The 52,866-nt window shown below is 44.1% G+C and overlaps 1 protein-coding gene across 1 annotated transcript; it reads right to left on the bottom strand.

Annotated features, from left to right (window-relative positions):
• Positions 1 to 14,286: 14,286 nt before the first annotated feature.
• SYT16 (synaptotagmin 16) lies at positions 14,287 to 51,247 on the bottom strand. The gene is made up of 5 exons (XM_053981449.1): positions 50,692 to 51,247; positions 30,947 to 31,206; positions 26,654 to 27,097; positions 25,400 to 25,589; positions 14,287 to 14,600 (listed from the first exon to the last, which is right to left on the bottom strand). Exons 1-5 carry the CDS (start codon positions 51,245 to 51,247, stop codon positions 14,287 to 14,289), a joined length of 1,764 nt encoding a protein of 587 aa, XP_053837424.1.
• Positions 51,248 to 52,866: the final 1,619 nt, after the last annotated feature.

Here is a 52,866-nt window from a genome sequence, read left to right as displayed (position 1 = left end):
GCACATTCCTCAGGGTAATAGGTGGGACAGCAGGCTCAGCCTCCCCTCACAACCAAGGGTCCACCCAGAAAGGCCCAGAAACAGATCAAAAGGAGTCAGTAAAATCCTACCTGTGTAATACAGGTGTGCAAAAAGAGGGGAAATCCCTTTTCCTGAAAGCTTAGCTCTGTATGTAAATACTGGAAGATAGGAAGGTAAAAAAAAGTTTTGTTTTGTTTTTTTTTTTAATACACCAGCTATGTGTAGGGACCTTCTCTGGAAGAAGTGGGTCACTCCCAGAGTGAAAAGGAGTTGCACAAGATGAGCTTTTCTGGACAGCCAAATTGGTGCCAATGGCTGCACTGGAGTTACTGGTACAGCACTGGCTTAGATCAGCCCCAGCACCAAGCCTGGGCTTTGATCAGGACTTTTCTGCAAGAAGAAACATCTCTAAACAATAATTTTTTTTTCTCTGCACCTGCCAGCTGTGTCCATTTCCTCACAACTACCATGGAGGAAGGACGCTGTTGCTCCTGACAGACTCACATTCATGCCACAGCCTCCCTATCCAAGCAGTCACTCAGTCCAGCCCAGAGAATCTCAGAATGGTTTGGGTTGGAAGGGACCTTAAAGATCATCTTGTTCCACCCCCTGCCATGGGCAGGGACTCTTCCCACTACACCAGGTTGCTCAAATCCCCATCCAGCCTTACCTCGAACACTTCCAAAACAACTACTGCCATCTCCCATCCTGACACTAAAGGTGAATCAAAGGCTCAGACAGCACCAAAAACAAGGCAAGGTACAATGGGAACTACTCATTTTGAGAGCATTTGAAGCTCCTGGGCAATTCCCTGCTCCCCTGTGATCTGTAAGATATCTAATGCATATTCTACCTGGTCATGTCACTGCTGGAAGGACACAGGGAGTTCCTCTCCCTCTGTTTGCTCCATGAAGGCTCTGCAGAGGATTTTGCACCAGGCTTTGTCCTCTTCCCTCTTAGACAGAGGGAATGGAGGCGCACTGCATTTGGCATCCACCTGGATCAATATCTCACCCAAATTTTAACAAACTGGGTCTTGGCAAGCCTAAGACTCAGCTAGCACATTTCAGTGCAGCAGCCTCAGATCAGTTATTCCCTTGACTTGGATCACCTGGCTGCACTTGGTACTCAGTCTGCACAAACATGGGCACACGTGGCTCCCCTGGTCTTTGCAGCTTGAGGAAAGATCATTCATGGCCGCATATTTACTTCAAATTATCTCTGAAGCTCTGCTTCTTTTATTGAGAAGTCAAATGAAGCTCCAACTAATTTCAAATTTGAATTTTCTAGGACAATAGGAAGGCACTAGAATTTAATTGATTTTGATTACCTGCCTTATTATTATGCTGTCAGTTGCAGTAGTTCAGGTTGGTGTAATTTTAAATTTACTGTGAGGTGAATCTGACATTTCTCTCCTGCTGAATTGAGGACTTGAGCAATTCTTCAGCTCTTCATAAAGATGTCATAATTAATTCAGTAATATCCATTCTGTAAGCAGAGATAGAAAAGGAAGACACAGAAGCACCTACTCCATGCCTAAAAGCTGAATGAACGACAGCATCACTCACTCCAATCTCTGTGAAATTTACTGTATTTTTTTCTAACAATCAAGACAATTTCTGCTGCAAAGACACATCTTCCCCTCTCCTGTCAGCATAAAAGCAGGACTTAACTAGCAGGCAATTATATACAGCCAAAAGATCAGCTGTGTTTCCTCAGCTGGATCCAAGAAGTGTTTCCATCTCCTGATCAGCCCTGAGGAAATTCTCCCACCATCCAAGTGTAGCTGCTTTTCTTTGCCCACTTTCCAAGGGGGCAGAGAGTGCAAGGAAGGGATCCCCAGCCAGTGTAAACCAGCACTGTTCTGCTGGCTCAAAGGGACCTCCATTAGGAAGAGAAGATGCTCCATCACACCCCATCCCATCTCCTTCTTCCTGCCATGGAAGCATGAGAAATCACCTCCCCTCCTTGTCTGGAGAGGAGTTTTCCCCTCTGCCAGGGATGCCTGGTCAGCAAACACTGCCCAGCTGACTCACACAGTATTTTAGTGCAGCAGAAATTAAACAGACCCATGAACTGGGACCAAAGACACTATTGACAGGGATATTATTTGAGAAGATAAGATTTTAAATGTGTTCTGCAAAAGATAAAACTTGGGCAGGCAGACAATAGAAGAGCAGCTTTTTCCTTTCATTTTATTTTTTTGAAAGCAGGATTGCCTGACATATTCAGTGCTATAACAAATACATGTTTTTAAATGGTTTAGAGCAATTGGAAATATAAAACCCCAGAACATTAGCATTTACTTTAACTATGTCACAGAATTAGAAAAAAAAAAATCAGTTCCTTCATTTCAGAGCAGTTATGTCTCCTCAAGTCAAGTATTTAAAAAAAAAAAAAAAATTATTGTGCCCTTTTGCATTCAAGCACCAAACATTCAAAAGATGTGTGTAGAAAAGCACCAGCCCTCCCAGGCTGCATAAACCTACACAGGTGCTGCATTTCTAAACACAGCATGCAGCAGGCATTTTCAAAAAATAAAATGCACCCAAAATGTTCTGCATTTGTACCTGAGAAGTTTCAGATGCGAGGAGCTGCATCCTGGGCTAGGTTTTATCCTTGGCCTGGCTCACTCAGCTGCCTCCAGCAGACACAGACTGTCAAAAGCTCTCCCAGCCATTGGCTTGTCACAGAAAATGAAGATGAGTAGCTCCAGTTTCTGGACCCTGTTCAAGCCTCCCAGTGGTTGGCCAGCCTCAGAGGGACCAGATGCCTTTGGAGGCTAATCCTACCTCCATCTAAAATGCAGACAGCTCTTTCTCTTTCTGTTCTTTCTGTGCTAGAACACTATTTTTCACCTCTATCTTCCAATTCATCGTACAAGAAAAATCATTGTTATTTTAAATTTTTTTTATTTTTTTCTTTCACCTTTTTACATTTGAGAAAAACTTTTAAAAACCTTCTGAAACAAGCTGGGGAAGAGCAGAAAAAATGGAGTTCATTTTCCTACATATCTGTGCTCTTTACCCACTCTCCCCATATCCCCAGCCAAATTCCACCATGTCCCCTTGGACACCCCCAGCTCGACCAGAGGCAGCACATGCTGGAGCTGTCACAATGGACCAGCTCACCGACCCTTGACCATCAAACCCACTCCTTTCTGCTTCTCTGGAAATGATCCTCCGCCAGCTGACAAAATCTGTAGAAGCATAACTGCCTTTGAGACAGTTACCCTGCTCTCAAATGTGATTGAAATTGGCCAACCTGTTAAAAAGTGATGGTGGTGGAAGAGAGACTGGCGAGGAGACAGATGGCAGACAGCTCAGCTTTAGCCTCCACTGAGCTGATTGAGAAGTGGGAATGCTTTCACCCTCTCGTGAAAAATGATATCACTCTTTTGCTGAAATTCAAAACTTAGTTTCCTGACATTAAAAATGTGACTTTTCCAAGTGGTCAAAATTAGGATAAAAAAAAAAAAAAAGATGTCTTGACAAAGCAGCACTTGGTGCTTTGCCAAGGGATGAAGTCATTCTAAAGAATTAAAATGCAGCTGGAGGAAGGACAGGATAATCAGAACGATAAAACATAACACAGCCGGCAGCCCGGCGGGGCCCGCTCCTGCTGAGCAGTGGTGTCCCAGCAGGAGCAGCAAGTGGAGTGCTAAACCCTTGTATTCGCATGGTGGTGCTGTACACAGAGCACAAACCTGAGTTTTTACCACCAAATTCATGGGCAGCCTCATTTGGGCCAAGCTGACCAAGTGCTGGCACCAAGACCTATGGCCCAGTTGCCTCTCCCTGAGTTCAGTGGCAGCAGCTCCATCATGGAGTGTGCTGAGCTCACATGGGGCCACAGGCAAGTCTGCCTGTAGGAATGAAACAAACCCTGGGCTTGTTAGCCCTGAACTGGGAATCAGCCTGGGAAAACCCACCTGACACTCCCACAAGGACAGGGTGAGGCTGTAGGAACAGCAATGTGATGCTCCCAGCAGTGCCCAAGTCCTCCAGAGCCATCACCAGCATCCCTCGGCACTGGGGTTACTGGGGAGGAGTAGGGTGAGTTGGTGGGAGAGCTGAGGCTGGTTGGTTGGGCAGGGAGAATTTTAAGTGGTTTTCAGAAAATGCATGGGGTGAAGCAGTGTTAGGGTAACCAAGCCAGGAAAACGCTGTCCTGGTACTGACTCAGACCCTGGCAGCAGCACTCACCTGAGCTCCCAAATCCCTGAGCAACTTGCAGACACTGCCTGGCTCTGCAGATCCCCTTCTGTGCCTGGACAAGCTGCTGGGGGACTGCTGCAACCCAGAACAAATTCCAGCCCACCCTACAGCCCCTGCCAGCCCTCTCAGCTGAGCCTGGTCACCCACGAACATCAGCCCTTAGCAAAACATGTATTTCACCCCCAGTTTACACCAAGGAGGGGGAGTTTTTCCAAACTCCCTAGTTTTTCTCTGAGCCTCCCAGCATATCCCATTTCTCCTCTGTCTTTAAGATGAACCCCTGGGCTGGGTTTTCTGTGTCCTCAGACATGTCTTGTATCAGCTGCCTTTGCTGAGGTTTCCAAGCACTGAAGCTACCAACTGGTTGCCAGAAAAAGAAACTCTATTTCAGGGCTGGTCCTGGAAAGCCAACCCTATGGGTGCCAGCAGGGCTGCAGAAATCGTGGTTTCTCATGTCTCCCTCAAATCTGGCACTGCTATTCTGAGAGGAACAAACTAACCCCAGTTCAAAGTCACCAATCTGGGAATCTTTTTAGCTTCTATCGCTCTCCATCTTTATGTGGGCAGCGATTACAACTGCAACCTGCCAGAAGTAAACCACTCACAAATACATCATGACCAAAGGTAGATGCAAACAAAAGCAGCCACCAGACACAGACACACCCTTTGTTGGCCCAGTTTCACCTCTCCAGCTCATCATTTGAGCTCTTACCTTTGTTTCCACCAAGTGTCTGCCCCAGCTTTGATGGGGGCATCCCTCCATGCCCCACACACATGGCCAGGATGGCAGCAAGGCTGGCATCTACACACAGCAGGGACTCTGGTGGCACTGACTCGTGTGCCCTGGTGCAGGTGCCACCATATCACTGGTGTGCAGGAGAAATGCTGAGTCCAGAGGGGGCTGGGGGGGCTTCTCTCCCAACTCCTGCCAGGGCTGGATGAGACAGCAGGGAAGGGCAGATGTCAAAGGCACAGGCAGCACTTTTCCTTCCCCACACAGAGCTGGCTGAATGGCTCTGTGCAGAGGGAAGCAGACACATGAGGGTGATGCCTTAGGATTTAGCTTTTATATTTTTCAGGCCCTGTACTGCTTTAGTGTGTAACTCTACGACTCCATAGCCTGTCAGCTGCTGTTCTCCCCTTTTATTCAGACAAAACAATTCCTCTCTAGGCCTGGAACTCAAGGACACCTCATTGTCTCAGGCCTGAGAGATGCAAAAAACAGTGAATTGGAGGGGGGCAAACTTGGAATAAATCACTTCATTACCTGAAACTGTACTTGGAGGATTAACCCTTGATATGTAGATGGACCAAACTTGTAACTGTATGGAAAACTTGTGACTGTTGTCCATCTTGGGTGTAGCCCCTCGGCAGCTTTGACTTCCCAAGGTGTCCCTAGTGAAGGCCTTCAATAAACACCCTCTTTTATTCTCTTAATTTTGTCTAGCCTCTGTTTCAGATATCCACTCCAAGGCCTCAGTGGGACATGGGAACCTCTTCAGCCCCTGAAACGCCCCAGCCTGCTGCCACAGGGCCCCTGTGTCCATGTGGATGGACAGGGGGACCGAGGGCAGGGCAGACACTTCCCGCTCCTCCCAGTCCTGCATTATGCACCAGGCACCTGCACCCTGCTCTGAACAAAGCACGTCCCCCTCTCCTGGATGCATATTCACTCCGTTCTGCCACAGCGAGAACAAAAAGGAAGATAGGCTGGGTTTGCATGACTGCATGAGCCATCTGCTTCTATTTTATTGATAAACCTGTAACAGCAGCATTCTCCATGACAAAATAAGACTGTTTCTAAGGTGTGGACAGCTGTGTGTGTGCAGGGGTAGTTTCAGCCCAGAATTCTGCAGAAGCTGGGTTTAATGCTGATTTTTTTTTCCCAGTCAGATATCATCTAGACATTAGTATTCCTAACGCAGCATATAATTAGCAAGAGGCAATATATTGTATGATCATGCACGTTAGCACTTAAGTAAAATAAAAAATGTTTCATTGTCAAATACATGAAAAGCTAAGAATAAACCCATACCAGATTTCCAGTTGAATATCTAAACATCTTTTCCTTGTAATTTTCATTTTTATCACAGTTTTGCACTGCAAATATCTCTTTCAATCACATACCCAGCAAGTGAAACAATGCTCACAGTGGCCCCTCACCAGTCAATACCAACCATTCAGTAACTAGATTCAAGGTACAATTTTCAGTGCAAATCTTTGAACTTTACAAAAGTGGAAAGGACATATAAATTTGTTGTTTATAATTTTCACAGTAGGAAAAGTTCTCCCTTTATAGATTTATTTAACATAAAAATAATTCATCAATAAATGCAAGCTCTAGAAGCCTTGCCTTTGCACCAACAGAAGTTAAGGACGTGGCATTTTTATTAATTTGCCTGTATTGTTATTTTTTAAAGTAAACAATTTATCTATCAATTTTGTGCTTGTCCAGAGTGGTTGTGGAAATGCTCAAGGCCAGGCTGGATGGGGCTCTGAGGAACCTGGTCTAGTGGGAAGTTGCACATGGCAGGGGTTGGAATGAGATGGTCTTTAAGGTCCCTTCCAACCCAAACCATTCCGTGGTTCTGTGATCTCAGGCTGGGAAAGGGGAGCTGAGAGCTCCATTGCTCCTGGTGCTCCCTCAGCCACGGGGCTGAATCACTCCAAACACCAACCAGCTCTCTGTGCTGAGGAGATGACAGCAGGGAAAGGAGAAATAGGAAATGTTCTGCAAAACACCAGGAGGGAGATGCAGTAGGAGGCTTACAGCACTGTCCCGTGGCAACAAACCCCAGGAGCGACGTCTGTCCACCCACAAAGCTCTGAGGGGAACAACTCCCACCTCTTGGAAAACAAGGAGGAAACAGGACAAGGACACACCTCAGTGTCTCCAGTGTCCAGCTGTGCCCACAACAGAGACAACAAAACCCTGCCAGAGATGGTATATTGTTCCAATGTAGAAAGAAGTCAATACACACTAAAAATAACTTATTACATACCGTGTATTTAAATCAACAGTCAAGTATACATTGAGATGTGCTCATGCAAATGCCCCGCGGCACTCTGCCATAAAAACCATTTTTTATATATACACACACACATAAATGTCACGCAGTATTTAAATGCTAAGTCTACCAAATGATTACTTCATTTACTCTTCTTGACAAACAAAACTCTCTGCTGGGAAAAAGTCAATGAAGTTACAGCTGAGAATAAGGCCCAGCAAGACACAAACCACAGCAATGCCAGCAGAGGAATACAGGAGAGATGTGGTACCAGTTTAATTGGAAAACTTGTGCTTGAGGTGCCACAAAGTGACAAGGGATTGGAGGACAGGTTTTATCCTGAGCACCATGAACATAAAATATTGCTACCAGGCACTGACCTCACTGACCTGCCTTGGACCAGACCTCTGTAGATATTAATGAGAGGATGGGAAATGAAATGATGGAGACAGCATGAAGGAAAAACACCTGGAAAGTGCTAACAAGACATAACAGGGATGAGGAAAGCTGGCAAAATTATATGATTTTTTTTCCTGGTTGCTAATGAAGAGAGAAATTTGCAATGTTACCCTAAGAGAAATGAAGGGAGAGGCAAGTATTTGGCATGATGAAGCACCTTCCCTGAAGGTCACAGCTAATAAATGGTTGTGGGGCTCAGGAAAAAATCCTGCTTTTGTGGGAACCCTGAATCTTTGTTCCTCACCCACAGCCAATATCAGCTTTTTGTCTCTTGTTTCTCAGTAAGATCAGCCCACACTGGGAATGACACAACAGGGGACAAACATCTCCAGAGTATTTGGTGTCCCCCACTACAGCCAGAGGAAATACAAAAGCAAGGAGGAAACATCCTTAGCTCCTCACACCTGCAGCTGCCAAAGCAGCTGTGATTTCTGTTACAGAAAAAAAAAATACTTTCCAATTTCCTTGAGAGATGAGCAAGTAACAGGTCTGAATGGAGTTTCACAGTTCCCATCTGGCTTTTGTGTTTCTTCCTCGGCTTTTCCAACCCTAGCTGCCTAATACTCACTGGGGGAAACCCAGTGACCATACAAGTTTTTGGTGTGTGAAATCAGACTATAACAGCCTCTGCATCACTACCTGCAGTCTTCCTTCTGCTCCACCACTGATACCTCAGAGGATTCAGGGGTTGGTGCTCCTGTGATAGACAATACCCTAATCCTTTGCAGGTTCTCAAATTAAGACCAAAAAAAGTCCCATCACTGGAATTTTGTCCACCTTCTGTGAGAATTAGGTTTCCCTTGCTCTAGGTGTAAAGACCTGTCTAGTGACAGAGCTTTGCTAAGGTTGTTCAGCTTTGCAGAGAGATCTCAAAATTCATCCTCCCAGGACAAACTCAGGAGCAGAGAACAGGGAGAAACATCTCACCTCCAGCCTTCTGTTTTGGGGGAGCAGCACAGGGAGAGCCCAACCCAGGTAAGAGCTCTCCTTTTACCCCTTCATTTGTATAGAAGGTTTGTGTGGAGAAGAGAGGGATTGTAATGCCAAAAGAGATGAATGGCATATGCCAAGTTTTTTATTGAGGCTACAATATTGACCTATATCTGCTTTACAAAGGTGAAAAAACATGGATAGCTGTGTGGGTTGAGCAGGAGCATCTTCCTGCTGCCAGCTGGCAAACAGCTTGGGGATTACAGCATGAGGATTAATAGCCTTTGTCATTTGTAAGTGCAGATGCTAACCTTACTCATATGACAGACTGATCTTCTTTGGATTCTGTGCCTGTTTGCTGTTCCAGAAAGATGACCTTGGGCTGCTGTGAGAGACAAAATATTTACACATTCATTTCTTAGGGCCCACAGCGTAGGCTGCAGGAAGACACAAGCTCCCTCTGCACTGAATAAAAAAGCTGTATGCCTTCAGCAGATTTGGAGCTCAAAAGTCGTGCAGAGAAACTGGGTTTCAGCTCAGGCTTGATGCCACTGCAGCCTGGCTGTGCTGCTTTCTGGAGTAAAGAGTGAGCAAATTCCCAACACTACAGCAGCACAAGCACACCAAGAGCCTTTCCCTCCTGCCTCTCTCCCCCACCACCACCTTCCCACCACTGCCTGGGGTTTTCATTTCTTGCATGACAGCTTGTTAAATCCTCACCAGATCCCAAATAAACACCCAGACCAGCTCTGTGGAATTATCTTGGATGCCTTTCCAAGCTTTAGGATCTGTCAGCTTCTGGCTGCTTGTATCACAGAAGCAGATGAGCTCAGAGCCAGCACTGCTTCCTGGGATATAAGAATGTATTTGTTGGGGTACCACATGCTGGAGGGAAAAACCTGCCTCATTCAAAGTGTGAGCTTCTCTACAAACCCTGGCTGCTTTGTTTCTTCCCCTCAAAGCATAGCTGCAAACATCACACTTAGCACATTTTAAATGGAAAGAGGATGTTCCTGCATACTAATTCCTGCAGGCTCCCGTTGTCCTTTTGCAGAACACAATGCCCATGAGAAAAGGAAGAAAGCAAATACAGACCAGGATGTTTCTTCTGTCATTAACTTGGTCCACATCGAGGTGAATGGGTGTCACTCTGTAAATATTTAAGTGTCACAGCCCAACCAACAAACTTCAAACTCCACAAGTGTGGACAAGAGAGCAGGGAGGCAAGGTCTTGATCGGGAGCATCACAACTTTGAGATGACCCCTCTGGGAGGGGATAATATGATGGAGAAGGCCATATTCTTTGCTCAGCCTTTCAGTCTACTTTTCGTGCTGAAGGGCAGAAGGCACGAGAGATGAGAGAGAGAGAGGCAGAGAGATGAAGTGCTGTGATCACACAGATTAAAAATGATGATAAATATGGGAGCGGAAAGCAAGCACTGCAGGCGCGCCAGCTCCAAGGTCACTGCCAGCTCCAGCTGAAGGGGAAAATGAACTGCCACCAGAGGAAAAGCCTGCTCCTCTGCCAAGCTGCCACCTTCAGCTTTATGCTGGGAAAATGATCAATAGGAGCTGGCAGCCTTTGGATCTGTGCATCCAGGAACTTCTAACGACATCCATGACTGAAGATCAGTCAGCTATGTAAAGCACCAAATAACTCCTTGGGATCTGCAGCTGCTAAAAATACACCCAAGCATTGTCCACCTACCCGGGAGCTGCACAGCCCACATTGCCCCTGGAGGGAAAGGCAGACGAGGCAGAGCAAGCAGGCCACAGCAGGGTCCAGCTAATTAAAGACACTGGCAAAAAGGAAACACAGACAAATCAAAGGCTGTGAAAGATCATCCAGATAAAGCCTTTGCAAATGGACACTTCAGTGAGCGATTGCTGCAGCTCAGTGGGCTAAAAAAGGAACTCATTTCTGTGGGCATCAGTTGAAGATCACCGTTATTATGGGGAGTATACACACGGTGAGATCACTCTGTTCTGTTGTCAATAAACATTAAAAAAGAAAAAATAAAATAGCAACAGAGAGCTTGGCAGGACAGGGGCATGATGGCTGCGGAGAGAACAAGGAAAGAACAGACTGCAATCAGCTGAACAATGCTGTTCGAGATACAGAGATGTATCCAGGGCACTTGCCCATAATACTCTGGGCCAATGCAGTTAATCCCTTTCCACATTTTCAGGCCTCTTTTTTTTTAAAGAAAATTCAAATAAATCATAAAGAGATTACAAACAGTGGTGTCAAAAGGGAATGATTTGTCTTGGAAAACATGAGTGCATTAGGAAACATCCATAATCTAGACCTGTAAGTTCCCAAGCATGCTAGAACCAGGTTATCCATTCCTATCCTGCTCCCTGAAATCCCCATGGCCTTCTCACAGCTGTTCTCCCCACCTGGAACCCCACAGAAGCAGAGAGCATCAGCATCCACATGGAGAAGGCCAGGGGAGCACAGGGTCTACCAGCCATCCACGAGTGTCAAGTGACAGTCAGGATTCCCAAGGAATGGAAAACTTCCTGGAAATTCAGCCTTGTCAGCCACTTCCAAAGGAAACAAGGGGTTAAAGCAGTGACTAAAAGGGCAGTGGTGTTTACACAAGAAAGACCATGAGCACAAGCCCAGCCTGTATCAATATTAGCAATGACTAATTCAATCTGTCAATGGGAAGAATTTGCAGGAGCTTTGGAATATGCCGGAGCTGCTGCAAAGCCTCCATTTCACAGACAGTCAATAATGGAAGGAAAAATAAACCATAAAAGCAATAAAAATCCCAAAATATAGCTAGCAAACACGAGTACCCACAGCACCTTGTTCATCCCAAGATCCCTAAATTTCTCCATTGCTTTAGTGGGAACATAAATGACCCCACAAAAGCACCTCTCAAGGCATGGATGTACCAAGAGTTTTGGCAGTAGCTCTAAAAACCCATTGATCCCCCTGCCACAGCCCTTTCCCCCTCCCTCCAACATTTTCTGACAAAATACAAGGGTAAAATGTGGCAACCTGCTTCCCTTGGACAGCAAAGTTTTAACATGTGCTTAAGTATTGACTTACTCGAAGCCATTTTTGCTTTTCTCTGACTCCAAAAACTCCACAATGAAAATATATGTTAAAATACAATTCCCTTAATGCCATATCTTCAGAAAAGATCTTAATGTGAAAACAGCATGGAAGTCCAAACCCAGTGTACTTCATTGTTTTTTTAAATTATCTTTTTCATTAGGTTTCCTTTTTTAATCATGCTGTTATAAATCTGGGTTATCTCCAGTTCACTGCTGAAATGTATGATGAACTTGCACTTTTTCCTTAGCTAATCATGAAGCATAGGTAAGGCTTTGAAGGTTCAAGAAGTTCTGAAGAAAATCTCAGCACATTCCAGGTAATAAAATTAATTATAAACACTTGCATATGCATTTTATGCAGTTCCGGACAAAAGATGGAGAGATTGGAAAACAACTAGAATTGGCAAATGCACCCTTTGAATTGTGCTGTTTCCTCTACTTTTTTATTTTTCCCCAGCAGAAAAGTGTATGATAAATGAAATTCTATTCTGCTGGTTACCTCTCAGATGTTCACTTTTTCTTGCATTGGTAATACAGCAGCTTTGGCAGTGCAGTCAAGAACATATCTGTTGGATAAGCTGCATTTGGGTTACACCCTGTTTTGTGTTTCAAAGCCCCGGTAGTACAAAGCAGACATGCCAGCTTATCTAAATAGTGGAGGAAAACCCTCCTGCATAGGATACCCACCAGTCTCCCTGGAAAAATGATGCTCAGACAGGTGATAAGAAGATACAAGAGTGTGGTCTGTCGAATAACCTGTATCACCTGTACCAGAAGTGCTTCTCTGTGCAGATTATTCTGTCTGCCTCCTGGGGACAGACAGAGCCTCTGTGACACCAAGTGATAACCTGTGAGTGTCACAGCAGTGCCCTCGGGGCCTGTCTAGCCTGGATGTGACAAAAACCAGCACCAAGGACCAATTTTGGTCAAACAGCCAGTGCCAAAATTTGCATTAGTTAGATTTGCACAGCACCATTGAAGCAAAGTGGCTGTGGTGCAGGAGGAGGCAGAATTTGGTGCCAGGTCTCTGGAAATGGCAAAAACAAACCATGAAGTGATTCAGTACTGACAGACCTCTTCAGCAAAATATTTCCTCTGTCTTGCTGTCAGCAGCAGGAAGGGAGAAAAGACAGTCCTCTCCTAGAGAGTGTGGAGTATGGGAGATTGGCCAGTTGATAGCATTTGGAGATCTCAGCACCTCACTGCCTACATTCCACTGAGAAGGAACATACTCCTTTGTGTCACACACAGCACTGCAACAACAACCACTTAGCCAAGCAGCAGACTGAGACACATCCTCTATCCATCATCTCCATGACTTCAGCTCACAGAGACAGGAAAAGAGATTAAAATGGAAAAGGACAGTGTAGTCTGAAAAGTAACCACGTGACAGTGTCATCACCTCATCCAGCAAGGCTGCTCCTTGCATTGCTTTCAGTTGGAGGCAGGAAGCACAATTCTTTTCTCCAGTGCTAGTTCAGCAGAGCCAGCAGCCCCTCTGGATCCTATTCCTGGCCTGCAAGAGAGCTCCTTCCCAAGATTAGGTGACATGGTCTGGCATCCTCTACTGCTCAGCATGCCAAAACCAGTCCCCTTCCTATCCCAAGGAGATATTACAGGAGATCTGAAGAAAAGCCCTCAGCAAACTGAGCAGTGCTTTGCTGAATCACAGAAAAACCACAGGTCTGAAGCCCTCTCCTGTAATGTTCACAGAATGAGCCCCACGTCTAAAAATCACATTAACACATGGGCAAAACGATGCAGAAAGGAGTGATTCAGGCACAAAGGTGGCTGTGCAGTTTGTTCTGGTCTTTTTTTGGTATTTGTGATCACAGAAGCCGTAACTTCAAGTAAACATCTAAACATGCATTGTATAATGCAATATAAAACTGATGCTTGTCATCTCTTGTGCAAACCTATGTCAATGCAGGCTAACAGGTGCACAGGGTGCCTAATTAAAAATACCAGTAGTATTTAGTCCTTATATCAATTGTTAGTACAGGAGAACGGTAGTAATGTCTAGGCACTTAAAAGTTGACAGAGAATTCAAGAGTGCTTTCTCATGCTGCCTGAAAAATATATCACCCAGTCTACAGTGGTATCAAATGCTTATTTCTAGGACTTAGAAAGACAATAATAAAAGGGAGAGGATGTGATCTGCATGCAGGTTAGCTTTTCTGTGAGCTATCTGCGTGGCAAGAATATTTGCAAACTTCATTAATATAAATAAGGGAAAAGAGGGAAGTGAGAGTTTACCCCAGAAGAAAACAGCATCGCATCAGAATCAGCCTGTGGTGATTAAGCTGATAGAAAAATGAGCAAGACAATGTCCAAGGAAAGGTTTTGCAGGTATTCCCACTGCTTCTCACTAGAGTTGATTATGTGGATGCAGAAAATGCAGGGCAAGCTGGAAAGGCAAGAACTAAACTTGCTTCCCAGGCCTTGCCACCTTTGATACCCACGGCTGCTGACACTGAACGGGCAGGTTAAAGCTGTGTGCCCTGCCAGAGCTGTTTTCTGCTCGCAGAGAACAAGGGGAGACAGCCCTTTGTCCCAGGACCTGCAGGCTGCCCTGGTCACCACTAGGACTCCAGCAGCGTGTGCCACCTGCAGACCTGTGTCCCCTGCGACTCCCTCATTTCCTGCCAGTGGCTCTGCTCCTCCTCCCCGCTGCTGTTCTGGCCCATGGAGATCCAGCCGACCATCTCCTTGCGCTTCATGCTGCGCCTGTTGTAGATGGAGATCAGCAGGGTGACGTCAGAGAGCTGGAAGAGGGCGACCTGGAAGATGAAAGTTTCCTTGTAGACAGGGTTGGGCTGTCCCCGGCGGATGGAGGTCTTGCAGCGAGACATCTCCTGACCCACAGAGTTGCGCAGGCAGAGCTTTCCGTAGGTGTCTAAGACAAAAAAAGAAGAAATGACATGCTTAGTGCAGGTGACAGGCTAAATGAAAGTCCCAGGCAATCAAAAAACACCCCCAAAAACCATCCAAGTAGAGCAGTTTAGCCTGCAGTGAACAGCAGATGAGGGCTGGATAGCGCTCCTTGGTAAAATCCATGGGATGAGAAGCAGAAGATGAAAGCACTCTTGGATTTTCTCCTATTCAGCTGGGGAGAAAAGAAAACTGATGCACGTTTCAGCCCCACTCTGTTGCAGTATATATCACAGTTGAGACAGCCATGATACACAGAGCATCACCATACAATTTCAGAAGGCTTCAAGCATCTGCCCATACAGATAACATCATGTCACTTCAGAAGGTTGCAAGCATCTGCTCTTTCTTGTTCTTTAGCCCAAATTTCTATACCCTCGTGGTTCATGCAGTGCACCTGTGTGCCCTCTGTTCCCTTTGGTGGTTGCTCAGTGCACCTGGGCACTCCATGGCTCATTGCTGTCAGTGCTGCTCACCTGCTTCTCACAGCTGTGCCCATGGGGATGAGGCTGGGCCCAGCCCCACCCCCAGTCACCACAAACTGTGTGCCTACACCACTCTCTTAGAAAGAACAGGATATCAGGTATCCACTCCTAGCAAACCTGTCTAACCAAAACTATGAGCATCTCCATGGATTCTCCACTTCAAATGGTGTCTCCACCTTCCCTTCCTCTCCCTCACAATCAAGCTTCATTGGGGCTGAATTACCCAGGCTTCCCTCAGCTGCCCTTGCCTTTCCACCACTCTCTATGATCTATTGTTTGAGATACCAAAAAATAAGGGTCTTAAAAAAGAGGGGGAAAACCCTGCATAAACAGTGAAATTATTTGATCTCCCATAATAGTTTAATATTTTTTCCAAATTCTCATGTTACTTTTTTGGTGGGTCAATTTTATTTACAATTTAAGTCCATACAAGGACTAAAACATGCTTAGCAAATACAAGGAAGGGACGGTCCAATTTAGTGCTCCTGTAAATCCACTCTTTAAATTCCTGCCTCCTGTATTAATCAGTTCTCCTCTGTTACATGGTTGCCAATACTGTGGTGTCAGTGCTCCACAGACGCAGCTCAGTGTAAGTTTTCACCTTGCTCTGCACATGACAGTGACAGATTGCTTGGCTAGACAAGTCCTCTGCTAACCTCTTCATAATCTGTGCCCGGGTTCCTGCAAGTGAGTATTATTTCAGAGTGTGCTGAAGATAGGAAATAAATAACAAGCCTCCATCTCTTGTCTGCAGCATTTCTATCCTCTTCTGTTCCCGTTTGATGTGCTATTTTACGCACTTATCTACTGAGCAACACAAGGTGTGAAATTACACTTCAGGTGTGAAAACACTTCCATGTCTCCAAAGCAGGGCTTCCCGCTCCTCTCAAACTGTTCCACTGAAAAAGCTGTCAGGAGGCTGACAATCAAGGAGCAAATTGTGAGCCTGCACAGCTGTACAGCTATCAAGTTACTGCGGGGAAAGTTCAACCCAGTCATTAGCTGGGGGTGCCAGCTTGGCTCCCAGCATAACACTGGGGATGAAGAGGATCTTGCCAGCAAAGACCAGCTTGTCACACCGAAAGGAAAAGCTTTGATTCAATTTCCTGATTGTATCTGGGAAGGAAAAAAAAAATCACTTTATTGAAAGGTGGACTAATTTCCACTGTAATATTCAGTGTTGAGGGACTGAAATCTGTAACAACTTCAGGCCCATCAGGAACACAAAGCCCAAGAGAGGACCCTCTGCTCCAGCTTGACTCAATGTGAAACCAGACACAGCTCCTACAGTATTTGTAGGGATGTCACTGTACTTGGCACTGACAAACCACAATGTGCACTGAAGCATTCCTCATGTGTAAGTCCTGGCTGCTGGTCTTGACTGCAGGGAACAAGTACGGGTTTTATGGATATTTTTAATGTATTCATCCTTTTTTTTTTTTTTTTTTTTTTTTTTTTTTTTTTTTTTTTTTTTTTCTGAGAAGGGGATTTCAAAATTTTGGAAGAACTCCATCAGGCTGATTTTTAAATACAAACAAGCAGGTAATTAGTACAGTTCTCTGTTTGAACTTCAAAATTTTTCTTTTTTTTCACAACCAACCCAGCATTATCTTTCTATGTTATTTTAGGTAAAGGTGTCCCACACATGCCTGCATCTCTTTTTCTAAGAAGACAGGGAAAGCACTGAGGTCTAGGTCTTTTAGTATACCTTGCTGTCATACTTCTGACTTTCACCAGTACTGGCAGCTCAGGTGGGATTCATCACACCTAACTGCAGGCACATTCATCTGAACAGTGCCCAAAGGAGTCAACCAATTCATAATCCAAAAAGCAGATGCCATAATTCAGCAGTGATCTAGCAGACAGTGAAACCATTACAGATGATTTAGGTGTTAACACTAAGACAAGTGCCACAGCTAAAGCACCTCATGGGATACTGTTTCAGCATGTCCCAGTTAATTTTGCAGGCAATGAATGGATGAGTGTCTTACACTCATAAACTCTGGGATGTCACATCCCTGACTGAGGCCTCAACTTCTGCAAGTGAGGAATAACACAGGAAAAATGAGCAGCACACCACCAATGAGTTAAAGTCAGAAAAGTTGGCTTTTTCTTTAATATACCTCAGATTTCTACATAATTCTGCACCAAGACCCTGTCTGTTCAGTAGCAAGGTGGGTGGGGATTCTGCATGTACCATCTGGATCAGGCTGGAAGGAGACTGTGCTCAAGGCAGAGCTAATACCAGGAGCCCTATTCACCCCTAAGAAAACAGGCACAAAACCAGAGCAAGTGACAACTAAATCAGGCTGCTAATTCTCCTCAAGTTTATTCCACTGGGTGTATTTTACCAGCCAAAAGAATCGAGCTTGCCTGAACAGAAATAAAAGAGTAGGTGTGGATCATATATTTAGCATCTGAAATTTGCTTTGCAGAGTTGGTACATACAAGGCTGAGTTGTTATTCTGCTTCACTACCTAAATTTTAAGATTGTAGTTTTCCCTTCCTGCATTGTGCTCTTTGCAGCATCTTTTTAGGTATGCCATCAGAAAACACAGCTTTTCTTGTGGTCCAGTCTGGTCCTCTGGGATGGAAAGCTCTCCCCTCCTGTTGACTTTGCCAAGAAAATCCATCCCCAGTTACACAGTGAAATTAGTGGAGCTACAGCAAGGATGAACTTGACGATTTACAGAGGAATGTATGTGTAAGAGCATCTATTCATTATGAAGGCAAACATTTTCCACCTAATTACATGCTCAGGTTCAGTAATGGCCTCATTACCGTGTGTCGCAGCACTCCGTGCTCTTCAGAATGTTTACTTTTGTGCCACCTCCATCAAGCACAAAAGGAAAAGAGATTAGGGCTGACATTCTTTAAAGTGCCTAAGTGCTCACCTTCTGTTTAGGCACCCATCTCACTGACATGAGGAAGAGTGAGACCTCTAAATATCTGGCAGTGTCTCAGACTGCAGCTTGCCCACGGTTACACAGAAGTCTGTGAAGATTCAAGAGCAAAGTCTAATTTTGCCAAGACCAATTTTAGCAGGGCATCTACCAGGCTCTCCTTTCTATACAGGTTTTGGAACAGAAGTTGTCACTGCATTCAGAGAATTTTTTACTCTGAACTCATCTTCCTCTCTGGTATGAGTGGACTGTACAATGTTCACATATACATAAAATACCAACATCTCAGCATTTAATACCAGTCTGGAAAGCACTAAATCAAGGAATGCTGTAATAAACCAGACACATTTTGGGCTAGTGCTGCATCTTCTTACTCCAGAGGGTTGGGCAAACCTCTCCTTGTGCAGACTGCTCTGTCTCCATCAACCACCAAACACCTCTGGAGAGCTCATCTGCAAAGGCAATCAGTTTTTCCAGGATTCTTCTAATGACCCATTTCTGTCATGATTCTTCTGAGGGAACTAACTGATAATGACAACTCAGGGGAATAATCAACTGTAATTTATGCATTCCTGTTTTTGGAGCAGGGACCATAGCGTTCTGCTTTCACTTACACTAAGCACCACCATTATTAGTAAAGCTGACCCGTGAGCAACAGCACTGCAAATATAAAAGCATCCAACCCCCTGCTTGAATTTATATTTAGAAAGGAAGTAAACAACCAAAGACTCCTGACCCCTCACGTCTGAGGACTGCAGGGTACCGCACAGCGCCGTGCGGACTTTTTTTCCCACCCGCGCTCCAGGCAAGCTAGCTCATTTCCAAAAGCAGGATAACCATGTCAGCATGCTGCAATCCAGACTAATAACAGCCACAGCAGAAGAAAGCCTTGGGCCTGGAGCTTAATTTCCCCCAGCTGGCAAGCCCACGCTCCCAGCCTACATAATAAACGGCAGCACCGCGTGGCAAAGCAGCCCCAGAGCTCGACTCTGTGCTGCTCCGTACAGGCAGCTCGATGTGAGGTCTCAGTTTGAGGCCCAGAAGACCATTAGTGCTGGCTTTGCCTCCCCTTTCAACCAGCAGTGGGGCAGAACACTGAACATTCACACTCTGAGCTGGGCTCACTGCAGCTGGATCAGTAAAATGGCAGGGAGGAGAATTAGACCCAAGCTTTTGATCCCGACCCTACATCATGAAAGTCTGGATTAAGGCAGTTTATGGCCGAGTGGATAAATCATACAAGAGCTGGGAGCTGCCTACTACATTGCTGAGAAGCCAGCTTTCCTTTCTGTGTTCCACCAAGCCTCTTCTTCTCAGGTTCCCTCTCCTGGGGCTGGCAGCTCTCTCACAAGGGAGAGTCTGGGATCTGGCAACCTTCACAACATGTGAGTCATCAGAGGACAGACAAGCAGTGCCTTTAATTTAAAGTGCAGCAGAAAAGAATGTGCTGGTCCCTGGAAGCACTGCTTGGCCTGAGGAGAGGCAATTGCTGGCATCAGTGACATGCAAGAGGGGCAGGAGATGAGGGCTCCCTGGAAACAACTGCAGAGGTCTCCCAGGAAGGAAAGCTCCTTACAGAGCACCTAGGAGCTCAGTTCTTCAGTGATCCTCCTCTGCTGCCTCAACATCCCATGTCTACTCCATTTCCCAGCACCAGCCCTCTCCTGGGACACGTGTCAGGCTGCAGAGCCAGTTCACCACCTGCCTGCACTCCCCAGCCCTGAGGAAGTGCGGCTTCAGCCCGGGCTGGCACAGCTAAAGCAGAGCACAGACACCTCTCCGGATGCACAGCGTGACTCCCCTCTAATAAGGGCATTTCTACTCTTTCCCACATTAGTGCATTGCTGCTGCCTCAGAGAGGGGGATGGAACTTTACCAGAGAAAGCAGGGATGCACAGCCGAGCAGATCAGGAAGTGAGGATGCACACCTGCCCAGCAACGGGAGCAGCAGGATGTAAGGGTGCTTAAGCCTGGCTTTTGTCACCTCCAGCAGCAGTTCCCACGGGCATGGCTTGAGTACCCAGCCCATGATCAGATCTCCTGCAAAGGCTGCTGCTCGGCAGTGCCACTGCAGATTTGCACTAAACATTCAGCTCCAGCTGAAATTTGGAATTAGGATGGTTCCACTCTGGTAGAAATGGCTTTTTTCTTCTGCTTCTTTTGGGAGGAGAAGAATTTGCTTGTTCCCAGCCGTGGGAGTGGGAGAACATCACCATCCATCCACTTCAAATGCAGTCCTTTGATTCAGAAAGATCTTCATTTCTATACCCAGCAACTGTATCAGGGACTATGCTTTCCACAGACCTTTTGGAAACCTTAAGCTATTGAAAACATTACTGGATAACCATGCCCTATCCCAGGATATCTAATTGTTATGGAATACCCCCTGCAAAAATCTCACAGTTGCTCCTTGGAAGTCCATTTTTCACTTGTTTTGACACCTGTTCTCCTAAACCTACTCAGTCCCAGGTCCCACATGTGGTGGGGAGAGCTGTACCCAGCCAGCCCATCCACCCAACAGCACCCAGTACCACACACAGCAGTAAATCCATGAAAATGTGGCATATGCTGGTTCTCTCACAAATACTCTGGAATCTCCAGCGATTTGTGATTCAGGGACTTCCTCAGTCAGAGGCTTTGTATTTAGCAATCCTCTGTGGAACTTGCTCTGTGAATTTCTCCTGTGCTGCACAGAACTGAAGCAGGCTTCCAGCATCCATGGCATTCTGTAGTGAGGAATTTGACAGCACAGGTGAAGAGCTGTCTCCTCTTCAGAACCTGCTCCCTCCTCGCTTCCTTTTACCATCCTTTGGTTTTGTATCAGGAGAAGATAGCAAATTTCTGTTGTTAATTCACTTTCTCAATGACTCTTAGAGACCTCCGTGAATCCTCCCCCATCTCCTTTTGTTGTAGCATCGTAGGAGGCACAGTCTATTCAGCGGCAGCTTGCTGGAAGCTGCTCCCATTCCCCTGATTGTCTCCAACACTCCTCACCACATCTTTCCAGTTCTGCCATATTCTGTTTGAACAGAGGAAGACAGAACTGTAAGCGGTGTCCATTACACCAGTAAATGTGTATTTACAATCAAATACCAATTTTCCATTTTGTCCAACTTAAATTTGGGGTGGGGGGGTTCACTACTATTGGTGACCCTTGAGTTGACATTTTCCTGCAGCTATTTACCATAAGCCTAATATTTCACTCCCAAGTGGCTCTGAGTCCATCCAGATCACGTTTGAATTCCACCTGTGTCCCCATGCAATATCTTACACTCATCCACACTTCCTCTCCCACCTCACTGCCCAGCTGCTCATTACTGAGACATCCTCCTGGGGCTCCTTGCATCTGGCCTCATCTTTTCCACCCAGAGCAAAGCTTCCTCAGCTGTTCTTATTATAAGTTTATTCCAGCTATATTCATGGATGGGCAGCAAGAATGTGCAGAAGGAGAGGTGGTTTTCTACAATCTTACTGTCACTGACTGGCAAGCACTCAGCAGCAAGAAGCTTCCCAGCACATCTACTGCTCTGTTATCCAGTGTTTAGAGGACTGGATCCAGCCCAGCTTGCCCTGGCACAGATCCCTCTTCTATTACTGATGACATGGGAACATGAATCACAAAGCTTTAGGAGCTCAAGCAAGTTCCCTGTTCAGAGCAAGATATGCAGGTTAAAAGTTAATTTATTTTATTCAGCTTCCTGGCCTGCTTTGAAGTAATTAAAGGAATTAACCTGTGCCTTTGTTCTCCAGGAATGTAACAGGGATAATAACTTTTCTTCCCTCAAAAACAAGCTGATGAAATAAAATCCACTAATGGCTTCCAGGCACTCTGATCCCAGAGCAAATAGGATCCCAATTTAAAGATCCTAATTTTCCTATGGGAACATTTTCTGTACTTGCTGGCATTTGTTACCTGTGGCTCAGGTAGATGTTTGTTTTCAGACAAGTCTTTACTTCAAGAATTTCTCCTGTTCCCCACAGAAATCCTGATAGCTTGTTCTCTCTCCTCCTGTCTTTTCCAGCATCAGTGCTATTGTATTTGTTTAATGGGGTTAATATGCTGCTGGTATAATAATGATCATGCACGGATGCAATTATTATATGTGATTAATTCTGCTGCTGCTGCCAAAAAGCTTGGAGGACTTTTCTTAGGCGAGGGAATAACTTCACAATAGTTCTTCTTACACTGCATTACACACAGGCATAAACCCCAAAAGAAATGCAGAAGGGAACAGAAGGAAGGCTGGATTAGAGGAGACAGAGCTGTGCCCAGCAGAGCACCTGATGAAGGTTTAGCATCACATGGGCAGACACATTCCTGTGCTTTGTGTTTATGCACAGACTAGCTCAAATGATTCCTGGTCCATCACTGTGATCCCAAGGCATTACGTCCATGCACATAGTATGTAACTGGTTATAAATTTTTAAAGACATTTCTGCCAGTGGTGTAGGCTTCTCTTGTTATTTTTTTTAAATAATAAACACCCTTTAAATGAACACACTGCATTTTGTTCTAAGAAGATACATGACCACAGAACAAAATACAAACTCCTACAAAATGCTAGCACAGGTTAATGATTTTTACAAGAAGCAAGGAGAATGAGGTACACAGCACACAAGCCATTAGCACTAAAATACCAACAGTGTCCACATCTGACAAAGCTGTAGATGCTTTTCTGCACAAGGCTTTTTGGCACACCCAGATAATTTACGGTCTGATGCTGGAGCCATACTCTTGAGTGCTCTTAAGTGCTCTGAGTGATAATGGATCTATTTGTGTGATCAGGGAATGTAAGCTTAGGCCTGTAACTCAGCAGGTTCCCCAGAACAGTACCTGGGCACTTATCTTTGACCAAACTATTCTTAAATCCCACATATATGTCCTGAAGAGAAGACACTGCCTGCACGATTTTAGTTTCAGTAAGCTGCCCAGCTGTTTTCTAACCCATTTATTACCCACATAAGCAACCATGATTTTGACATTTACCTGACTCAGTTTAAAGGTTTAAGTGAAGGAGAAAATGCGCCCAAGAAACACTGAGACATTCACCATCTCCCTTTTCTTCTCTATAAAACCATCTGTTTCAGCCTCTGCAGCCTTTAACACCTAAAATCACAAATGCCCCAGTCCAGTTCCTTGTTCTGCACACAGTGAAATTCCTGGGCATGTATGCCAAGAAGGCAGCACCCACGGTGTGAGTCTACAGGTGGCAGAGTATAGGGCCAAGGTGGGCAAAAAGCACAGCTGGAGACTTCGCTGTTGTGCAAAACTCCTTTGCCATTCCTAAAAAGCTGACGGGACCACATAAGGGTCCTGTACAGGGCTGGGAACGCCGAGGAATTCTGCCCCTTCAGTCTTACCATAAATGGCTGCCCTGAATAGCAGTTTAGGCTCGGTGTTCAAGTGTTCCACAGCGCTATTGTATCCAAAATTTCCATGATACTTTGAAGAAATCGCTCCCTCTGAGCCTCGAACAACAGAACTTCAAATAGAACCTATTTAAGAAAACACAAGGGCTCTTTGCTCATCCTCCAAAAGAGGCTGAGCAGTTTTAGCTTCACTTTGTGAAGGACTTATTGAGCATCTCATTCAGCCAGCAGGATGTTTCAGACGGTAACAAACTGCTCTGCAGTGCCTGGGGGGTTATCAGTGAAGTGCTACTCCAGCACCGAGACAAGGGCTGGTTTCCTTCCTTCTTTTTAATTTCTTTCAGTTTCTGCTTCACTGGGCTTTCTTTTTCTCACCACACTTCTGGGGACTTTAGAGGCACAGAAGAACAATTCAGAAGGCAGAAGCAACAGTGTGACTTGGAATAAAAGAAGCAGATTTTGATAGGTTCAGAGTTTGCCTATAATAATTTATGGACTTCTGTGCTTTCACCTAAAAGTTGATCTAGCACTGAGAGACATTGGTCTGACACTGGTCTGTATCATCTGGATACAGAAAGGATGAAATTTCATTTATGGGAACAAGAAGTGGGCATTACAGATGCCTGAAAATTAATTTGGACCTATATTGGAACTACTTTAATTTCATTTCTGAGAGTAAAACTTTAGGATGTATCTACTCTGCAGCATACAGAAACAAGAGAGCTTTCCTGCTGGGGCATGGTTGCCTTAGTCTACGTTTGTTTTAAATTACTAAAAAAGACCCCAACTTAAAGCCTTTTATTAAAACATGTACATGCAAACAAGAACATGCCTTTAAGTAACCCATGTGGAGAGGTATGCTGTCACAGCTAATAAAAGACAGTGAGGGCTGCACAGGCTGGGGTCAAGTGTTTCACTGTTGCACAGACTTGCCCTCAATTCTCAAGGGACTGACTGATGACAGATTATTTCTGTAATCTACTTAAGTATAGTCTAGTGGAAAACCTGAGTTTTCATATCCATGTACTGAAATATTTCATAAATATTTTGCTAGCTCTGCACCAAAGAGCAGAGCATCTTGCAAAAGCAATTTCGGTGTTTTGCAGCCTGAGATACTCTATCAAATCCAGAGAAGGCAAGGAACTGCCAAAGGTTTACCTACTTTGACAAGCAGGCACACATCACAGAAAGCAAACAAAAAGGTTGTTTCACATTGCCATTAGCTGCTGGTTTCAGACAGGAGGCAAAAGGACAGCAGGAGATGAATGAAGCACTGCTGTTCAACCCCTGAAGAGGCAACCAGCAGCAAACAGGTGACTGTGGCTGTGACTCCATCTCTATCATGGACATTACCAGCACCATCCTTCTCAGGGACTTACTGCAGCTCAGGCACCAACTAAACCTACTTTAGGCAATTTCTATTTTTTTTTTTCCTTTAGGACTGGAGGAAGGGAACTCAGCTGTTGCAACAACTTTCAAATCTTCTTTCTGCAGAAGATTTCCTTGTGCAGCAGTGGAGAATTCACAGCAGGAGGGTCCCCAAAGGGCCCAGAGCACCAGCTCACCCAGCACTCATCAGCACAGCAAGGGGACTAAACCAAGTGTAGTCCTGGGAAACATTTAATGGCACCAGGCAGGGCCTCTGTGGGTCACATGGTAACATTTAAACACTTGGAAAGTGCTTCTCGCTTTTTTTTTAATGGATCTGCTGAGAATTCTGTGCTTTGGGTACAGCAGCACTTTTGCCGTAATCAGATATTGTAGAGGTATGAGCAATAAAGCAGACATTTGGGTATTATTGTCCCATCAGCTGAGCCTTCAGATGATTCCCTCCAATTGCCCTGTACTATTTATCAGTACACGGATCTGAGATAATACTTAATTTTCAATTATGTACTCTGCAAGGAAACCCTTGCAGAAATGCTCTAGTTGAGTACCTTGAGGAAGAAAATAAAAAAGCAAATTTTGGCTCGACGGTGCTATTTAATAGCAGTGACAGTACTTACCAGGTGGCCTATTAATTGCAAGGTTTCGGAAATGGCTGCCTTTGATCATCTCCACTGACAGCCTCCCTGTAGTGGCATTGTATGACAGTCCCACGAGCAGCTCTGGCACCCCTCCATGCGACAGGGACTGTGTTGAGGAAGCGCTATCACTGTGAGAGATTGCTGACAGACTCAGCTGAGAATCTGCACTCTGCAGGGAAAGAGCACTGAGAGAATCATCAGGACATTCACCACCCCTTCCCCCCTTAATTTGCATCTTGTGGCCTTCTTTAGTAAGATCTCTCTTAAGAAATTACAATAACTGAGAATTAATTATGCTGGGGCACCAGAAGAATCAGAGCGTCACTTTTACAAAAACACATCTCTGAACTTTCTCTTTAAAGATGAGGAACTCTGAGTAAAGTGTTATCACGAGTGTAAATCAAAGCCTCTGAGATAAGCAAACATCCTACTACAGTAATACTCTGTACATCTCCTTGATAATGGCTTTTAGATGGAATATACTTTTCAGTTTGGCAGTTTTTGGCCATGTACTGTGCATTTTCTTACTTTCTTTCCTTGCTACCACAAGGCTTTCACTATTCTCCACTTCACCTGAAGTAGGATGTTTTATTCATTTCACATGCACAACCTCTCTCTGAGCTTTTTGTAGACAATGAATCATGACAGAGCTCATCTACACAAATTGATTGGCATAGCCAGAGCTGGATACAACTGCGATGTGCATGGAAAATTAAGAAGCAGCACAGCCAGTTCCTCTTCACATGACCCAGCTCTCCACTTCCATCTGTCATGTAGAAGAACATTACTAAGCATTTCTGGCAAGATGAAAACTGCACAGTGGAGATCCACAAGCTGGTATCTAGGGCCAAATAAGATAGTTTCTGCACTAGCAGTACCAACACAATGGTGCACAAGAACCACTGCCCTTATTGGAATTAAGACTAATTATGCCTTGGTGGTTCCCAGACCAACCTACTTTATCTGAATGGCACAGCATGTGGTGAGTTGTGCAGATGTAGTAGATCCACACAATTTTGTGTAAGCTTGCTAGCTGAGCTGTTAATAAAACACAGCTTTGCACAGGGAAGAAATGCCCTGAGCTTCCCCTTCCTGATAACTTTTTAAGTGACAGCAGGTCAGATCTGCCAGTCACACACTGACAGCCCTGAATGAATGAAAGACTTCAGGAACACCATATTCACCAAAAAGCAAACAATTTTGTGGACTCCATCTGTCCTTCATCAAACTTACACTCAGGTTACTCCGTGGCTCCAAGAGCAGTGTCACCTTCACTTCCCCTTCCTGGCTGATGCCTCTCAGGTGGAACAACTGCTCTCCCATCATCTTCTCCCCAACCACCTTGTGCACGGCGTAGAGGCGGAAGCGAACGGCGTGGCTGCTCAGCTCCTGTGGTTCCAGCTTGCTGAAGGTGATTTTGTCCTGGAAGATGGGGATGGGTCCTCTCTGCACACTCGTCTTACCCCTCTGCTTCTTGCCTGGCATCAGAACCGCGTGCACCTGCCAGGTGTTCACACCACTGCGGTCCTTGTCTGGGATGTCCCTGGCCTCCAGGACAGTGGCTATCAGCTTTTGGCTTGAGGGTTTATAAGTGAAGATGACATCCAGGTCACCACATTTGCAGATGGGCTCGTGGGCACAATGATGAGCTGGCACACTGTTCACTTCATTGTGTTCCTGCGAAGAGAAGGAAGAAGTAAAACCTTCACTGGAGTTCAACTGCCTCTATGATTCCAACTCCATTTAAAAAGAAATTGTTCTCCTCACTTGTGCCTGCAAGTATAGGCAGTTGCTGTGTGAAATATGGATCCCACTGTTTCTGGAAAGGCCAATGATAGTTAATTGCCTGATTTTGTGTAATAGTCCCCATACGCTCTAGTAAGCAACAGCACTTGTTGAAACATTTCCAATAAAAAGTTTCATCAATATTTAAGTGTTTTGCAGGAGACGGTTAATTTGGCAAACATTCTACATAGAGAAAAACTAAACAAAGGGATTTTTACATTTCATTCATGTCAATATTGAGGCACTAGCAAAACAATTTGACCTACTTAACCTGTTACTTTGAACATACACTGGAATGGCTTTTCAAGGTGGAAATTTTTACATTATTAAAATCAAACAATTCAGCTGAACCTGCTAACTTTTTTGATATTTTGTTCTGCTGGAAATTAAAAAAAATTAGGCACTATGTTCAATATGAAGAGGAAACCACCATGTCAGAATTTCTCGTGGAATGGAAATTCTATTTCTAGATGCTAACCCATAATTCAATACTTTTCCTACAGCTAAAGCAATGATAATGGGGAAAAGCATTCTGATTAAATACATATTGATTCTTTATACCCTTCTAAAATCTCCCAAGAGAAGCATCTGTTCCTTCTGTTCACTTTGGGTACTAATACATTCAGAATAAAAATTCAAAATAAACATTCACAACATGTGCAGACCAATTCACACGCAATCTTTTACCTACTTTTAAAACAAAAACCATCTTGATAAAACAAGATAAAACCATGGATGCTCACCTTACCTTTTGCTGAGTGGGTGTGTGGGTTTCTGTTCAACAGTGCTTTTTTATCTTAGAGCTAGAATGTGCTTCATATGATAAAGGGGTTGCTATAGTGATCAATGATTTGTATTTAAACATGAGTATACACTGTACTAGGGAAAGATTTTCAGTTAATAGCCAGAAGGTGAATTAAGGCCTGTCACCAGCATCTGAGTCACCCTCCTCCTCAAACATTTATCTTCTTTTCACATTTCAAGTAACACTTATTTCCAGCACAGGAGTCTTTTTGCTCAGAGAACAGATGATGGGCCATGGGACGTCTGGTGTTAAGTCCTTTCAGAAGTGTCTGGGTGCCTCAAACAGGGCCTCAGATAAACATCAACATTTTTGTTTACTTCCTGTCAATCTACTTTTGAAGTGCCCAGATGCATCTGCCATGACATGCAAAGCTCCAGATTTTCACATTTTCAGAGGTGTTTAAGACATGCACATGAACACAAAAGTCCAAGTGTGCATGTCTTGCAGAAGTAATGTCAACGGGAGAACAATACACAAAATTACTTGCTTGGCTACAGAAACACCTTTCTGTATGAACAGCAGACTGTTAAAAACAAAAATGTAAGGCAGGCCAGGTTGCCTGGAGAGAGCACGGTGTTACAAAAATGTTAAGTGCTCCTGTGTAGCAGTCAAGTTATTTCTGTCTGGTTGATGAAATAATATTCAATATGGGATGGGATTGTGCTTGACTCATATTTCCCCCCACACTTTTATCTGTGCATTTGCTGTTTAGGAGATGGAATCAAGGCACATTTAAGGACTGCTGCTAAGGTCTGGAGACAACTGTGCTTGAGGCAAAACTTGGCTTTCATCTACGTGTCTGAGCTGGAAAATGTGAGCTCCAGTGCATCAGCACAAACCCTCAGGAATGAAAATCCAAGAGACACTTTCCTGCCCCAGCAGGGCTGTTATCATCACCTTCTGGCAGTGTGTAAGGCAGACTGAAGGTCAGATATCTGCATTTTGACTGAACAGCTAGAAAATACTTGGATTTCAGGAAAGCTCAAATTGTGCTGCTAGAGTTGTGGCCAGATCCACTGCAGAGAAGACTGCATGATCTGAAGGCAAAGAGGGAGAGAGAAATGTCAAACTCCTTGGCAGTAAGCTTTCCATGGGAAACCAAGCTTTGGAGACCTCACAGACTGGCCCTTTCTGAGGGCATTGTGCTATCCAGGACTCACCCCCATGCAGGTTTGCTATACACCTACAAATCCTCCTTCTGTGGAAGTAATTGACAGAATTCCTCCCTGCTTTTGGAGCCCAGGTGGGCTACAAGTGATTTGTGAATGTGTTGGTTATACAGACATTTGAATTGGAATCCAAGGAAATATTGGGGTTTTGGTACTTCATGTAAATTTCTTTCTTTCCCTCTTCCCAGCACAGTTGTTGAGAGGCCAAGCCAAGTATCCTGGTGGATACTGCCTGTCTAACCTGGTCATTCAGGACAGCCAACATCCACTTCACTAAGGAAAATAAGTCCATTTCTGCCAGAGAAACCTGAAAGAGCAGCTAATTATGGACAAGGCTTGAAATGGTACTTGTGGTTCCACTGCAGGGGCATAAAATTACCATTTCTGTCTCTAAAGAGAGGTCCTTTGAGTGGAGCATAATAACACTTGGACATTTCTGGCATGTCAGAACATTTAGTTCCTGCAATAAAAAGTCTTTCATTAATCCACACAATACCTTTGAATGAGAAGCTGCTTGTAGGAGATAAACTGTGTCTTGGGCATTTCTGCTCCAGTATGCTGGAACCCTTCTTTGCATTTTTAAAATGTAGACACCAGGAGTAAAATGAGCCATGCATTCCAAAGAAATACAAGAGGACACTGGAGACATTGCAGCACACGTGAACCGTGGCAAAGCACATCAAACTTGGAAAAGGAGAAACGAGCCTCAGATGGGCAGACAAACTGTGTGTGTCAGAAACCCAGCAAAGAGAGGGCAGGGCTGCTGCCACACAGAGCTCCCGTGTGGTGTGTAGTGTTTTGTGGGATTGGATCGTGCAGAAAACCAAAATGCTGCTCCAAACACCCCTTAGGGCTGGAGCATCTGCACCAAGGAGCTGCCTCCCAGCTTTGAACTGGCTGCAGGCAGCCTGCTCCAGGGATAGGGACCTTCCCTCAAAGCCTTGTTGCTCAGAGTCTGATGGAGGTATGGATTTCCACAGCTGTCTTTTAACTCAGGCAGAAGATATGACCTTTGTGCTGTTCTTTTAATATGTCTGATGCAAGCTGATATGTTTCCAGAAATTTAATCCTGTGGTAAGATAATGAAAATCAACACATCATGCAGAGAGATTAGGAGAGAAAAGGGGGATGCAAAGTCATCGGGTGTTTATAATGCCTTAAAATCCGAAATGTTTCCTTGAGGATTCAAAATAAAAGTGCAGAACTAAGGGAAAGCAGACTCAGGTTCTCTCCTTCCCTAAATGTTTGTCTGGTTTCAGTGGGGACAAGATTATGGTCACTTGGGCAGGTCACAGGCCACCCCCACCAGCTGCCTCCAGCTTTTCAGATTATTCCCATTGTCTAAGTCATAGAAACCACCTGGGAAAAGACACAGATCTGACCCAGTGACCATATACCCTGTCCTGGGACACACACCCTGCACATACAGCCAGTGACCAAGCCCTGGGCCACCACAGAGAGCTCCTTGCTAAATGTCAGTAAATGCTGCTGGGCAGCTAAAGTTCCAATTTCAGTTCAGAGACTGCAGTCAGAAATCAAGCAATGAAAGCCTTTCTGTGAATTAGTGTTAGTAGCAAGAGGTAAAATACCAGAAAAAAAGGGGAAACACAAAGAAGAGGTGTATGGTCATGCACACAAGCACACAGGAGTACCATTATCTTGTGCTGTGCTGATCAATTTTTCACTTCATTTCTCCTGTAACCTTTTTTGGCCCCCAATATCCTTCAAAAGCTTTCACTGTGTGTAATAAATGACAATCCACCGTACCTCAGGGCTCCAAGCTGATGAGCTGTCAGTAGCATCGTTTACTTCCAATTCCTGGTTGGCAAATGCTGTCTCCGTTTCCAGACGTCCTTCCCTGTGTGACTGGCTGACACCATCCCCAATTCTGTGCTCCATCCTGGGCCCTTTGTGCTGCCCAGTGCCCCTACTCCTGGTTGTTGTTCTTGAATCAACAGATACATGGTCATCTTCACGACAGGAGAGGTTGTCTTGCTGGCAACTCAGTTGGCTTAGTCCATCCAGATCTAACAATTTTCAGCAAGAAAATAATTTCAGAGGGATTAGAACAAATTCCTCCCCCTTCCAAAAGGTGCCTTTCTCTCCTTTCTTTTATTTTTCTTTTTAACTTTTCCCTAATCCCCAGTGCTTACAATAGATAGTTTCTGTTTCCTGCAGCACTGAACCTATAAAGAAACCAATCCTGTTTAAATCAGCATTTGATGGAGAGGACATGGCTGTTTCTCACCCCATACTGAACTGAGAAACCCATTGCCTTTACTTGAAGAAATTATCCACAAAATGCAAGTGCAGTGCTTGGGATATTCAAGTGCAGCCCCAAAGCAATCTCTTCTATGAAAACACAAATCAAACTACAGAAAAGCACAGCAGAGGCCTAATGAACAGATATCACAATTTCCTCCTGTGCAGAAGGAGGAGAAGGAGATGACAGGAGTTAGCATTGTCTTCAAGAGCATGGTGCTAGTGAGGAAGGCAGCTTCACAGACATAACAGAGGGTCAGCATTACCCTCTCACCCATCCCTGAGAGCTTAGGTGAGCATGACCAGCTCCAAAAACGAGCTAGGAATCTCTAAATCCTGTGCTTGGGCTGAATTTTCCTCCAAGGACAGCTGAGGGGAGATGTGTTACCCAATTTTCTAACTGCTTTTATAAGTTTTAATTCATCTTGTCCTACACACACGTAGCCCATGGGCTAGAGTAAGCTTCATTAATGAGAATAAAATAACCCTCTCTTCACCACAGATTCCTTTTCTACACCACTGAAATCTCTCTTATAAACACAGGGCACTTTTCTCTACTTGAAAGCACCAGCGAGAGCTCTCTGGATGGAGCAGCACAGATAATTACATGTCCAGGGACACTGATGAAAATAACAACATGATTTAGCCTTGGATGTGTTCTGCAAGCACTTTCAGAAGAAAAACAGAGACATTCCTCCTCCTAATGCATCTCATGATGAGCCTTGCTTCAGGAACACAGAAAGACAAATTCTGCCTCCATCTCTTTCAAATAAGAAAAAAGCAGTCACAGTGAAAGAATGAGTTGTGCTTCCAGACAGCTGATGACAGCAATGAAAACATAACAATTTTCTTTGCAAACAGAGCTACTTGGGGTTTAAAGGTTTCATAGAAAGAGGTGAGGTTGGAAGGGGCCTCTGGAGATCATCTTGTCCACTCCCCTGCTCAAGAAGAGCCATGTCTTTGTTTGTTCCTACAAAGGTCACTACTAAAGAACAATCTTTTTTTTTTTTCAAATTTGGTCTCAAATTCAATTTTTTAAAGAGAGTGTTAAATACTGTGTTTAATAGAAAACCATTTGTTTGCTTTTGTTAAATGAATCAATGTTTTTATTCCCTCTCTGTTAAATGAGATCGAGAATCTGGTGGCAACTGACATGGAGGAGGTTGAGGTGCCCAACAACTTTTTCTGTCTCAGTTTTCATTGTCAACTGCTTGTCTCACATCTCTCAAGTCCATGAATCTCCAGGCAGGGACTAGAGGAATGAAGTCCCACCCATCTTAGGAGAAGATGAGTCCCTCTGAGGGACTTAAACATCCACAAATCTGTGGCACCTGAAAAGATGCATTGCAGGATCTTGAGGGATCTGACTCATCCAGGAGAGGCATGGACCTGTTAGAGCAGGTCCAAAACAAAAAAAATTGTCTGAGGGCTGAAACATCTTTTGCATGAAGACAGGCTGAGACACTTGGAGTTGTTCATCCTGGAGAACAGGTGTCAGGAAGACCTTATTGCTGCTTTTCAGTACTTGTAGAGGGATTACAAGAAAGATGGAGAGGCACTTTTTGCCAAGGGCTGTAGTGACGGGACAAGGGTAATGTTTTGAACTGAAACAGGTGAATTTAGATTGGATACAAGGCAGAAATTCTTTACTGTGAGGTGGTGAGACCACTGGCACAGACTGATCAGGGAAGCTGTGGGTGCACCAGTCTTGGATATGCTCAAGGCCAGGCTGGATGGGGATCTGAATAGCTTGATCAAGGTAGGGGGATTGGACTAGATAAATTTCAAAAGTCCCTTCCAATCTGAGACTTTCTACGATCCTCTACATATCCCTCTGTCCTAGAACAAAAAGCCCAAATCTTTCTGAGTAGAAGAAATTCTATGTTTGGCCTTAGCAGCAAATACACTGTTTCTGATGCTTATCTGCTCTACACACAGACAAAATTTCAACAAGAGGAATGGGGATTATATTCAGGAAACATTTCCTGCAGGTGAACAGAAGTGTTTGTTCCTGTCCTTGGCTGCTCTTTCAATTTAAGAACTCAGAAATTAAGAGAATAACTTTATCCCCTCTCTTTAACTATGAATGATCTCCACTCTCCCTCCCAGTAAAAGGCTTCAAGCACAGGCACTTCAACCAACAAGTCTGAGAGCATCTCACAGCTTTGTAATTATGGTCCTCTTCCTCATGGGAGATGGTCCTTCAGGAGCAAAGAGGGATCCAAATTCATCTCTCTCAAATTCCAGGCAAGTGCTCTTCTCACTCCCTTCTGAAATGCAGAACCCATCTCCTCTTCTCCTCCCATCTGGCAGACCTAGTTCTGAACCGAGAGCCCTCATTGTCTCACCTCTGCCCTGAGCAAAAAGTCTTGAGTGAGGGTAGAAAGTAATTTTTTTTTGCCATTACTTCCCTTCTTCTCTACAAAGTCAGACAACAGAAAGAACTCAACATAAGAGCATAAGCAAGAAATAAAATAACAGAAATTCCATGCATTTACTGAGACTGAATGGATACAGGCACTCCTTAAGGCATTTAATTAGCAAGCCAATGTCTAATACACATTTAAACAGTGGGTCATCCATCAAAGCACACACCACACAGCAGGCTTTCAGAATAAAATGCTTCTGTAGTAAGAAATTATCCTCACACAATTGTCTTGTGGGTTTGATTCCTGCTGGGATAATATCTAGATCAATAATAGAGGAATTTTCGAAAACTACATTAAAGCCATAAAAGTCTACCCATAAGAGGAGAACTCCAGAAGTTTATTAATAGAGCAAGCCATCTCCCTGAGACTCAGGCATAAAATGAATGTGTTAGGAGAGCATAGTATTCAGGGGAAGTAAAGAAAAAGGTGATTCACCCAAACCAATCAGTGAAACAGACTGGCTTTTTCTTTAAATTTAAAGCAGCTTGGTAAGAGCTAATCCCATATAAATACCAGTATTAGATGATCATTAATAATAAGGTAATAGACCAACTATACAGACTAGAACAACTACACCTCTCCAATTACATCCGTTCCAACATTATATTCACAAAACAAATGTTGAAAACAAAAGTTCCTCCTGTAAAGGAAAAGGTCAGAGCAGTAAAATGCCTGTAATTTACCTGAGAGATCTTTAAGGAAGAAAATGTCAACCGTCTTATGAATACCTGACGTGAATAAACAGCACAGCATCAGGGACAGAGGTTGAGACAGCATTATCTGAACTTTAATTAGCCAAGACTCCCTGCAGAGCAATAGCAGACAGTTCTAAGATTTAGGGCAGATAGTACTGTACAATGAAAAAGTGTGATTTTTCTTAAGAATCCTGTCTCCCAAACTTTCCCTTTCAGGTCACATGTTCACAACCCAAGAAGGAGGCAAGGGGGATAGTGGGTAGCAGAAATCACCAGTAAATCAGAAAAGCTTGGGTTGGAGAACTGGCTGTGAAAAAACTGTCAGATGAAAGGATGAGCATGACCTCCCAGAAGAACCCTAACAGGAACTGTGCTATAGAAGCCTCTCTCCAAAGATACAGGAATGCTTGGCACATCAAACACTGAAAACCAGGCTGGAAAAATATTGTGCAGTCCCTCCTCACATTGGCAGGCAAATGTTCTGGCTAATTTACAGTATCTTTCTTTTTTTTTTTTTTTTTTTCAATGACACACAATCTCTCAGTTCTATGAATCATTATATTTTGCCAAAGGAATGTCTTGAGAGGTCTCATCGCTTCCTAAAATCCACTGCCAGTGTTAAAAGACAGGGACTGGTAGATATTGCTAAATTAACACCACATTGTTCATTAACCAGCAAGAACCACGGATGAAGAATTTATGTGTGCCTGTTACCTGTGCTGGCCAAGGGTGTGTTTGCTATGTGAACTCTAAGGAATCACTTTGCTTCCATGCAAAAAATAAAATTAAAATTAAAAAACAAAAGCATGTATTTTCTTTGAAAGAAATAAGATCCCTTCTTTAAACTGTATATAAACTCATGATGAAAGTTAAGAACCTGTTTAAATATAGTCCAGAGGAAGAAAGGATTTCAGTATGGACCTGGGTACCTCTGGACTTGAAATCCTTCTAGCTACAAGCAGTGATTTTTCAAACCCCTCTTCCCAAAAGACAGCAGAGCTATGGCTTAGTGGGCCTGAGGAATATGTGCCCTCACACAGCAGCAATTCTCTTGCCTGGCCCCTGCTACAGCCCCAGTTCCAAACCACTCTGCAGTACCCCTGCACCCTTCACACTGAGACAAACCCACAGGGAAACCAAGCAGTGCTCTTGCCCCCGGTAATTTAGAGATTAGCCACCAAAAGAGAGCTAAAAAACTTCCTAGAAGAGCCTCAAAGGAGCAGAATCATTATGCAATTACAATAAATCTAAACAAAAATGGCCTGTAAATTTTAGGGGTTAAAGAGAAAAAGGATCTTAAATTTCAAGTGACATTATGCAATCAGGCCAAGATTGTTTAATTTACCACATGCTGGGTAATAGCCTGAGAAGGCTCCATGTTTCCAGAGCTAAAATAGGCTCTTTATTAACAGGGTGATTTGCAGAGAGGCTGTGGGCAGAGCTGGCATTCGAGCCGAGCCCGTTCAACTCCCCACAGCATCCTCCAAACACTTCCTTCATGCTGTGAGCACTCCAGGATCTATTCAGGTTACTACAAAGATTTTTTAGCAGGTGAAAAGTTAAAGCTAAATGAGTCCAAAATGCAGATTGTCACGACAGTGAAAACAGAAACACAGGGTCAAGGAAACTCTCCTGCAAGAGCACGGTGTGAGAAGACTCTGCCGTATGCCAAGTCTGAGTGGGAGAGAAGTTATTCAGGGCTCTCCAAGATGCTCAGCTTTGCTCTGTGCCTCAGTTTGCTATAGATTTTGGATTATGTAAGAAATGAAAACTACCAGCAGTACGTGTAAAAGGTCTGTTAAGAGCACACAAGGAGAAGAGACATCTCAGGCAAAGTCTGAACATTCCATGATCCCAGTCTGGACTCAGCACTTCCTAAAGGTCCTTCATCCTTCCCACCCAGAGGATCTGCTCAGCTGGAACAGTGTGTGATACACCCTTGGGGCACAGTGATGGCTTTACATCCACAAATCTTTGTTTTGTGATTTAGGCACTAGCTAGGTACCTCTGAAAATAAAAGTAAGAGCAACTCTGCACTATGTTGTACCAGAAGAGCTAGATGGAGAGACAGATCTTCAAATGATCTAATTGGAGGCTGCATTAAATTCAAGCAATTATATTTCAAAATTAAAACATTCTATTGAGCTAAAAACAATGGGCACTTTTATGGCTCTTCCCTCTAATGAACTTCTCCAGATTTTAGAATATGTTCAGGCCAATTTTCTAAATAGCTATGTTTTTAAATGCATTTCATCTCTGTTTGTATAAAAGAGTCATTACATTAGTCCATGGAAGATCATAAAATTCTTCCTTTCTGTGCCATAAATTTTTAGTTTCTGTCATTGCCTGACATTTGGCGTATGTGCTGGCAAATGATACAGCATAATTCATTCAATGTTCACCTTGTGTTTGTGAAATTGTTACAAAAGGAAACATTCAGCTTCTGCTAAAAGGCTTGCTAAAGAGATGACTTATGTGGCACAGATAAAAAATAATTACAACCAAGTTCTGCAGTCTTTACTCTGGAAAAATTTCCAATAAAAATCCATGAGAATCCCTGTGGGTTAAGGAAACAGAATTCAATAACAATATGCAATTAATGGAAAGATCTTAATGGACTTCAGCAAGTCTTGGACCTGGATGCTACTCTCTAAGTATTTTAGCTGCAGGTAAAATCAGGAAATCTAGTTTAATAAGAGAGAATGGAAGAACTAGGACTTGTTCTCCACAGCAAAAGAACCTCTCTGTGTTGAGGCTACAGATCTCAGACTCCAGCTTCTTTAACCTTCTTCCATGCAAGCAGCACCTCTGCATCCAGACACCTCTGTCCTTTGCTCCTTGTGGCTGCAGGGCAAGTGGCTGAATTTGGGTCTACACTCCACACCTACTTTTTATTCAGATACTTCTGATCAAAAACTATGTGACCATGACACAGAGGTCTCAGACTACCTAATCACTTCATGGTGCTGCCTGTTCATCCTCCTCCCTGTATCTGTTCACTGGGAGACAAACACAACTCAGGCTTTAGACAGCCTCCTGCTCCTGGCCAGAAGCCAGAGGGCACTTCTGACTCTCAGGTGCATCCCCTGGGGAGAAAAAGTCACCAAGGATTTAGGGAGGACTGGGGCATAGACATGAGAAGCACCTGCTTCTTCAAACCTCTGAAAGCTTGATGATGTCATTTTGTATCAGCAACATTTACATATTATTAGACCCTGCTCAACTCTGCATGTTAACCTATTTTTTTAATGAAGATATTTAACAGAGCAAAACACAAAGTCACAACACACAGAAGAACCTTGTAAAATCATTTGCATGTGCTAAGACAAAGTAGTAAACAAAGGACTTGAAAACTTTTTCCTGCTTCCATTCCCCTGCAGCCCCTGCTAAGGTGGGGAGAGAACTTTTGTGCAAAAAAAAGCAACTCAGATGTAACCTGCTCAGGGTAGCATCACGAACACATAAATATGGCACGTGGCTAACAGGCACTGCTGGCTCCATCTGCCAGCAGCAGATGAGCTCTGGAGACCAATGTAAATGATAACCTTTAAAAGTGAAGATAAGGTAGCTGAGCACGTCCCCGTGCTGCCCTTGCCCTCCTGCTGCCATCACGTGCGTGGGACATGGCTGTACCCTCATCAGTGCTCAGCACCCTGCAGATGGGGGAAGGAGGGCTCAGGACATGTTCTATATTCTTGGCCTGCCTTGGTCAGGATGGAAACACAGACATTTTGCTGATGTCCCTGCCAGCAGCACCGGGGGAGCACAGCAGGGTGTTGGGAGCAGTGGGACAGCAGCAGTCACTGTGCACGCAGGGGTTTGTGTGTGAACAGCCCAGCTGGGAGCGTGCTCAGGCCACTGCTCCATCTGCAGCACCAAGGGCATGGTTTGGTTGCCAAGACTCACTTTGATAGTCTCCATGGCAAACCCCAGCAGCTGAGCAAACAGGTGGAGAGGGAGGCTCTCCCGTTTTGGAAGGGAAAGCCACCTTTTCCTCCACCTCGAACCTAACATCAGCCTCAGGTGAGGAAACGGGGACCTGCTTTTACACACTCTGCTAGGTCTATTAAAAATCTGAAGTATAAACTTAATGGTAAGTGCTGTCACAGCTCCATAAATCTGCCTGCTGCTGCATAGGAGGCAGCACTCCTCTCCCAGGACAGAGCACCAAGTCCAGCTGATCCCACTGAAGCCAATTCCTTCCATGCCACCACACTGGTAGGTTTGACCCTCTGGTCTGGTGTGCCACAGTTTGACAACAAGCCTGCTCTTCCTGCTGGAAAACTGCTCTCAACTGGAGGAAAAAAGCTGTGTTCCTATTCTGATAAAAGTGAAAAATTTTTAAACACTAGTTTGTAAATGGTCGGTGAACAGCTGTCATAAAGTTTGATTACTTTTATGCAAGCTATTAAAAATAACCTTCTTTGAAATTTTCTTGGAGAAAAAATATTTCAAGCTGTAACAACCCCATGGCCTAAATGTGATCCAGTCAAATAATCAAAACACATAAAAATAAACATTCCTTTTCAGCCTAATACCTGCATTTCTACCTGCAGCTCATGTAAGCTCTACCAAATGTATCTAATTGCTCAGCAAATGCTATTATATGTTCTATTAATATGTGTATATCTTTTGGGTGATTAGGATAAAAATAAAAAATTATCCCAGTTTAACCAAAAGTCCACATTTCAGCTTTCATTCTCACATTTCAGCACATTCTCAACTTTCTAAAAATCGTGTGTAAAACAACATCTTTAGTAATTAAACCACACCTTTCACTATTTTCTCAAACATTAAAATCCTGGGTCCATGGGCATGAGGCTGTAAACTTAGATAAATGTGCCTTAACATAATGTGAAATTCTGATTATTACAAGAAATTTTGCAAAGGCCACGTGAATGCAGGATTCCTGGACAGCTCCTGTCAGGGCACTGACCTACCTGCAACCCCCTACAAAACACAGCAGAGCTTTTTTTCCTTAGAGAGGAGGAGAAGGGTGCAGGGATGGAGGAGAGAAGCTTGGCATGGTGTGATATATTATTGGCTGCTTGACTTTGATTTCAACTTCCCCAATCCCCAAGGCACGACTGCATCACTTGTTATGACAGTGGCTGCTATTCCTCACAAACATTTGGAAGCACACAGGCTAATTAAACGGTGGCACTGGGGAATCTGCAGCAAATGCCTGATGTGCCTGCTGCTGAATCGCTGCCTGAGCAGCCGACAGCTCCCTGTCAACTTAATATCTCTGTATTAATAACAGTAACTTAACCCAGGGGAGAGGAAAACCATCACCATTCAAACACACAAGTGGCCTGATTAGCAAAGGACAAGGGGGAAGCATTTTCTACATCACCATGGAAACTTAAATAAAGGGCCCGTAATTACAATCTAAATTCTGGAAAGATAATGAATACATCTTGAGATCTGCAGATGTTGTGTAGCATATACATATTTCTAGCAACTTCAACTCAATTACTTCTATGCAGCATCTGTTTTACAAATCAACTTCCTACTGCTCATAATGAGGCATGTGGGATTTTTATTTTTTTTTTTTTTTTCTCCCAGAGGAGACAGTGGGGGAAGAAGAAGGGTGACCTCTTTTTTCTGGCAAGGTATTTCAAACTACCAGTATTTATTTAGAAATTTCAAACACCCAGTCAGTTACAAAGTTAGCTTACAGGCATCCAAATAGACCAAGCTAAAATGCATGAAATAAATAATTCAAGAATTCACTGCAGTGTTACCAAGTAGAAAGAATAACTTATCATTTGCTCCAAGCTTACCCAAGGAAAAAAAAATTACTGAATACAATACATCATGTAGGTGTGAAATACAGAGGTACTGCATACATCCTGTCTGCCTGCTTGTTAAAAAACAACAAACGAGTCATTTTGTCTGAATAATGGAAACTTTGCAAATGTCAAATTTCTGGTTTTCCTATGCATTTAATGCTGCCTTTGTGCGTCCACTTTTGTCTTAGAGATTTTTGATTCTGCTCTACAGAAGTCAGTGAGAGTTTCAATGGGAACATCACCAAGCCCTGAAGGAAGCAGGAGTAGTAACAAAAAAATGCATTTGATCACATAACCAAGACAATATCAGTACATCTATGCATAATGCATACACTCAGAGCATCCCAGGAGCACTCACTGCCGTGTGCTTTGCTTTTACAGAAGCAGTCACACAGGCCTGGCCTTAAAATTTTCATGATCAGGATGACAGAGAGGAACAGTAATCTGCAACAGCTCCTACCTCAGCAAAACCCAGAACTGTGCACAGAAAAAAAAGCTTTTCTTTGGGGAACTGGAAAGGTCGGTGGCAAACAAGGGACTTGTTAAAGATTCTTAGAAAAGGGAGGAACATTTTGTACAGGGAACATGCAGCAACACACGTGGAGTTGCTCCTATCAATTCCTAGGTGGCTGCAGCTCTGTAGTAATTTTCAACCTGGAGCCTTCATCCTGCTTTTGCTGTCAGCTGGGAATTCAAACCGGTGCACAAAGTAACAGACTGATTTAGGAGCAGGGCACCCAATCCAAGCCATTCCCTTAGATCCCAAATGTCTTCAAAAATGCAGACCCATGCTTCTACACGCTGGCAGGACACCCCTGACTAACACCCACTGGTCATTTACTGCTGAGCAGGATTTCTCCTTGCACCACCCCTGTGTGTTTTCACCCCTTCCTGCCAGATCTAACAGCCAGGGAATATTTGGTGTCCAGTGCTAAAGGAGAGGATTGCCCCTCTCTGCTGAGTGTCAACAGACAGTGCCCTGCTTTTGCCTCTCCATCTGTCCTCACTCCATGACCAAACCAACTAGGAAGCTCCCCAAGGTGAGTTTATTTGGGTGTTTGCATGTGATACAGGTGGAGAGGATCACAGCTTGGAAGGCTTTGTACCCGGGGATATTTACAACAAAAATAATCTTTAAGAAAAGAGAACAAAACAGCAAAAAAGAGAGTAATCGGGGAAAAAAAAAAAAAGGACATTTTTTGGCTCTAACCACCTCTACAGTGAAACAATACAGCAGTCAGAGCACTACACCCCAATTCTGCACACAGCTGTGCAAAGAAATAGAGGACTGCCCACAGAAAACAGCATGTAAAACCAGCATATTTTCCTGTTGCTTCTTTCCTACTCCCAAAATTGGATTTTAAAAATAGGAACATGGGATTCCACATCAAACTGGCTCTCACTGTGCTGCCTAATGTTCTTCCATAGCTGTAGGAAATGGCAGCCAAGAAGCTGAACCACAATCATCCCTGATTTTCCCAATCACCTACTTTACATCTTACATGTGGAGCAAAAATGAGTCAGGCTTCATTTATTCTACCGGGTTCTATTAGCACAGGCCCAGGATTTGTGCAGAAGTGGAAGAAAAAAAAAGAGATTACACGCTGTAGGAGACACTACTAAGCCAGGAAAATCCCTGGTGTGGATGCAGTTGCATCCATGAGTCAGCTTGCACCTCCCTGATAGCTCAGGTTGGGTTGTGTGCAGGAAACATGCAGCTGTAGAGGCAGAAAAGCAGCTTCTGTCAGTAGATGTTGTTTTACACTGCAGGGCACAGGTGGAGCTGAGTGTGCCCTGGGCTGTGGGGCTGGAAATGTCCATGGGCTCAGAAACTAAACACTCTGCTGGATGCCAATGGCTGGTGGAGTAAAAAGCACTGTCCTTTCCTTCCAACAAAAAAAAAGAAAAAAAAAAAAAAAAAAAAAAAAAGAAAAAAAAAAAAAAGAACTTTCCCCTCACTGTTATTATTTTTATAACCATTTTCCTGGTAGTTTTCATACCATAATGGGTTGAATTCCTTCAGGTTACCCATCCATCATGTCTTCTATTTGTTTGTTTGGCTTGGATATGAACTTGCTCCAATGCAAGGCAGTCAGTTCCTAAACCTCCTCCAGTATGTTTAAGGAAGTTTCTCTGGATTGGCACTCGTTACTTTCAGCTAGCAGAAATCAAACTGGCCAAAGAAACATCCAGAAAACTCAGGTCACTGACTTTGCTCCTCTCCAAAGCGGTTTCACCACACCACAGGAGACCCAGGGTATGCACACACCATTCCCAGCACCCAACCTTCAGCTTCACACCCACAAGCCTTTGTTTGCTGATCAACAGTGTGGAAATGAACTCCCTCGAAAAGATATTTGTTTGGATTTGGTGCAGAAAACAACTGCACTGCAACAAGGCAGATATTTATTTTCCCACTGATTTTTCTAATTGAAACTTTGTTTGCTGCCAAAGCGTTGATTCACCACAGTCCCCCTTTACTGTAACACCACAGCACTCCTGGGAAAATCACCAGCTTTGGGAGCAGCAGTGAGTGGGGATGTGGTGCAAGAGTCACATGTCTTCAGGACTGAAGCTGTTATCCAAAAGGGACAACCTTGTCCTCCTGCCCCTCCCCTCTTCCCTTTGTTTTTGTTTTAGCAATCACATGGCCAACTCACCTGGCTCCAAAGTAACAGGGAAGGGGGCTGCTGGCTCTTGTTTGAAGCAAGAGGCTGGGTTGAGTCATGGGAAGCAGCTCGGCTGTGTGATAGGGGAAGGATGTTGTATTTCAGCTGCAGTTTTACATCAATAAGTGGCAATTGCAAAACTCAGGCCCAAGGGGTTTGTAGCTACATTATTTATGGCAGTAAGTCTAACCCCCAAACTGACCTTGAGACACAGAACTCCAGCAAAACACAGGGCTCTCATTAATCCAAATCCAGGGCTTTCTCTCCAGCACCACCAGTCTCATTATTTGCTAGAAAATGCTCCCACAACAATGATGCTGTATGGACTGCACAGGTTTGAATCCCTCTCAGCCTGAGGAGGTAAATTCCTCCAGACACCCAGCTTGTGGGGGCAAGTCCTCATGAGTCCCTCCAGGGATGCTTCATCTCACAGGGGTACTGAGTTCTTGAGTCAAAGTACCTGCCTGGACATGAGGGAAGTCTTAGGTGGTGCAAGGATGCCATGAGAGCATCAACTATTTTCATGGACATGGGAAGGGATTTTCTACAGATTTTGCTGTGGGCTGACTTAAGATTCAACCCAAATCATTCTTGTTGGTCTGCACATAGGTACTGATGAAGTGTCCCTTAGTCCATCTGTGGAAATTGCATGAGAATCACACAAACAGCACCTGTGGAGGTACAGCCCAACCACACCTTCTTCATTACCTGCAAGATTCCCAAAGCCCAACAGTGACATTCCCTGTCTAAAACTACACAGTTTTACCTCCATGACTGTAATCTCCATATTTGCTTTCATTGCAGAAAATTAATTTTCCCCTTGGTTACTAAAACTACTTGAAGAGTCTACAAGGCCACTCAAAATGATGGTCATTACAGCAGCCAAAAATTACCTGGGCTCAAGGAAGTCATATCCACACCCCTGTCTGGCAAAGGGTGAAGATCAACACCAGCTCACTTTTTGGCAGTGATTCCCATCTTATATAAACTTAAATTAGTGGGTTTTGTGCTGTTAAGCATGGCAAAAAGGGAACAGGGATGGATTACTTGTGTTTCCACCAAGGCCTTGCAGGCCAAGCTAGCAACAACTGCAACAGAAAAGAAAAACCACACACACACATTAAAAAAAAAAAAAAAAAAGACAAACAGTACTAGTGTTTGTGTCAGCACACAGAAATACTATGTTCCAGCTCTGCAGAGTGCTGCTAGTATTGCCTGCACATAACCTCCACCACAACACAATGAGATCATTCACACCTGCCTCGCCTGTAGTAGGAGAGGGAAGGTGAGGAGGCAGGGTTTCTAGGAGAAAGGCAGCATTTCCCAGATGCTGCCAAGATGCTGTTTATTGGTAAATGAAGTCTCTTGAGTCCTAAACAACCTTCCCAGAGGAAGATAGAGTCGCAACTGCCATATGGAGAGTGGGAAGAGGATGTCACTTAGCAAAATGGATCAGAAAATACATGCACAAACACACACGCTCACACACAATTTGTTCTGTAACTGCATGGAATGGCAAAAGCCATTTCATCCTCTCAAATAAATCCTTCTCTATAGAGCTTATGCAACCTTCTAGATGACAAGAGCAGATGACAAGTGCTCCTGAGCAGAGCATCCTTCCCCATGCCCCCAGGGAGATGGGCACGAGGCAGCTCTGTCCACCAGGCAAGGGACTTGGTGAAAACCCAAACCCCTGATCTACTGTGGGCTGACAAAGACACTGTGTCTAAAATCACTGACTGAGGATGAACAGCAGTGCTGACAGGCCCAAGACAGAGCTGGCAGTGGTACCACCTTTGAGAAATTGTGGTTTGAACCACTGTTTGGCTCCACTTCCCCAGCTGTAAAGCTGACATGCTATTGTAAATGCAGGTGAACCCGCTGGGAAGAAATGATGATGTCTGACTCCAGTTCAGAAGGCTGAATGATTTCTTTATTATAACTATACTATAATACATTAATATACTATTTAAAGGAGATACTAAAACTACATACCTACTTTTCTACCATATCTAACTCACAACTTGTGACCCTCTGCTGAGAGTCTAGCCACGGGTGGATTGGATTGGCCATCAGGCTCAAACAATCCTCACCAATCAAGCAATCACCCCAGGTAAACAATTCTCCAAACACATTCTACATGGGAAAAACAAGGAGCAGAAATAAAAATTGTTTTCTCTTTTCTTCCTCTGTGCTGCTGTATGAAAAATCCTGAAAGAAAGAAATGTGCTTGCCACAACACACCACAATCCACCCTCCTTCTGGGGCTGTTGTGTTCTCTCATCTCCACTCACATGTGACATCCCGCGTGAAGATCCCTCATAATTTGGAAATTTGAAGAGACAGAACTGCAAAGGAATACTCTAAATACAAGTAGGAATATTGTACCACCTTGTCAAGGACAAAAGTCTGTGCACAAACACTTGGAGTGGTTCTGAATTTCCCAGAGAGAAAGCATTCAGTGCAAACTCACGTCTGCACTTCAGAAAGCCATGGGCTTGTATCACATTCTTCAGAGACCAGATGCATGTCCCCGGTCACATTTGTGCTTCATCCCACTCGAGCTGCCAGGAGTATTTTCTCTGAAGTGTTTTTGTCCACTGTCTGCCTTTGCTTTCACTCCCTTAGTCTTCATGGTGGTATTGATTCAGTGTAGCCTCTTTGAATGTCCTTCTTGGAGTACAGGCACTGATTTTTATAGGGTTACATTCTGGCTAGAACACTGGCTGGCTCCATACCCAGACAGGTGATAAAATTCATAAACACTTCACTTCTCAATGTGGAGACTGGCCATCTATCTATTTTAGTCTCAAGTTCAAGCAGAAATTTAATTTATCACATAATCAACAACTTCTTCTTAAGGGTATTCTTTGTTATATGGGTTTATAGGATCTAATGAAAACCTCACTTCTTGCCTAGGATTTCCTGCCTGTATGAAGGGTCATTTACTGAGGTCAGGAGCATTCATATAGAGCAGAAAGAATAATTTCCTTTACTACAGAAATTACTGGCAAAAATCAATGACCCCTGTTAAGCTGGAGGCCAAGGTAAGTAAATGCAATAGTGCTCTCTAGATTTAAAAACTCCCAGAGCCTCAGAGGTGTGCTTCCCCTCACACACGTGCTGAGAAAAACTAGCCAGCCATCTAGACAGGGGTGTCACACTTCCTGGCGTTCCAAGGCCTCAAAAATTATTTTAGTGCAACTGAAATGCAGCCTTCAGCTGGCACTGAGGTCACCCAGTTGATGGAGGAGAAAAAAAATCTCTAAGGATTTCTCACAGTGGAAGTGCTGTGCTCACCTATCCATTACACCAGTGCTGTGAGCAGTGCCAGACACTGCCAGCCTGGGAAACTTCCACCCCAGCACTCACTTGTGCAAAAATAGTTCAGTTCTCACTCAGAAGGCTCAGCTCTGCTGCTGGGTCTGTCCCCGTGCCTTTTCAGGGCAGTGTCTGGTGAGACTGAGAATTGAATGGTCACTTTGGCTTTTTGTTTGCAAAGGACAACAGCCCTGGGGGAGAAGTGGGCTAAAGCCCTTGCTTCCACTGCAGTCATTGCTGTTCTTCACTTTTCTTATTACTGCTGTTTTTTCCCCTTTACATTCATGCTGGGAGACAGAATCACTGGCCACCTCCTCTACCCTTCTACTTGCAGTGCACTACTTCCAGATGTGGTTTCTTGCTCCACTGTTTGTTGGTTTGGATTTTTTTTCAATTCTTAAGCCAGCTGTGCAGTGATGGATCTGGCAGCCACGCTCTTGCCGGCCACCCCCAGTCAGCTGAGCAGCGGCGTCTCAGCCGTGGGGGGATGCAAAGGCTGCTCTCTCCCTGCTCTGTGCTGTGAGACAGTTCCTCTGTCACAAACAACGAGGTTAAACAGTGGACAAGGGTCTGAGAGAGCAAGTTCATCTGTTTCTGCAAAATTCACAATGACACGATTTGCCACTGGTGGCAGCAATCTGCATGCACAGAAGGCTCTGCCTTGCCATCATTAACGTCTTAAGCCAAACAAACACTTGGCACTGCAATATTTCCTGCTGAGCTACCTTCTCAGTATTAAACTGTGGATCAAAAGCATACAAAGGAAAAAAAAAAACCCAAAAAAATACTTTTCCTGCATTTGTTTGAAAACTTGCTACAACTTTACTACCATCATTTAATTACAGAGCAGTACTGGGCAGCAGCCAAACCTGCACCTCGTGACTAACCTGCCTCATGGTGTCTGATGGACATTTGACTTAAAAACTCAAGAATTTCATTGCTCCAACAATTTATTAGATCCCTAAGCCTAAAATAGGTTTTCAGTAATATATCTGCTGCTTCAGAGCCTAAGAAAATCTACTCTGGGAGCCAGGAAACATTTCCTAAGAGGTAAAAAGGGGATCAAAAACATATTTGATAAAAAGGAGAAGGAATAATGATGTTTTGTAACTACAGTGTTATTTTATTTCTTCGCAGAAGCATGCTGTCAGTTTAAGAGAAGGGAACATCTATTGGATTTTGTTTTGCATCTCTTTTAAAACAAAATTATTCTCACCTAGGGCTGCAGGGCTTTTTCCCCCAAAACCAAATAAACTATATATTGGAATGACCTTGTAACAGGTTTCTGTGGCTCTTTAATCACCAGTAGCTGCTAAATGAAGCATATCTATTTTCTCTGTTACATTACTATTGGCAACCAGGTCTTCAGTAAGTGCCCAGAAATATTTCCATGGCAACAAAAAGCATTCAGCATTGCTACTGTTTTGTGCCAATTTAGCTTTAAAATATTCTATTGTGGAGAGAAATATGGTACATTAAGTGAAATAAAGTCAAGATGCAATGTTCTGAAAGAATACAAGGATAAACAGGAAACATGTATTTTGCAGAAATGGGAGGGGGGGAAACCTGCCAAATGGAAGGAAAAATGTTCAAAGCTCATTTTGATGCTACTGAACAGCTTTGCTGAATGTCAGCAAGTCCATGTGTCACTTACATTGTCACTTAGGGTTAGGTAAAAAGCTAACAGAAATAAGGATACCTCGAACTTCTTCTCTTGATCATTTTAATCCATGACTGAAATTTTAAGTTGCCAGGGTATTACAGCCTCTCTGCATGTCTAGGTTACCATCAGAAGAGTTCACACTCTTGATGTTAGAGAATGAATCTAAAGGAAAAAGAGGAAATAAAGAGCTGAAAAATAAAACACAAAGAGCATGTGTGTTTTGGAAGTGAAAGTTCACTTAGAAGAGCAAAACGAGTTCTTCCACATCAAAGGGTCTGTGGAAGACATTTTCAAATCACAGTTCAGCACTTTCTCTCCCATTATACAACTTAGTTCTGAGAGAAAAAGGTATCAGTTCCCAGCCCTCTAACCCTCAAACAGCCAACTTTTGTGACTATGAAGTCTTGAGACCATTGGATGGCCCTTTGTGCAGCACATTGCAGAGATAAAAAGATTAAAGTCTGTCTGAGACCATTTGGAATGACATTCCCTAAGGTGCAAAAAGCTGTGCAATGCTCCCTGAAGTGCTTGGTGTGGAAGCAGAGAGCTCTAGGAAGCAGCACTGTAGGTGCTGGGAGATCTGTGGGACCAGCCTTCCAGCCCACAATGGCTCCAGGAAGGTTGGGGAGAAGGAAAGCAAAAAAATATGGAGAGAGCAACTTGACCAGGACCTGCTCTCATCTGGGAGAGACGTCCAGAGGGACCCTCCCTTGAGCTGCAGGGATGGGTCACTCTGGCATCTGTCTGTCACTAAGTCTCTCACCAGGAACTCCATCTGGTCCATCTCCCACTCCTCAGAGCCCTCTTTCTCAGAGGTCCCTGCAGGTGACAAACAGTTCTGGCCAGGACAGCAGCTCATTCCTGGGCCCCATTTCCCTGAGAGCTCACCCGCTTTCCTCCCACCCTCTGTGAGCAAGGGTCCTGTGGCCCAGGGACAGGAGGCTGCCCTGGGAATGATGCCTTTGGCACCAGGCTGAGCCCCAGGATTTGCTGTGAATTGCTCCAACAGCCCCTCCTGAGGCACAGGGCTGCAGGCTCTGCAGGAGACAGGGTTGTGCCCTAGGACAGCACAAGAGGTCCAAGAGGATCCATGGCCCCAGCATTCCCTGAATGGACACTTTGTGCCCTGCTCCATGGCTTCTGTGCACACACTGCTCACACAAGCCAAGCACACACACAAACCCAGCCCTGCAGCACTGGCTCAGTGCCCATGGACAAACCCTGGGGGCAGGATATTGCACAGGCAAGGTATAGGGGTACCAGAAGGGAGGGGTTGGGCTCCAAGAGACACAGCTCTGAGATATCTAATCTGAGAACTGGCAATCTTTCATTTGGAATGCAAAACAAGCAGTCCCAGTTTGGGAGGCAGAACAGCTAGACCAAAAGAGCTTTTTAATTATTTACTCCCTGGCCATAGCAGAGTGAGAAATAGCAATAAAGAAAAGAGCTAATTTTGCAGTCATTAAAGAGCACCATCAAGGTTTATACCCTCTCAGTCTGATATTCCTGTTAAATACGAAAACAAACAGGCTGATCTTCCACAGTCTGCACAGAAAAGGCTAAATATGTAAGACTCCCCCAGAAACCAAGAGTGAAGAAAAGCTCCTGGTCATAATAAAACAGACATTTTCAAGAGCACTTACCACCTGCTTAAAAAAAAAAAAATAGGTATTTGAAGCCAAATTCTGTAGATCCTCAGTGAGTCTCCAGTTCTTTATAAGCTCTATATTGTAGAACCCAGTCCCCCCATCCTCTTTCCACCCTCATCCCCATTCCTAGGATGTTTGTAAAGAGCAGCTTTATGCCAACAAGACCCAAGGATGGTGTCAGCAGGATTGCAGCTTTCTTGGGTGTAGTCAGGACCTACATCTCCATCAGACCTCTGTGACCCAGGAAACCTCCAGCCACACTCGTGGTGACACTGAGTGAGCAGAAGTCATGTGGCTGAAACTCAGTCCTGGGCACAATCCCCTGAAAACACTCCTGCTGTCATTTAAAGATCAGAAGTCATAGTTAGGCCTATTTAAAACTGAAAATATCAAACTCAGTTCTCCTTCCCATAATCTCCTGCCTGCTGTCTCTTCAGTCTTGTTTGAAAAGCCTGTGGGGGCGGTGGGAGGGGAGGAAAGTGATTTGGGAGCCTTTCATCCATAAAATCATGAGATACGGCTGGCTTTTTAGCACAGCATTTCACAGCACATGGCACAGTAACATCTTGAGATTCCTGGCACAAAGAAACAAGGTTTGAGATTACATATATATATATATATATATATATATATATATATATATATATATATCTTTAATAGCAATGACGCAAAGGCAGATGGTTCTCAAAGCAAAGGCTTAAGGCTAAACATTGCCTTTGAAGGGTCCTGCTACCAGAAACTAAACAGGGAGGGAGGCAAAACACTCCTTGCTACACCAGCAGGGCCTGATTGCCTTCTAATACCCAGCATTTCACCCTGGAGATCTCCAATTCTTTCAATGAGATTAGTCTCACAAACGAAAGAAGAATTGGAAAGGTTAGATTTTTCTTTGGGATTTGGGGACTTTTGTTTTAGCTGTGGGAAACAGAGACAATACAGAACATACTGAGCAGATTAGCAACTAAATCAAATTAACAGCAGAAAAGAAAGGCCTGGAAAATGCAGTCAGGGTGCGTGCCAGCTGCTTACCTGCACAGCGTGCGGTGCCATTAGCACTGTTTAAGGAGCCACCCAAGCTGAGGCTGTGCTCATGAGCTCCCATCCTCCAAGAGGGCTCACCTTCTTCCTCAGCAATGGGAGGAAGCCGATCAACAGGCTGGAGATCTTCACTCATCCAGTAGGATCCATTGGCTGTCAAGGTCCTGCTGCTTTCAACGCGCTGCTCTGGCAAGGTGCTAGTGTTTTTAACCCGGTTTTGCCTCTGTGGACCCGTGTCAGAGCCGTGAGGGAGGTTTTGTGACGCAAGATCAGGGCCTCCGATGTAACTGTCTTCTCTAGGATAGAAATAGTCCTCATCCCAAAGGTCCAGGTCTCGTTCATCATCTGATTCCTCAGAATAATCCTCATAAACGCCTCCATTATTCTCCAAGTCCTGGGTCCTTTCTCCTTCTGGCTTACGACCCACTCCACTCAAATTCAGCAGAGAGGCAGATATGGAGTCTCCTGCTTGTTGGATGGCTTCGTATACTTGAGACATCCAAGAAGACAGTGGCTGGAGGAAATTCTGAGCAGCCTCAGAAGCCATGTTTAACACTGTGCCAGTGTCTGGTGATCAGTTGTTCAGCTTTGCCAGCGTGTCACTTACAATTCAGGGAGCTGCAGAATAAGCACCATAAGAAATTACTGTAAATTGCTTGTCCATCAACACCTGTCGACACACTATCTATGCAAGATGACTAGAACTGAGAGGGGGAAATGGAAAAAGCACTTCTATCCATTGAGAATATCACTAGAAATCCAGAAATGATGGACAAATTGCACATATTCCTGCAGAGATCTGGAAAGCTTTTATTCAATTGCTAAACCTTAGATAAAAATAAGAACACAGAACCTTGGAACACAAGTAACTTTTTGAAGTACACACAGTCTGGTTACAGCTGTCAACAGACCTAGGGAAAAAAGGTACAAAACAACTTGGAATCAAAAATCTCAAATAACCTCCTGGCCCCAATTTCCTTAGCATTAGCATGACCAGGTGAGAAAACTGAAGGGAGGAGAATTTGGGGAGAATTATGTTTTGAATGATGAAAATGACAGGCCTAAAACTTGCAGTACCAGGCCATGGCAGACAAGCATCTCAAATGCTTTGCTCCAGAAAAGCTATGAAGAAACTCTCTCTGCCCACAGCCCAGAGCTGTTTTGCCATTCACAGAAATGGAAAAAAAAAAAAAAAAGCCAAACAGAGGAGGTGCAATATTATAGGTATGACATTACTGGGAACAGAAGCAAGTTAACAAAAGCACTGGTGTCATCTTGATATGATGCTTTCTCAAAATTCATCTAAACTCTAAATAAAAACATAACTTGCAGAAAGTTAGCATGCCTTTTTGCCCAATATACATCTTCCCACAGTATCACAAGACAGATATTCTTTTAGGAACTCTGAGAAGAAGAAACCTACAAATAAGATGATGGGTTTAGGAAGAAAGAATTAAATAGGTGCAGATTTTAGACTAAAAGACAACTAAAAAGTAGCTTCAAAAAAAATATAAATGTCTTACTGAATTGAGAGCTCTAAAAGCAATCAAAGTATAAAAGGGTAAATACAGTGTAACAGCAAGAAAATAAGCTCAGCAGCAATGTTTATTACCTTGTGAAATGATCTCCAGAGAAATGTAGTGGGAATCTCAGTGTTGGGGATCTTTAAACGGAACATGGACTAAGGAGATCCCACTTTGCTTGGTGAGCAGCTCTTTTTTCATGAGATCAGTGACTTAAGAGGACTTTAGCTCTTAAAATACCTGTGCCAAATAATTTTGTTCAATGATGTTGATTTATGCTGCAGACACTTCCAACAGGTTTATTGTCAGCTTCAGCATGTGCTAAGAATTGCAGCCCTAACAGGGGCAGTAAATGAATGTGGGTTACTAAAGGCATTTTAAAAGCTGTGGCTGTCATAAATTCCCTGGGCTCAGGGCACACATTGTTCCAGCATCCATCTGGCAGCCTCCAGCCCTCAGCTCAGCCCCTGGGATCCAGGTAAAGCTCCCTGCCACGCATTAAATCTTTGGCAAGGAACAGACAGTGCCATAGCCTCACCTCCCAGGTGAGCTGTTCCTTTCACTGACTCTCCTCCTTCCAGCCCTGCCCTTGGCAAAGCCTCTCTGCTTTGTGCAACTGATTTTCTCATAGACCAAAAGAGAT

Source organism: Vidua macroura, chromosome 6 (genome assembly GCF_024509145.1).
Source record: "Vidua macroura isolate BioBank_ID:100142 chromosome 6, ASM2450914v1, whole genome shotgun sequence".
In the NCBI taxonomy this organism is placed as follows: domain Eukaryota; kingdom Metazoa; phylum Chordata; class Aves; order Passeriformes; family Viduidae; genus Vidua; species Vidua macroura.
Note: the sequence above shows the minus strand (reverse complement) of the source record. Positions and strands in the feature narration are given on the sequence as shown.

Excerpts from the sequence above, each read along its gene's own strand:
- SYT16 (XM_053981449.1), bottom strand. The coding sequence starts at position 51,247 with ATGGCTTCTGAGGCTGCTCAGAATTTCCTCCAGCCACTGTCTTCTTGG. Across the intron at positions 31,207-50,691 it reads TGGCACCGCACGCTGTGCAG|ATCTGGATGGACTAAGCCAA; the intron begins GTAAGCAGCTGG and ends GAAAATTGTTAG. Across the intron at positions 25,590-26,653 it reads AGCCACGGAGTAACCTGAGT|AGTGCAGATTCTCAGCTGAG; the intron begins GTAAGTTTGATG and ends CTTTCCCTGCAG.